The 71,243-nt window shown below is 33.2% G+C and overlaps 8 protein-coding genes across 9 annotated transcripts; 4 read left to right on the forward strand and 4 right to left on the reverse strand.

Annotated features, from left to right (window-relative positions):
- The first annotated feature begins 1,850 nt into the window (after positions 1-1,850).
- On the forward strand, positions 1,851-3,060 carry LOC141718200 (putative 2-oxoglutarate-dependent dioxygenase AOP1). Its single transcript, XM_074520577.1, has 3 exons — positions 1,851-2,236; positions 2,354-2,675; positions 2,815-3,060. The coding sequence occupies exons 1-3, from the start codon at positions 1,851-1,853 to the stop codon at positions 3,058-3,060; spliced, it is 954 nt and encodes a 317-aa protein (XP_074376678.1).
- A 1,967-nt stretch (positions 3,061-5,027) lies between these two features.
- Positions 5,028-6,973, forward strand: LOC141717514 (putative 2-oxoglutarate-dependent dioxygenase AOP1). The gene is made up of 3 exons (XM_074519629.1): positions 5,028-5,524; positions 5,616-5,937; positions 6,500-6,973. The coding sequence occupies exons 1-3, from the start codon at positions 5,154-5,156 to the stop codon at positions 6,755-6,757; spliced, it is 951 nt and encodes a 316-aa protein (XP_074375730.1). The 5' UTR covers positions 5,028-5,153; the 3' UTR covers positions 6,758-6,973.
- Positions 6,974-9,697: 2,724 nt separating this feature from the next.
- LOC141717513 (putative 2-oxoglutarate-dependent dioxygenase AOP1) lies at positions 9,698-11,679 on the forward strand. The gene is made up of 3 exons (XM_074519628.1): positions 9,698-10,218; positions 10,393-10,714; positions 11,287-11,679. Exons 1-3 carry the CDS (start codon positions 9,833-9,835, stop codon positions 11,530-11,532), a joined length of 954 nt encoding a protein of 317 aa, XP_074375729.1. The 5' UTR covers positions 9,698-9,832; the 3' UTR covers positions 11,533-11,679.
- A 14,207-nt stretch (positions 11,680-25,886) lies between these two features.
- On the forward strand, positions 25,887-27,659 carry LOC141717515 (putative 2-oxoglutarate-dependent dioxygenase AOP1). The gene is made up of 3 exons (XM_074519630.1): positions 25,887-26,307; positions 26,790-27,111; positions 27,240-27,659. The coding sequence occupies exons 1-3, from the start codon at positions 25,934-25,936 to the stop codon at positions 27,486-27,488; spliced, it is 945 nt and encodes a 314-aa protein (XP_074375731.1). The 5' UTR covers positions 25,887-25,933; the 3' UTR covers positions 27,489-27,659.
- Positions 27,660-28,195: 536 nt separating this feature from the next.
- Positions 28,196-30,207, reverse strand: LOC141717512 (gibberellin 3-beta-dioxygenase 1-like). Its single transcript, XM_074519627.1, has 2 exons — positions 29,676-30,207; positions 28,196-29,051 (listed from the first exon to the last, which is right to left on the reverse strand). Exons 1-2 carry the CDS (start codon positions 30,164-30,166, stop codon positions 28,460-28,462), a joined length of 1,083 nt encoding a protein of 360 aa, XP_074375728.1. The 5' UTR covers positions 30,167-30,207; the 3' UTR covers positions 28,196-28,459.
- Positions 30,208-35,683: 5,476 nt separating this feature from the next.
- LOC141717516 (uncharacterized) lies at positions 35,684-38,587 on the reverse strand. Of its 2 annotated transcripts, none has more exons than XM_074519631.1 (6): positions 38,398-38,587; positions 38,149-38,295; positions 37,536-37,613; positions 37,311-37,439; positions 36,414-36,527; positions 35,684-35,944 (listed from the first exon to the last, which is right to left on the reverse strand). In XM_074519631.1, exons 1-6 carry the CDS (start codon positions 38,510-38,512, stop codon positions 35,862-35,864), a joined length of 666 nt encoding a protein of 221 aa, XP_074375732.1. In that variant the 5' UTR covers positions 38,513-38,587; the 3' UTR covers positions 35,684-35,861. The 2 variants fall into 2 exon arrangements, with proteins under 2 accessions (XP_074375732.1, XP_074375733.1); XM_074519632.1 differs by having other exon boundaries at positions 35,685-35,944; positions 36,444-36,527; positions 38,398-38,586.
- Positions 38,588-41,115: 2,528 nt separating this feature from the next.
- On the reverse strand, positions 41,116-46,514 carry LOC141717511 (aromatic aminotransferase ISS1). Its single transcript, XM_074519626.1, has 9 exons — positions 46,097-46,514; positions 45,788-45,835; positions 45,048-45,176; positions 44,755-44,814; positions 44,024-44,180; positions 43,032-43,138; positions 42,848-42,906; positions 42,437-42,545; positions 41,116-41,815 (listed from the first exon to the last, which is right to left on the reverse strand). The coding sequence occupies exons 1-9, from the start codon at positions 46,157-46,159 to the stop codon at positions 41,363-41,365; spliced, it is 1,185 nt and encodes a 394-aa protein (XP_074375727.1). The 5' UTR covers positions 46,160-46,514; the 3' UTR covers positions 41,116-41,362.
- A 16,956-nt stretch (positions 46,515-63,470) lies between these two features.
- LOC141717518 (auxin-responsive protein IAA2-like) lies at positions 63,471-64,627 on the reverse strand. The gene is made up of 2 exons (XM_074519634.1): positions 63,995-64,627; positions 63,471-63,804 (listed from the first exon to the last, which is right to left on the reverse strand). Exons 1-2 carry the CDS (start codon positions 64,405-64,407, stop codon positions 63,729-63,731), a joined length of 489 nt encoding a protein of 162 aa, XP_074375735.1. The 5' UTR covers positions 64,408-64,627; the 3' UTR covers positions 63,471-63,728.
- Between the last annotated feature and the right edge of the window lie 6,616 nt (positions 64,628-71,243).

The raw sequence follows: 71,243 nt of genomic DNA on the forward strand, positions 1-71,243 counted from the left end.
TTCAACTGGTCGATCATTACAAGTACGTTGATTTCTATTACACTGACGAAGGCAAGAAATCAAGGTGTCCTATCAAGATACTCCCTCCGTCCCGGTGAGTTGTTTACGTACACTGTTTGCACGTATTTCGAGACTTCAATAAAGTATAATTTCATAATGTTTTTTTGAAAAAAAAAATTCTAAATAAAAGTTTAAATCTGAAACTTTTTTCAGTTTTTTTTTAAAAAATAGAAATATTATGAAAGTATATTTTAAACGAGTATTAAAAAACGTGCCGAAAAATAATGTAAATAATACAGTAGAACCGAGGGAGTAGTAATTAAAAGACTAATGTATCCTCCCCTTTTAGTGTAGTCATTCTCATATACAATACTAGATTAGTCTGGGGTCGATTCCCGTTAATATCTAGTTTATTTGAAAATGAATGTCTTAGTTTAGTTAAAAATTGTTTTAAGTGAATTTTAAAGAAAATAATATATATTAATATTTTTATAATATGAAAAAATAATTTCTTATGTATATGTTGAATAAAGGTCATATAAAGGTTTTTTTACAAATTTTACTTAAAATTTTAAAATATTGTGAATTAGTAAAAAAAAGTGAGTAACTAGAATTAGAAATGGGATGAAAAATGGGGAGAAAAATGAATAAGTGGAGATTAATGAGTGAGAAATGGAGGATAAAAATTAATAAAAAGAGAAAAGTAGAGTATATGAAATAAAAGATTTTAAAACAATATAAAAATGAAATTAATTGAAAAATTGACACATAAACATACATGACATCATCATAGAATAATAGCGTAACACACATGTCCTCTGTTCTAGTACAATGTAGATAGTACAATGTAGATTTTATCTCTACACTAGTGCTAGGTCCTCTTAGCCTTTCTACATGCAGGCTAATCTTCAATTAAGGGAGAAGTTATTCATATAATCCAGTTCAAATAGAATAGATTATAGTTAATGTCGAGATTAAGAAGAACACGACAATGGTCGAAAAGAAGAGGGACGGCAATATCATATTTTTTTAACTTATTCTTTTGAATTTATATATTAAGGTTTTCATAATAAAATCTAAATTGTTATTTATCTAATCAGGATATTTTTTTTATTTGTTGTATCTTTGTATTTTTTTGGGGTCTCTTTTTAAAATTTAAATAAAAAAATTTGATCCCAACTATATTAATTTATAGAGATTTTTTATTCAGGTATCTTATAGCTGAATCGGGGTTAATTTGTGAACTTGGAAGAGAATCGTTATTTTATACAATAAAAGCAAAATTGGGACACTTTTCAGAGATAAAAAGATGAATGAGCCATCTTTTTTAATAAGGAAACTAAAATTAACGATTAATTTGCGAATTTGTAATTTTGGCAATTTTTTTTAGAGATTTTTTTATAAATATCCAAGTTGTAGAAAATATTTGTAAAAATACGAATCAACCTCATATGCAACCACATAAGCAAAAAAAAATTTTTTTAAATTCCGTACAAAATATGTTCACTATAGTTGAATCTCGATAAATAGATATTTGATAAATAAATAATCTTATCAAATAAATAATTTTTCCGGTCCCAATAAAATAAAAGCAATGTATTTTTAAGCTCGATAAATGAATAATCTCATTAAATGAATAAAATTTTCAGGTCCGATTAAATTCATTTATCAAGGTTTAAGTGTAATGTAATTTGTAATTTGCTCTTGCTCTCTATATGCGGAATCTTGGTGTTCTGATTTGAACCCAGACTTCATTAAATGCTGTACAAATTGACCATTTTCTCTGTTATTGCATAGTACATGATCACTTGGTAGACAAAGTATTAAGCAAATCAGAAAACCTAGCAAAAATGGATTCCTCCCCTGCACCAAAACAGCTCAAGCTTCCACATATAGAATTTTCAAAAGAGAACACAAAGCAAGGCACAAGTTCTTGGTTAACAACAAGCAAGAAAGTGGTGTGTGCACTTGAAGATTATGGTTGTTTCACTGCAACATACAATGATAATTTCTCCCTGGATCTCCACAATGCAATTTTCAGATCAGCCAAACAGTTATTTGATCTCCCACTCGAAACCAAACGTTTAAACACATCGAAAACGCCTTCCCATGGCTATTTAGGTCAGCAGCCTGCTATTCCTTTATATGAAGGCTTAGGCATTGAAGATGTCACCAGTCCTCTCGCAGCTCAGACTTTCACCAATCTCATGTGGCCCTCCGGAAATGCAGATTTCTGGTACGATCTTTTTACCTGATTATCGTTATCACTTGAGTTATCTCATCGCGCTATGTTATGTTAATCTCTATCTAATTTACGCTAATCTGATGATTCGTTTGTTGTTGTTGTGGCTAGTGAAACTACATGTTTGTTCACTAAAGTTGTTGCAGACTTGAATCAAGTAGTAATGAGAATGGTTTCTCAAAGTTACGGGATTGAAAACCACTATGAGCGTCTACTTGAATCAACCTCGTATCTTTTTCGTCTCATAAAATATCGAGAACGCCAAGAGAAGGAAACAGCTCTAGGCATTGTGCCTCATACAGACAAGAGCTTCATGTCCTTTCTGCATCAACTTCAAGTTCCAGGTTTGGAGATTAAAACAACAAATGATCAATGGATTCTTGTTGATCCTTCCCCTTCGTCTTTTGTTGTCATGGCAGGTGATGTATGCATGGTACGTATTAAATTTCATAATCATCTATCGTTAAGTCATCAGTTCTTCCAAAACTTTAAACTCTTTGGAGTAACCAAAGACTGAAGTAATCAGTAACCGGTCTGTCTAAAATCTCGAGGACAATTGTAAATAAATACAGGCATGGACAAATGGGAGAATACAAGCTCCTCAACATCGAGTGATAATGAAAGGAACTGAAGAGCGATACTCACTAGGAGTGTTTACATTCATAAAAAATCAGATTATACATATACCGGAAGAGCTAGCTGATGAGGAACATGAGATTCAGTTTCAGCCGTTCGATCATTACAAGTACCTTGATTTCTTTTACACTGATGAAGGAAAGAAATCGAAGTGTCCTATCAAGTTGTACTGCGGGATTTGAGATAATGCATGAACTATCACCTAAATTTATATATGTAATATTGTGTGTCGTATTTTGTACTATCGTGATTTCTTATACACTATGCGATTTGATATCATTTTTTAACCTCAATTTATGTAATATTGTGTGTCATGTTTGTACTATCGGAATTTCTTGCATATTTTTTTGCATCTCATTATCGGTTAATTTGGTATTTGTTCATTACATTCTTATGGTAACCAGCTTGAAATCTCATGATTGAGATATTGTGTGTAATGTTTGTACTATCGGAATTTCTTGCATATTTGGTTTCTTTTGTTGACCAGCTTGAAATCTTATGATCCAAACGGTTTCAAAAAATATAAAGGGCCTAAAATTACTTAAAACGCTTGTAAATCAATAATTAGAGTACTAAAATCCAGCTCTTCAGTGTAACGGGTTTTGCATATTCTACTTTCCTCTTTTTCGGGTCAAAACTTATCAGCTGTGCGCAGCAGCCAGCAGGTAGTGAACATACGGTAATTCATTGATGAAGAGCACCCAGAATGTATAGAGTAGTGTATTGGTGTTTGTACAGAGCTTGAATTGCTGAACATAAGTTCAGTCTAGAGAAGAGGATCACGGTCTCTCATCTTTGAGGCATAACTTTGTCTTTCGTGTGCATAATAAATCGTGAGAATGTTTGGAATAGCGTGGAGTCGAACCTTAGTCCTCCGGCTAGTCTAAGCTCTGATACCATGTTAAGGAACTGATCAATTTAAAATCTTAAGGTGTTAGAGAAAGACCTAACCAAATCTATATTCTAACACAAAAGAATGTTATAAGAAAATATTATCAAACCGTTATAAATTCATGTCTTCGTCGAGAATTTAGTGTTCGTACAAAAAATGTGTGTTTCTACCTATATATGGAAAATGGCTTGAGATGTCTAAAGATGCTGGCTTCTGGTAAAATTGAGTTCTGCAGAGGCCAACCCATCAGTGTTATGTTTATGTTCTGAGAACTCAAATATTGAGCAGACTCAACTTATTCAATTAATAAAACTGAGCAGGATAGATTAAATACAAGCTTAGCACTTCTCTTTTTTCTTTATTTGTTGTTTTGTAGAGGTTTATTCATTGATTTGTTTTTTTATATAGTTCAACACGCTCCCTGCATGCAGGGACGAAGCCAGAAAACGAAGTTTGGGGTGGCGAAATTTTTTTAGAGTAATTAATATATATTTTTAATTTATTATATATTAAATAAATTAATAAATATTATATTTAAGAATTTCAATATACATAATATAGTTGAATTTATGTATCTAAATTCATAATTATTGTAAACATCATTAATATTAATATTAAATTCATAAAATTTATATATTTTTGAGGGGGCGAAAGATGACAATAAAAATTTTTTACTAGCAAATATATAAATATATAATTTATTTTCTTAAATTTTAATACTAATTTTATGATCATATCGGAGTTTGGTGCGGCGGTCACCCCTGCCTCCCCTGCATGGGAAATACCGTTAGACCAAGGGGTCATTCGCAAGCAACGTAAATTTTACTTGAAATATATTGTAACTTGTAAGATTATTTAGAATTGCCACATATTAGATGTTTTAACATTTTAGGTATAGTTAGCTCTTTGCAGACCAACATGGTTGCAATATTAGCTATCATGTAGTTTATCTAATAGGCTTAATGACCTTTTGAACCTCAAGATTTGCAATAATATACTCATCTGCCTTTTTTTATAAAATCGTTCATTTTTGTCCTGAAATATCGAAAACATATTTTTTAAACTTGGACCGCTTGATTTATACTGGATTTGTTCCTGATCCCTCAGTTTTTTTTGGGTCGAAGGTTAAAAGGTAATGTTTTCGTAACACATGGGCAGATAGGTATATTGGTGTAAAGCTTGAGACTCGAAAGGTCATTAAGCCTAATTAATACTAGTATAGTACATGTTACTTTCAAGATTTTAATATGCATACAGGCACACTTAATATTCAGTACAGCCTCAATGCTTAAGTAAACACCATCATGAATTGTTGTATAAAATCCTGTTAAAGAGCAAATGGATTGATATACAATTATTCACTAAGGCAAGACTAGTCAAATTATGGGCTCCCAAACATTAATGTCCAAGCTCTTGATTGTTGATTTCACCAAGCTAAACCCTGCTGCAAGTTCTTGGACCTCTGCGTGCCAAGATATTAGGCAATCTCTTGAGAATCATGGCTGTTTCATCGCATTGTACGATAAGGTTTCATCGGAGCTCGACAAAGCAATCTTTCAAGCAGCAGATGAGCTGTTTGATCTCCCTACTGATACTAAAATTCAGAACATGAATGAGAAGCCTTATCATGGCTATGTCGGACAAATCCCATTTGTTCCTCTTCACGAAGGCTTAGGGATTGATTATGCGACAACTGAAGAAGGTGTGACAAATTTCACAAATCTCATGTGGCCTAAAGGGAATGATTCCTTCCGGTAAATTTTTAATCGTTTCTGCATTATTTTAATTTTCTGCAGTGATACTCTCAGTTTATGCTAATTAGTTCTGTTCAAATCTAAATTTTAGTGAAAGTTCATTGGCGTTTTCAAAGGCAGTGGCGGAACTTGATGAAGTGGTTATAAAAATGCTGTTTGAAAGCTATGGTGTGGAGAAGTATGCAGAGTCTCATGTAGAATCAACAACCTACCTTCTTAGGTACTTGAAATACAGAGCTCCGGAGGTGAATGAGACTACTATGGCTTTTCCCTCTCACACCGACAAGAGTTTCTTGACCATACTTCACCAGAATCAGGTCTCTGGTTTAGAAATTCAAGCAAGAGATGGCAATTGGATTTCTGTTGAGTTCCCTCCCTCTGCATTTGTCGTCATGGCTGGTGATGCTTGCAAGGTACGTAATTGGATTTATTGTTATGGTTATCAATAGATCAAGTCTCCTGTGTTATATCCTGGTTAAGACAACAAGGAAAACTAATGGCATAATCTAAAACCTTAAGGTGGCAGCGGAAGGCCTGAACATGATCTTATACACTTTAACACTCCCCCTCAATCGTATGATACTTTTTGCTACGATTGACAACGACAAATACAACCAATACCAATATCACCATTAAATAAATGGGGGTGGAAGGACTTGGGGTCGAACTGGAGTCCCTCCCTAAACCGAACTCTGATACCATGTTAAGTAACCCGTCCGTCTAAAACCTTAAGGTGGTAGAGGAAGACCCGAACAGGATCTTATACTCTTTAACAAACACAAGTTTGAACTAGTTACTTGTTACAAAATTATATTATCTTGTCAGGGAACCAGTCGCTCTAAAACCTCAAGGTATTAGACGAAGACCCTTACGAGGATCCTATATTAGTATTCTAACACTGATGCAGTTGAATTTGCCTATATTATTAGAATCATTACCCGAGATGATAATTGATCATTCGATGTTGATGTACAGGCCTGGAGTAACAATAAAGTTCTGTCTCCAAATCATAAAGTGACTATGAGCTTGAGCGGAAACGAAACACGGTACAATGTTGCATTGTTTTCATTTCTGAACAACATGAAAATGGTGGAAGTTCCAGAGGAGTTTGTGGATGAAGAACATAAGCTGCAGTTCAAGCCATTTGTGCATGTCGATTTGCTCAAGTTTTACGATACTGATCTTGGCCGTCGATCGCAGAACATTCTTCAAGATTTCTGTGGTGTTTGTTGAAATTTGTTCATGATTAAGATCCACGAAGAATAAAGCTATGTTAACATTGTAATATATGTTGGATTTCTCGTATCAAAGCAACTCATTTTAGTTGGTGACTTTGTATTATAGTTCATCTTTTGTTTTCGTTTGGGGAATTGGTGCTTGTAATCGTACAATTGCCTTTGCCTTCTGCAGGTTTGGTTAATAATAATTGTGGAATGCACAGTTCTTGTATGCTTTAGTTCGTAAGTGACCATGTTTGTAATGGTTCACCCCTAAGTGTTCATTTTTAAGTGTTTATGTTTGAAATGGTTCGTTCCCAATGTTCTAAAAATTACCGATTCAATCGATTAATCCCCCTGAAAGGTATCTGACCGATTCGATTTTTAAAATCCGATTAATCGGATTTTTACAACACTTTTCGTAAGTGTTCATGTTTGCAAAAAGTTTAAAGTCATCTTCACAGAAAAAAAAAACTTTGCCTATTGATAAATTTGTAATAATAGAATAGAAACGAGAAATTTATTTATTTTTGTGATAACAGACCTACATACCGAATACTAATACTGAATTCGACTAATCGGATTCACAAACAATGATTAATAAGGAAAAGGTTTGTAAGACTTCTGATGACAATTTTCCTATTCGAGTAGTGCCAGGTACCCAAATATCTTCCCCAAAAAATTTATCAAATAACGTGACTGACACATGACTGATTTTAATTCGTGGATGCATATAAATGCATGCGAGGTCTTATATTATTATTAGGAAGCCTGCCAAATATTCATATGACACATCAGATTTGGGGAATTTTTTGGTGTAAAAATTTGGGGTCTCTGGTATTTTCCTATTCTTTTCCCCTGATGATAATATAATTTCTGGTAAAATATCACGATATAACTTTTGATTGTATCATATTTGTTATGCACATTTGATCAAAGTACAAACAATTTTATTTTACTCTGAATATATTTATTATAAATTACGAGTCTGGAAATGTAAATAAATTATAAAATAAGATATAAAATTTTGAGTGGATCTTATTCAATTAGGAATTTTTTTAACCGAAATTTGAAATTTGGAATATATTGACTAATTTTTGTGGATAAAGGTAATTTTTCTAAGAGAAAGTATATTGTTGAAAAAGTGATTTACTTCTTGAATATTAAAGTGATGTATGATTGGATGTTCTACCAAAATAATCATAATTTTCTCCAAAAAAATCAAAATACCCTTCGGTATCGAGGGGTGTCCAAAATCTTTACTGAACACGCATGTTAGAGATGCGTATATTGAACACGCATTTTGAACATATATGTTCAATATTTTTTTATATATTCAAAGGCAAGATTATTATGTAATCCCTTAGTTCCTTCTAATTGTTTACATTTCTCGGGAAGTGTCCGACACGCATTTTAAGGTGCATAAAAATTATAGTTATGTAACTTATTTTTATAATTTTCTTTTTCCGAATAAAAGTTGAAATGTTTTAATTTTTATTCAGAAAAACAAAATTGTAAAAAAAATTACTGAACTATATTTTATATGCACCTTAAAATGCGTACCGGACACTCTCTAAAAAATATAAATAATTGAAAGGGACGGAGGGAGATCCCATCAAATTCATAATTTGACCAATTTATTAGTTAGAGTTCAGTATACACACTATAAACATACGTTGTCAATTAAAAAAATCGGGTACGCATGTTATGTATGCGTATTTTTTGTAAAAATTAAAATCATGAATATGTATCCCTTGTATGCATATTCCGTGGGCATTTTGAACGTTTTCTCCGCTTCCGAGTATTTTGGTCAGTTGAAATCTAAAAGTGATGTATTTTGATATATTTTTGTAAGACCATTATATCATAAATTTCAAATTTCAACTAAATAATCACAACCCTTTAATTTACTAAATAAATTATCATGAAACATGATTACTTTTTATTAAGGTCTGGATTCAAACCCTTTTCATGAACTTTTAATAGCAAGAGTGTAATTTACAGAATTACTCCAATATGAAACAAAATTTATAACCAACAAGTAACAAATCTAATTTCAAACATACATGTGTATTGTTTCAATTAGGTGAATAATACACAGAAGTGCATGTACTATATTTTAAGGTGCCTAAAAAATTATTGCAAATGTCAATTTGATATCTAATTAAGAAAATCACTGAAAAAGACTGCATTTTATTAATTTTGCTTTTGTATTTGAGCGTTTGAACTTTGAATGCAGGCTGAATAATTGGCTAATTTGTGTGTGGTCCATAATTAATTAGGGGACCATAAGAAAAAAAAAATTAGACTGATTGATCAAATATGCAATTATGCATGCAATTATATAATTAAAAAATAAAAGGCAAAAATGACATGCAAATTTGGACCACCTTTTGGCAAAGTTTTAAGCTGTTTTTGTTATGTTTAATTATAAACATTTTAATCATCTACACTACTGGTTTGAATTAGACTTGATTAACTTATAAATTCAATTAAAAACAGTACACAAACCATGTCTGAGTCAAATGAGAATTAAATATAATGCTAAAATTAACTCAGAAAATTAAATTACAGTGCAGAGAGTTTAATTACAAAACGGTAACTGTATTTATATCCAAAAAAATAAAATGTTGATTAGTTTCCGAGTTCGAAAATTATTGATTACTAATTTACGTCTAATCTATAAGATCAAATATAGTCATGAATGATCTTGTTCAATTCGTATTTATGAATATTTTAATACAATAAAATTTTTATATTTAATACTAATACGAAATTAAAGATATTAATAATTAAAAGTGTTTATTGACCAACATAAATAGGAAACCTAAACGAGAGAGTAATTAATAACACAAGCACAGGGGTAGAACTCAAAAACTTCTACAAGGGTACAAGAGTTCAACCACTGCAAATATGATATTTTGTTGGCCATTTATACTTACTTCGAATATGCAGAACAGAACATGGTTCTCACCGTTCTGTTCTTATTTGAACCCAGACTTAAATACATTTTGTCAATGTTCTCAATTGTTGCATAATACATGATCAGTTGGGAGACAAAATTTTAGGCAAATCAGAGAACCTTGTAGAAATGGATTCCTCACTTGCAGCAAAACAGCCCAATCTTCCCTGTATAGAATTCTCGAAAGAAAACACAGAGCAAGGCACAGATTCTTGGTTAACAACAAGCAAGAAAGTGGTGTGTGCACTTGAAGATTATGGCTGCTTTCTTGCAACTTACAATGATAATTTCTCCCTAGACCTTCACAATGCAATATTCAAATCAACCAGACAGTTATTCGATCTCCCACTCGAAACCAAACTTCTGAACACATCGAAAACACCTTCCCATGGCTATGTAGGCCAAGAGCCTGTGGTTCCTCTATATGAAGGCTTAGGCATTGAAGATGTCACCTCTCCTCTGGGAGCTCAAACTTTCACCAATCTCATGTGGCCCTCCGGAAATGCAGTTTTCTGGTATGTATTTTGACCGGATGTTATCGTTAATCTCTACTCTTTATTATGAGCATCTGCAATATATCGAACCCTAAACCTTAGACAGCAAAATATAAACTTTTACCACTTGAGTTGCTTCATCGCGCTATGTTAATCTCGCTAATCTGGTGATCTGTTTGTTGTTGTTGTGGCTAGTGAAACTACATGTTTGTTTACTAAAGTTGTTGCAGAGTTGGATCAAGTAGTAATGAGAATGGTTTCTCAGAGTTACGGAATTGAAAACCACTATGAACGTCTGCTTGAATCAACTTCTTATCTTTTTCGACTCATAAAATATCGAGAACGCCACGAGAAGGAAACAGTTCTAGGAATTGTGCCTCATACAGACAAGAGCTTCATGTCTATTCTGCATCAACATCAAGTTCCAGGTTTGGAGATTAAAACAGCAAATGATCAATGGATTCTTGTTGATCCTTCCCCTTCGTCATTCATTGTCATGGCAGGCGATGCATGCATGGTACGTATTAAATTTGTTAAATAGCATAAGATTGTGACACCGTTTTAGGTTAACTAGTTACTACTTAACAAAATCATATATCATTAAAATTATCATTCTTTCAAAATCTTAAACTCTTAGGAGAACCACGGAATTAGAGAGGCTAATCAAAGTTGAAGCCCTGCCTATTGATTACGAATAATCAATAAAAAGAATTATTATTTTAAAGTAAAGCGAGTTTTCTCTGATAAACAGTATAAGATCATGTTCAGACCTTCCTCTACCACTTTAAGGTTTTAGATGGACCGGTTACCTAACATGGTATCAGACTCGATTTAGGGAGGTACTTGGGTTCGAGTCATCCCACCCCATTTGTTTAATTTAAATATTTGTCGTTGGTATTGATATTGGTATTGATTGTATTTTATCGTTGTCAATCGTATCGAAAAATATCGTACGATTGAGGGGGTGTTAAAGAGTATAAGATCATGTTCGGGTCTTCCTCTACCACCGGTTACTTAACATTCTTGATTTCTGGTTCCGTCATAGGTTTCTTCAGATGCTTTTATGATAAAACTGTAAAATAAATATAGGCATGGACAAATGGGAGAATAGAAGCTCCTCAGCATCGAGTGATAATGAAAGGAACTGAAGAGAGATATTCACTTGGAGTGTTTACATTCATAAGAGATCAGATTATACATATTCCAGAAGAGCTAGCAGATGAAGAACATGAGATTCAGTTTCAGCCGTTCGATCATTACAAGTACATTGATTTCTATTACACCGACGAAGGGAAGAAATCAAAGTGTCCTATCAAGTTGTACTGTGGGATTTGAGATCATGTTATCACCCAAATTTATGTAATATTTGTGTGAAATGTTTTGTACTATATATTGTGATTTCTTACATATTTTTAGTTCAGTTCATGTGAATGTAATAATTTTCAAATAAAGTCAAACTTGGTTCGGATAAATCACATTGGAACGGATCAAATACTTACTGTATTAATTATAGTTCAATATATAGGTATAGTATATTTATACTTTGAGTTATATATATTTATTATTTAAATTTCAGAATTTAGGTATAATTTTCTAAGTAAGGATCATGTAGCTTGATTTCGATTCAAAGTTATTTTAATTATAAATTAGTTTAGTTTAAATATATAAAACCGAGGCCGATGTGGTAATAACAAATTACGAGGGGATGTTTTAACTAAATACTCCCTCTGGTTCATTTTATTTGTCTCTTGACTTTTCTGCACACATCGCAAGATGCATTGACTGCATAGTAAAAATTATTATTTTTAAAATTTTCTTTTTGTAAATAAAAGTTTAAGTTATATATTTTTATTCAGGAAAAGAAAATTTTAAAAATTATTATTTAACTACGAGGGTCAAATCACTTAGAAATGAGTGCAAAAAAGTCAAGCGACTATTAAAATGAAACAGACGGAGTACTCATTTTGGGGCTCATTTGCCTAGAATACCTTTTATGCAGGATATTCGGCCTAAAATACAGTGTTCACTTTTTTTAAAAAAATAACAAGTATCATGAAAACAATTATTCACTTTTGTCTTGTAGTGAATATGAATTAAAAGTAAACAATGTGTTAATGCGTGTTCACTTTTGATTTTATAAGGAATATGCATCTTATATATGGGTATTCTTTGTTATTTTTTAAAAAAATGTGCATGTCATATTTGTGTATTTGGCGTGTATTTGAGCATTGTTCTGTGTCTTTAGATATTTTGTACAGTTAAATCCTAAAAATGAAATATTTTAATCATTGTTTCAAAATTAATAGAACAAATTAAATTTATATTAAAAAAAATTATTATAAAATGTTTAGTCAAAAAAATAATCGTTTCATTCACCATTCAATTAATCATACATCTTGTTACGTATGTTCCATTTTACAGTAATAAATTATTAGTTATTTTTCATTTTTTTTGCCATAAAAGGAAGAAATATTATTAATGATGCAAATCCTTTAACAATACATTAAGAAATTCGGAGGGGATATCTACCAACTCCCTGACTACGATCAGCAATAGAACTAGAGTATCTCGCTAGGTAGTGAGCTACCGAGTTCGCGGACCGTTTCACAAATTTTAGAGTTACTTTACGAGCCTCTAAGTCAATAAGAAGTTTCTTGCAATCATCGATCACTTTCCCAAGGTATGAGAAATTAATCGAGGAACACCTAATGGCTTGGATTGCTCCAAGGCAGTTCGATTCAACGACAACTTCCTGCCAGTCTTTGGATTTTCTCCAGCTTAATGCTTCCCTTATACCAATGGATTCAGCTATTTCTGGATGACTTTTTCCTTGTTTACAACTTGACCTGGCCTCCATCATTAGACTTTCATGGTTACGAGCGACCATAGCGTGACTGTAAGAATTTGAATCCTCGAACAGGGCCACATCAGTGTTTATCTTGACTGTACCCATCTGTGGTTGTTGCAAGTGTGAGTCGTCATCCGCTTGAGTTATAAACCCAATAGATTTATCGAATGATCTGTCTTGCGCGCTCTCCCAATCGTTAAAAACATGTATTGCTGATGCAACTATATCTTTGGACTCTCTTCCTTTCTGTTGCCATATTACCTCATTCCTGTTTTTCCAGATGGACCAAGCTACCATGAATACCTTGTTGCTCATATTTTTTATACCTTGTTGAATAACTCCTTTTAGCCATGTATCCAGTTGTAAATCTGTAACCACATCATACTTGTATCCAATCTCACTCCAACATTGAGCTGCTACTGGGCATGTTACTAAGGCATGAAAAGCAGTTTCATCATAGATGTTACAAACAGGACAGATATTGCTCACTTCCACCCTCTTAATAATTAAGTTTTCTCTTGTAGGAAAATAACCCCTTGCTGCTCTCCATATGAAATGATTAACCTTAAGAGGTATTTGTAAGTTCCGGATTTTATTCCGAAAAGATGAGTTGTTATCTGTTATGTTTTCACTTACAGCTTCTCTTGCTACTCCATATGCACTCTTTACTGTGTAATGCCCCAACTTGTCTTTCTTCTAGAACCAAAGGTCTGATCGTCTAACCGGTATTGATAAGATTAGGTTAACATCTCTATCATCAAAAATATCTCGAACCAAATCTACATCTCAGTTGTCATTTGACGTTGACATCAAACAAGAAACCTTTTGATCTATAATAGCATCATGGACTGTATGAATATATGAGTCATTATCACAGGGCAACCATGGTCCTTATTGATATCTACATTAAAACCATTCCCTACTCGAACTGCAATCCCCGTTTTTAACAATTCTTGAGACTCTATTATACTTCGCCATATGTAACTGGGGTTGCTTCCCAGTTTTGCTGATAGAAAATCTCCGTTTGGGTAGTATATGGCTTTATAAATCTTACTAACCATGATGTCTTGCTTCGTAATCATTCTCCACCCCTGCTTCCCAAGGAGAGCCAAGTTGAAATCATGAAGCTTCCTAAACCCCATGCCACCCTCCGATTTCCTTGCACATAAACGATCCCATGACATCCAGTGTATGCTTTTTGGTTTCTTCGCTGATGCTCTCCACCAATATCTGCACATGATACTCTCCATTTCAAGACACAACTGTTTTGGCAGTAAAAAGACGCTCATTGCGTAGGTTGGTTGTGTTTGAGACACTGATTTTATTAAGAGTTCCTTACCGCCTTTAGAGATATGTTTTTTGTCCCACCCTTCAATCCTATTCTGCATTTGATTTTTAATATAGCCGAACATTGCCTTTTTATTTCTCCCAATCACATTCGGAAGCCCCAGATATGTCGTACTCCCATCAGCTTCTTGAAAACTGAGAGTATTGCAAATTGACTCTCCCATATCTTGACTTGTGTTGCAGCTGAAAATCACATAGGATTTTGAATTATTTATCTTCTGGCCTGAGGCAGATTCATATATCTGAAGAATGCTGGATATCAAGTCTGCAGTGTTGCCATTAACTTTGCAAAAAATATACGAATCATCTGCGAAGAACATTTGAGTTAGAGTTGGAGTTGTTCGAGCAACTCTAATACCTGCTAGCATATTCCTTCTAGCATTATCTTGAAGCAGGGCTTTAAGTCCCTCCATGCACACTAAGAACAAGTAGGAAGAGAGCGGGTCACCTTGTCTGATTCCACGACTCGGGACAACTGAACCAATCACTTTACCTGAGTAAGTAATCTTATAACTAACTGATTGAACACGCTCCATAAACAGCTGAATCAAATGGTCCTCAAAGCCCATTTTTGTCAACATTGCTTTCAGAAAACCCCACTCCACCCTATCGTAGGCTTTGCTCATATTAAGTTTTAGAGCCATCCACCCCGTTTTTCCTGCAACTTTCCTTTTTAAGAAATGCATGACTTCATAATAAATCATTATATTGTCCGATATTAATGTGCCAGGAATGAAGGCGCTTTGTGACTCAGAAATGACTCTGTTGAGGATATGCTTCAATCTGTTTGCTAAGACTTTGGAAACTACCTTGTACACCACATTGCACAGGGCAATTGGTCTCAAGTCAACCATGGTTGCTGGGTTCTACTTCTTTGGGATCATCACTATGTTAGTTTCTATGATATGCTCTTCAAATTTGCCTGTAGTGAAGAAGTTTTGTACCAGATTTACTACATCATCGCCCACTACTTGCCAATATTTCTGGAAAAATCCTGGATTCAACCCGTCTGGGCCAGGGGATTTGTCTGGGTGCATTACAAACATTGTTGTCTTCACTTTTTTGTGCTGAACTGGGGCTAGCATACATGAATTCTGAACTGGATTGACTCGACTAGACACCGTATTAATCACCCTCGACACCTCTGTACTTGTGGCTGTAAATAAGTTTGAGAAATAACCAGTCATTGTTTTTTCTAGCCCTGTACCCCAGCCAACATCCAAACCATTGTCATTTTTGAGAGTGTCAATTTTATTCACTTTACGTCGAGCCTTTGTTGCAGCATGAAAAAATTTGTTATTGCAGTCGCCCTCGCGAAGCCATAACTGCTTACACCTCTGCCTCCAAAACACTTCTTGTTCATTATATAATTCCATTAGTTTCTTTGCATTTTCTCCATAAAAATTTACTAAAAACTCGTCTCTCCTTCCTTTTGTACGCTGCATAATCTTTTTACAGTGTTGTACTTTACTTCTGAACCCTCCCGTAATTTCCTTCCCCCATTTATCCAACATACTAGCTGTAAAGGTTATTTTCTCTACCAATGATTTATCACAGGACAACTATCAGGCTTCCTCGAGAATTTTACCACACATCGGATCCCTTAGCCAGCAGTTTTCAAATCTAAAATTGGCATTTTGAACACTATATGAGCGAGTGAAGGGCTTTAGAAGGATAGGACTATGATCAAACGTTGATACTTTTAAATTTATCAGCTTGACGTCCGGAAATAGCTGCATGAAGCTATTGGTCACCAAAGCTCTATCTAGTCTAATTTTTATCCATCATGTCGTACCATACCCCCTTTCCCATGTAAACGGATAGCCTTCCAGATCTAAATCATGCAAACCACATTCAGATATACAGTTGTTGAAACCTTGGATAAGCGACGGTGGATACGATCGTCCCCCTCTCTTATCTTCTTGGCTTGTAACATTATTCAAATCCAGAAATTTCATCTCCAACTGATCTTGCATATAACTTGGCAAATACTTTTTCCGAAACATCTCGGTAAAATTCTCCCAAGATAAGTCTTTGCCTTCCAACAACGCCTTAGAAGACTCCCACAAGAAACTTGCTTCATCTTTTAGATAATAACTTGCGTACTGAGATTTCTTATCATCCTTAACTTCGGCTAATTCAAAAGCTTTTTCCATCTCTCTCAACCACGAATGCGCTTTAATTGGGTCTGGCAAACCTAAGAACTCTGGGGGATGAACAGATTGAAAGTGCTTGAAATTTCTAACTTTTGGGGCCACAGGTTGTTGCAAAACCTGAGCAAGTCTGCTCATCATGGTGGTTTCTGGGTTTATTTCTGGGTCTTGGGTGGGAATTTCTTCTTCTTGGTGATCTGGTGAGTTGGCCATTTCTTACAAACCTGACTGAACAATTATTTAGCAATACGATAGCATGGCATGTATATAACAACAGTTTTTATGAAATCTCTTTTGTGGGTTTTAAGTTTTACCCAATTTGCACATGCAATCCTATTACTACATAATTTTCATATCAGTGTTGTTTTATCATGGCACGGAATAGGGTTTTATGATCTTTAAACATGGTTATATGAAAACATGGTTGTATTTAAAACATGGCATTGAGAACAGTTTATAAGATAATCAAGGTGCACAAAGGAAAGCAAGATAATAGATTTATTTAATCAAAGGTTACATAGGGAATATTCTGGATATTAAGGTTCTGAAACAAGGTACAATAAATAGTAGGATTAAACAGAGGAAAAACTGGAAAATATCCCCCTAACTATCCCTAACTTCCAACTACTACTACTACTACACTGGTCTGAAATACAACAAGATAAATGAAAAAGGGATCCCGGCATCTGACCAAGTATCCCAAAGCCTACCGGCGCTGAAAACAACAACAACAATCTACGGGCTCAACTAACAGTCCCGTCTAATCATCTAGAAACTCTCTCAACACAACCAACATCCAGCGAATGATCTTATGCAGCCTCCGGGCCTCAGCATCAGCATCACTAGTGGATGGTCCCTCATCCAATCTCCTCCTGGCAACCTGCTCCACCAACTGAATCCTAGCTCTCCACCCCTCCATCACCACCGAAGTCCTCTGCGTAGAGTCTCGAATCAACCTATCTACCAAAGCTCCCAACTCAGGAGTGCGGGAGTACACAAAGTCTCGGTCTTGGGCTAAATTGCCACCAACACTGACAGGAACAGTCTTAGGCATCTCCGACTCTGGCTCAGGGGCAGGGGTCTCTGAATCTGGCCTCAGGGGTGAAATCTGCATGGGGATCTCACTTCTCTCAGAAGGGTCCTCCTCTGGGTCGGAACTAACATACACAGGCTCCTCTGGAGAGGGTGGAATAGGGTCCACAGGGGTACCAGTCAAACTAATCTCTGAGTCTGAGTCACTACCACTACTAGGATCCTGAGAGAAAACATAAAATAGCAACCAAGAAACAATGTTAGGGTTAAATAAAGCTTCCAACTAACTCACACCCTAACTCTAGTTTCCACTTTACCAATCAACACTTTCCTTAGACTATACCTAATAGTCTAACTCAACTCTACATGAGTCGAACTCTCTCGCAATATAGATATATTCCCAAAATACCCTTTTTAAAACCTAACTTGTCTCAGGGACTAGATCATGTAGCTCTGATACCAACTTGTGACGCCCTCAATCTCGGGGTTAGGGAATGAGGACTCACACACCTCTAATCTAATAATTAAATATGCATAAACCCCGATTAACTACTAACATGATCAACAGGATAAAGTATGAGACAAGATTACAACTACCAATCATAAAATATAACTTACAAACCCGAAATACTATTAAATAAATAATATCGATTCCGGCTGGGAACCGACAAATAACCCATTGTATCTTTATACACTTCTTTCTAGGCGCGAGCTCACTCATTAAAACCTCTACCAGCTCTGGCAACTGGAAGCCCTCAACACGGTAGGGACCATCAGGTACGCTCTTACGAGCAGTGCGCCTAAGCCTGGCCATCTTCTTTCTTAACTGTCATGGTTAGATTAAGACAAAACAAATGAGTATAAAACTCAGCAAGTAACTATATAGCAGTTCTACAATATCAAATCACAATATACTTTGAACAAACTAGGGCATTCGACTTTAATTAATCTAGGTGGCAGATTTCCCTTTTTTTTTCTTTGGGATAAGGAAAGGTATCTGAAGAATAGTAGGGCTTTCAAAAAACAAGACTCGAAACAGGACGAAAGCCGACATTCATCACAATTCATTATAGGATCAAAATAGATCTTTCGATAGAGGAAAGCAACAGTATTTCAAGATATAAAATCAATCATATGATCAACAATTTCAAGAATCAGGGTTCTCGAGCTTTAAGCTCCACAATGACAAAATCAACTCTTTTCAAAGCAATATAAACCATTTTCATTTCAAAAATCAATTTACTGAATAAAAGTTTCAGTTCCCTTTTAAATACTCACTTAGAACCCTTGATTGGATCACTTTATCTTTCCATATCATTATATACGGGTGATCAGCCCGTATCGACCTCCATTCTGGTCTTTAAGGTACCAATCGGCATAATTTCAGCCTTAAATTGGACTAGTCCCACTAGCCTCTTACCATGACTGGACTAGTCCCACTAGCCTCTTACGTCTCAATCCAATCCATCAGGAATTCATTTGGAAAACCTTGAGTTTGGAAAAACAAATAGGTTTTCTAAAATTCATTTTATCATTACCAAGCATTTGAAATCATTCAGACTCTTTCAAGTCGAAACTCATTCTTAATTCAGATTTTAAAGAAACAAAGTTCAGGGAGTGAATCAAAGATACGCAAGGAACAATTCACAAGAATTCTGTATCAAGGACGACAAGGCACTAAATAAGAAAGATCAACATTGACTTAGGGATCAATAAGGTGATCAAGAGAATCAGGGTATCATTAAACAGAGTTAACCAAGATAATCAATAGGTTCAATATGATTTATGGCATTATAGGTAACTTGAACAGAAAGGTCAGGTTATCAATGAGTGAAATCAATAGGCTTATCAATAACAGGTTATCAAGAACAGGGATTCTTTAAATCAATAACAGGGTTTCATAAAACATGGGTCTCATAAAACAAGGGTTTCATGCTTAAACAGTTCAATACTCTACATGGTATGAACAACATTTTCTTTATAATCATTTACACAAGTAATCAGAGTTACTTGCCTAAATTTGCTTTCCTGAGGGTTGAACTACTGCCACCTAGTAAATCCTTTCCTTTCCTAGCCTGAATGCCCTCACGCTCCGAATCTACAATAAAACCAAAATCTTAATTAGATTCCCAACTCTCATTCCCGGAACGATCACACTATACGATAACTCGATTATATTCTTGACTTGAGCATACGAATATAGCTTATACATATAAGCACATAGCACTTAGCACTTAGCACATAGCATAATCCTTTCTCGTAGCTTTTATATCCTTATATACTTAGAAATCAAAGTGTACTCGCTTGACCTTGGCTATGTCTCAAATCACACTAACACGACTCTCTTTTACGAGTACAAGACTTATTTACAACCAAACATTTACGTGCATAACTATCAACTTAGTTCCCTTTTCTTTTGCTCCTTAATTCGAGCCACATACTATAATCAAGCAACAAATTCCTAAATATTTACTTATACACTTTCAATCATCCTTTTAATCTCAAAAACCAAGTAATTTGACTTTCATTCCTTATGGCCTATTCGGCCTTATCACACAAAATCCATCAAATACCCACTTTAACTCACATACATACACACAACTCATTCATAGCTATTTAAGTATCATTCTTTTTCATTTTAATCATAAAAATTCGAACCAATCATACATACTAGCGCGCATGCAATTCAATTTTAACTTATCATGCTATCAAACACTTAATCTTTATCAAGTAAGCCAACTAAGTTTCTTAACACAATCGATTTTCACCTAAATCACAACATACATCCATTCATTCATCAAATTAGTCCCTTTTAACTTAATTTAATTCGGCAAAACTCAATTTTACTTCTCAAGGACAAATCAATGACATGCACAACTTGATCCTTTTTAAAACTAGCATGCAATCAATTTTAGGCCATTTATACTTAGTGTTTACCAAGTTTATCTCATAAAATCAATTTCCTTTCTTATTAATACCAAAAATTCGAACTTAACTTAGCATGCAACAATAATTTCATTCCTTATTAATCTAATCACAATCTATCATCATTTTAAACAAGTTAACTCAAATCAAACAACTTTAAAGATTAAAACCATTCGGCCTTTTTCAAAAACAAACATGCAACTTGATATTCTTAATCCTTGAATCACAAATCCACCTATATTTCAACATCAAATCAATAACTCATGCATTTCAACACAATCAACTTGATTCCTTTAAAATAGTAAGGGCCATCCGGCCTTTTAATCAAAACATCACATGCAAACATAAATAAGTGATCTTAAAGTTCTAGAGCTCAGTTTTTAACATCATAGCTCACCACCGGTTCACCGGAGTTCATCACCGGTGGCGGTGGCTTCACGGTGGTGCCCTTATTCGAGGGTGTCCAACCACGAAACCCCGATTTCTCAAAAGAAATGCATCAACACCACATGCAAACTGATTTCAGCACAATAATCATAGGATACGAACTAATCAAGCAAGCCCTCTGTTCTTGGCTCAAAACCGAACCCAAAACACACACACACTTCGGCATGCAAGCCTAATCACACACATGCGCATACTTCTATCTATACATAAGTGTTTAGCAAGAAGAATTAGGGATGATTGATGAGTTTGATCAAGGAAAAAGGAGGTATACCGAGAGAGATTGAAGAGAGAGCCGAGAGAGAGTTGTTCGAGTGAGAGAGAGAGAGTGAAAGAAAAAGAGGAGAGAAAAGAGTGAGTGCACGGAAAAGAAAGAAGAAAATGGGGAGGAATGAGTAATTTATACTCCACCAACACAAGGGCAAAATGGTAATCTAATAACTCCCTTTTTAATTTGCACTTTCTTTCTCTTTTTACTCAAACACAACGAAATTCAAAATAAAAATATTTCTCTCTCGAAAAGTCGAGGATTATTGAAAATGACAATTTTAACACGTAGGTCTCGAAATCAGCTTTTTATCCATTACTCATAATAAGAATTTGAGCGAACGGTTGATTTTATATGAATCCCGCAAACTTGCTTTAATTAATACAATTTCCACATAAAATTGATTTAAAAATACAAAGATCAACAATCAAATTCACTTATTATTTTTAAAAAGTCTCTAGGATCATTACGAAGGTAACAAAACAAATCCCATATTTTTATCCTTCTCGGATGCTTTTATAAAAATGCGCGAAGGTTAATTAAACCTTTACTTAAATCACGTAATTCCTTTAAAATTCACAAAATTGACACAGAACACATAGTCATGCACACAGTCAAGCAATCACACACATATAGTCACATAACGACTCAGGTCTGATCATAGAATCTATCCCTCTTTAATCTTTATCCTCTTTTACGCATACCGGGTCACGTTCAGCCTGACGGCCCGACGCTTAGCGTTTCGATTACGCTTCTCATTATCTTTGCCAATCAACACGTCTCTTAAGACGCGAAATACTTTATTCATTCACTTCACATATAACTCTCATTTTATATTATTTAATTTCCACATTAGGACGGGTTCCGTTCTACCTGACGGCCCGACACCAAGCTTAATTTCTAAGCTGACTCTTTAAATTGGAACGTTTTTATTCACGCTCCTAAACTCTAGTATACAGATAAAATAATCATCACTTAGTCACATAATTATAATCTCATCACATAACACATACTTTATTTTCTTAATTACGACGCAAAATTCTCAGTCGTTACAGACCCCTTTCACAAGGCCCGCCTACTTTACGTTTTTTGGATCGTTTAATTTTAATGGGCTTTTATGTAAGTCCTGCTCCATGCTTACTACTTCACTCACATTTGGGCCCAAGTCTAATTCTGTATTTTTGCTCACGTCCATCATGTGATCCACCTCATCACCCGTCCTTTTTTTTTATTATCTATTATTGCCACACCCCTTTGAGAAATAAATGATTGATTATTTCCTGATTTTATCCCATCACCTTTTAAAGCCTCGGATTTTGCGCCTGTTAGTTCCGTAACCACTAGGTTTGCTAACTGTTCTCCTTGATTTTCTCATCCCCTATCTCGCTCCTGATTCTGTGGAGGATTGCTCGCTCTACCATTACTGTTCCATTCTCCACCTGATTCTGAACTTCGGCCACTGTTACCATCACGACTCCACTTTGCTCCTATCAACCTGGCTGGTTTTCTTAGAGGTACCACATCCATGTTCCAAAAGGCCTGGTAATTTCATTTTCTGGAGTATCAAACAATCGACTACAATATTTATCAGCCTGTCCCAACATCCCACATATGAAACAAAAGGTGGGAATGTTTTCATATTTGAATATGATCCAAAACCAATCGTTTCCTGATTTTCTGATCTTCATTCTTCTCTTCAATGGTTTTGTCAAATTCATGGTGACCCTAACTCTCAAATATTCACGCCAGACCCCTGTAAAATTACTTTAACAGGATTCTACAAACTTCCCAATATAATTTCCAACCTCACGCACCACATTTTCAGACATAAATCTTGCACGTAATTCATGGATTTGCACCCAGAGGTCCATTGTGTTAAGACTGACAGCCCGTGGTATATCCCCCACCCTCATTCTTGCAAAGATCAGAGCTTTTCGGTTAAACAACCATGGACTCCCCTCTATGACTCTTTTAATATCAATCTCGTGATAGAACTGGAACACGTATATATTGACATCCACCTCCTTAATATAAACCCCCCTCTCCGGTCTCTAGAGTGCCGCCATAGGTTACTTTTCATTTTTTAAATATACGGGCTAGTTCCATTTTCATTCATCGTAATACAAGAAACATGTTTTGGCCAATTCAGTCATTTTAAATTAAAATCAGTTGGTTTTAAAGAATAAAGACAGGAGTAAGTCCGGTCGAATTATTCATGATATAACCGACTAAAACTAATGTCACGTGTACACGACACTTGTCGGACCGATCTGATGTGTCGCGCTCTTGACATGTCAGTACCACATAGTTACGGGGTCCACTGACATGTATCCTTACACGTCAAAGAAATAGGTAAATTCCGATCGAATATCGGGCATAATAAACTCAGAACGATCGAATTTTCGGTTCACTTTTTTTTAAAATAACAAGTATTATGAAAACGTGTATTCACTTTTTTCTAGTAGTGAATATGAATTAAAAGTAAACACTTCGTTAATGCGTGTTCACTTTTGATTTTAAAAGGAATATGCATCTTATATATGGGTATTCTTTGTTATTTTTTTAAAAAAAAAATGCATGTCATACTAGTATATTTGGCGAGTATTTGAGCATTGTTCCGTGTCTTTAGATATTTTGTAGAGTTAAATCCTAAAATAAAATATTTTGATCATTTTTTCAAAACTAATAGAACAAAATTAAATTTAAATTTAATTTATTTATTTTTATAAAATGTTTAGTCAAAAAAATAATCATTTCATTCACCGTTCAATTAATCATACATCTTGTTGCGTATGTTCCATTTTACAGTAATAAATTATTAGTTACTTGTCATTTTTAAACTATACGGGCTGGTTCCATTTTCATTCATCGTAATACAAGAAACAGGTTTTAATTATCGATTGCCAATTCAGTCATTTTAAATTAAAATTAGTCGGTTTTAGAGAATAAAGACAGGAGTAAGTCATGTCGAACTATTCATAATATAACCGACTAAAACTAATGTCACGTGTAGACGACACGACAGTGTCGGACCGATCTGATGTGTCGAGGGACACCTCTTTACATGTCAGTACCACATAGTTATGAGGTCCGCTGACATGTATTCTTACACGTCAAAAAAATAGGTAAATTCTGATCGAATATTGGGCCTAATAAACTCAGAACGATCGAGTTTTCGATTAGGTCATTTTCGAACTAGTATTTATTTTGGGTTAAAATTAGTAACTACCAACTAATACTTACCATTTTTTAAGAATGTCGTCGTTTTTTTTATGAATCTGGTCGATATTTGTTGCAAATATTATATTATCAGCAGTTTTACCCATTTCATTCTCATTTCATTCTTTCCTATCAACTAGGGTTATCCATTCGATTATAACCATACCAAATTGAATTTATTTTCTGTTAACGAAATCAAAATCAAAATAGTGAAAAAAAAACTCTACCGAAAATCTAACCAAAATGTATTTAATTTTAAGTCGAAACCTTTATAAATAATTCGGTTATTACCGAAAACCGAAATGTAAAACCAAATTATAAGAATCAAATGATAGCACTTGCACAACTGTACCACTAACTACAAAAATTTGCAGCATGAAGGTCATTACCAAAACATATAAATCATAGTTTGTATAATAACTGGTCACAAGATTTTGCATGCATCAGTATGATTTATGAAGATTTGTTTCTTCGTGTATAAGTATATTAATTAGTAAGAAACAGAAAGTCTGTGTGCTACATAGATTATTTATTGGGTTGTCATTCATAATTAGTGCAAACAAAACAAAATTAGGACCACATGATGCTAATTATTACATTTTACAATAGGAAAACTTAATCACTCAATATGATTCACAATTTAGCTAAGATCACTTGGTTTTGGCCATGTAGTTAAGGACAAGTTAATTATTAATCATGCAGCTTACAAAATGAAATTAGGACCACTATATTTGCTAATTAGTCCACTTTGCAAAGGAGACAACTTGATTAGTATACCTAGGACCACTTTGATTATCCTATAAAAATTACAAAGCCAAAAAAAAAACTAATTATCGATTATATCATGAAATGAGGACCATTTAATTAGCTATATATTAAATTGTATAATTAAGGACCAGTTAACCAGCCCATGACAAAATTCAGAATCTGATTAAGCCGTAGCTTATAATGACATGCATAATCTGGCTATATCTATGTACTTTGCATGATTACTCATTTTTTTATTAATATTTTTTATTTAGGTCCTTTTTTTGTTGTATATGAATAATTTAATGAAGCTGGATACTATAAAATTTCAAAATTATGATGCAAGCTGTGAAAGCTACTGAAATATCAAAAAAAAAATATTCTTATTATTTTACATCTAAGAAGCAGGGACACTTTGGTCTCATGCAGAGTCTCTGTGTCGGATACTCGGACATATGTATTCCCGTATCTGACACACGGATTCTTCCACCCTACTGATATGAAATTTAATCTTCAAATATTGTAGTTAAAATCTAGTTTAGTTAACTAGATTCACGAAATTAAATATCCATGTCTATTATTCACGAAATTAAAATCTAGTTTTGGGTCCCCGGCACCCGTGTCCCTATATTATTATATTCGTCGAATTTCTGTATTCCCATACTCGCACTCCTGCATCCTAGATGTACACAGTACACATGTTAGCTTAGGGCAGCTTAAATTTGTAAATTGTAATCATAGACTAGCTAATCAATGGGATCACAAAATCATCTCACCCTGCCTGTAATAAATTTCTCCAGGCCTGAACTGAAACCAGGCACAAGTCTCTGGAATTCAGTTCAGTCTGAAGTCCATCAAGCTCTCCAAGAATATGGATGTTTCGAAGCATCATTCGATAGAGTTCCGTTCGAGCTCCGAAAATCCTTGTTTAGTGCATTACAGGAGCTCTTTGATCTGCCTTTACAAACTAAATTAAAGAACTCCTCTAAAATCCCTTTTCATGGCTATGTTGGACAACACCCTATGGTTCCACTTTATGAGAGCATGGGTATCGAAGATGCCCCCATTCTCCGAGAATCACAAAATTTTACTAATGTTCTATGGCCTCAAGGCAACCCTGCATTCTGGTAGGTCTTCATGTCGTTTATGTTTATGTTGTATCGCATAAGATCTGTCGTGACCATCCTCTAACACCTTAAAATTTTAGAGTGACTGTCACCTAACTTGGTATCAAAACTCGGTTTTAGGGAGAGGTTATCTCACGATTAAGGGGAGTGTTACAGTTATAGTGCCTAAAATTTGTTTATGTTGAATAGCATAAGGACCATCCTCTAACACCTTAAAATTTTAAAGTGACACTTGGTTTTAGGGAGAGGTTATCTCTCGATTAAGGGGAGTGTTACAGTTATAGTGCCTAAAATTTGTTTATGTTGAATAGCATAAGATCCTATCGTGACCATCCTCTAACTCATTAAAATTTTAGAGTGACTGTCACCTAACCTGGTATCAAAACTCGGTTTTAGGGAGAGGTTATCTCAAGGGGAGTCTTACAGTTATAGTGCCTAAATTTATTTATTTTTCTAGTCACTTGTGCATTTTTTTTTTGCAGCGAAACTGTACAATCATTCTCGGAGCAACTATCTGAACTGGATCAGATAGTAAGAAGAATGGTGTTAGAGAGCTTGGGACTGGAAAAATACTTAAATAAACACATTGACTCTACCAAATACCTTCTTCGGGTTATGAAATATAAAGGACCTGAAAGTACTGATACAAAGCTTGGTTTAACTTCTCACACAGACAAAAATATTGTAACTATACTCTATCAAAACCAGGTCAGTGGATTACAGGTACAAACTAAAGACGGCGAATGGATCACCGTAAAGCCTTCACTTGATTCCTTCATAGTCATGATCGGTGATTCTTTCCATGTAAATCATTCTAATAACCTCAACTTTGTTTCAGAACTTTTTAGTCTGGTGCACATTATTTTTACATTTTTCCGTACAAATTATGCATAATAGTCAGTTTTTCGACTAATTTGGAGTGCTTTTTAAAGGCATGGAGCAACGGGAGAGTATATTCCGCTTATCACAGGGTAATGATGAGGGGATCGGAACCAAGATACTCGGTTGGATTGTTCTCAGTACCGAAAGGAGGGTACATTATAAAAGCCCCGGAAGAGTTGGTGGATGAAGAACATCCTTTGCTGTTTAGGCCATTTGATCATGTGAAGTTTCTTGGATTTTACTACACAGAAGCTGGCCAGAAATGTGAATCTGCACTCAAGACTTACTGTGGTGTTTGATTCTCCGCTGGCTTCCAATGCACGTAGGGCCGTTGTCTGAACAACTTGAATGTGTTTTATAAAGTGTTCTTGTACTCGTTTGTGTGTATTTATTCACCTAGCATCGTCCGTTAGTTTGGAGTTTGTAGTACTCTGGTTTGCTTTTGTTTCAATGCTTTTGGGTTGTTTGTACTTGGTGGAACATGTAATAATGTTGACATATGAGCACTACTTCTAAATTATTCTAAAGATTTACATTTCAAATAACTATATCAACTCATTTGATAAATTTTAGGATAATTGATTCTATAACTTAATAATTCTTTGAAGTCGGTCGATTTTTCAAAAATCGCCGATAAATCGGTCAAAAATATTTGTCCAATTTGACCGATTTTCGATAAATCGCCGATAAATTATCCGATTTTTTAAAAATCATTCGATAAATCGCAAATCGGTACGTCAACCGAATAAGTGCGATTTCCGAAAACTGTATACTAATAATATAGTGTGAAACTATTTTGTAAAAGTTCCCAAACCTTTTCTATGTATCTTTACATTCTCCACAAACTAATCATTTTTAGTGATCTGCCGTTTATCTTAAATAAATGAATTCTTAAAAGGTGACTAGCTAAATATATACAATCCATTTGAACTAGGAAAATACTTAGATTATTATTAGTATGGCATTTAAATTTTTGTAAACTAAAAACAAAAGTTATATATAGAAATTTACAGAGATAGTATATGTATATGTGTAGGGCAAGACAAACTACAACATAGACCATATTGTGCTGCCATTTAGTTGATCAATTTTAACTTGATTTGACAATATTGTTCATGATTGAGTAGGATAGATTTTGATTTTATAAACATACAACATGCCTAGAACAAAAAATCTAGAGCATGTGAAACTAAACAAGATAGCACTGTCATTTATGTTCCTGCAAATGTATGTCCATTGCATACAGTTTAAAGAACATAATCTGGAATCTCTAGCAACTTGCAGGAGCTGAAAGGCGAAGAGCTGAAAGTGCCTCATAGAAAAGCTTAGCTTTCATTCCAAGATATTCGGTCCAAGTCACGGGCCTGTAAAGAGGAGGATGATAGCGATCCACTAATTTTAATAAAGGCGAAATCTCAACATTGTTTGGAGGGCCATAAAGGTAAGCCATGGATAAACGGTGTTGATCACGATTTACTACAACACGATGGAGCACAGACGGGTATAGCCCGTTAGAGAGTATGTGGAGCAAATCACCAATGTTAACCACTAATGCCCCTTCAATGGGAGGCACACTAACCCACCCTATTTCTTCTCGAAATACCTGTAATCCACTTTGATTGCTTTGGTGGAGAATAGTAAGAAGTGAAGAGTCTGTATGATCTGCTATACCAATAGCCCGGCCTGGATCCGGACAAACTGGGTATGAGTTCAACTGCAAGACACCTCCAGAATCATCAAATTCTCCATCTGGGCCGGCCCATGCAATATCTTCTTTGGTTATACCTAGTGACTCTAGCATGATCCACATAAGCTTTCCAGCTAGTTTTTTCATTTCTTTCTGGTATTCTTTTGTAACATCACTGCAAATAGAGAAAAAGTTAATTGGTAGAACACTACTGTTGTTTTCTGATATAAGAACAATTGTCCTTGGCACATATTTGAAAAACTGATTTGTTTTTTTGTAAATGCAATATCTCCATATCTTCTGATCCTGGTCCACATTCATGTTAATAATTCATTTCTTGCTTTATTTGGACAAGGCAACTAGTAAATATATGAAATCTTCTCATCTTCATATATAATTAAAAATCTAGTGCATACCTATCTATAACTAGCACTAGGTACCCTACCAATAAAATATATGTGTGGCCTTGTTTTGTTCTGAATATGAACAACACAGTACACACAGTGTCACGCAGACACCCCCCTCCAAATGACCTCAGTATTGAGGTTCTGAGTTCTGACATTCTAAACAGAAGTTACAAAATTGATTAAATATATAGTGACATGCTATGAATTTGAAAGAATGTAGACTATTTTGCTTAAAAAGAGAACGGACATTTCTGACAAACTCATTTCTGACAATCATGATACTACACGAAAAGTGGACATTTCTGACCAACTTATTTCTGAGGGAATATGATATATGCATGCATTATAACTTCTAAGCTGTAAAAAGGCAAAATAAAACTGTGTGCAAATACCAGAAAGAAGTGTAATCATCTGGCCAGAGTTTGCGAGCATGTTGAACAGGAGAGCCAACAATGGTGAAGCCTTCAGACCACATGCGTTTCGGAAAAAAAGAAGAGATCCGAATAGGGCCATAACCAACAGCTCCATTATCGCACCGCTCAGCTTTAAGTTTGTGTTCATAAGGAAGAGAGAAGAGTTTCTTTGCAGCAGCCTCCATATTGTCAATAACTTGTTTAGGCACTCCATGGTTTATTATTTGAAAAGCACCCCATGTTTTGCATGCATGTACCACATGTTTTGGGCCGTTAATTGGATCATTTAAGTCAATAACTGGTAAGTTGAACTGACCATTAATACCTGGGTTTAAAGAGCAGTTAGTTAGCTCAGAAGCCCATGCATGAGAATCGGGTAAATGTTGAAGTGAGTTCAAGTCCAAGTTTTGGTTGTGGTGGTGTTGAAAAACTGGATGAGTTTCAAAGACATCAGAAAGTCTTGAAGGCATGAATGAAGCTAGAAATATTAGACACTGTGTGTTGTAAAAGAGGTGGAGGTATGAAAGAAGCCTTTGTACTTGGATTCAGAAGAAGATACTAGTGACCTGGCAATTCGCAAAACCAGTTCGGTTTCGGATCGGATCTACTTTCGGATTATAATATATTTGAAGGTCATTCGGATCGGATCGGATGTGATTCGGTTCCGGTCTAATTCGGATTAAAATCGGATAAAATTTGGATTAAGATCGGACATAATTCGGTTCGGATTAAATTCGGTTCGGATATTTTCGGATCATAACTTATTTTTTTTCCAATTTTTGAGATTTAAAAAATATCTTTTTTATTTAATTTAGTATTTTTAATGTAATATAATATACTTTTACAAAAAAATATGATTAAATAAGTATGTTATCATAAAATAAAATTGTTTAAAGTATAATTTTTGCTTATTTCGGGTCATTCGGTTCGGGTATATATTATTCGGTTTGAATCGGTTCCAAATTATAATCGGATCTTGTATTACGAATCATTTTCGGTTAAATTTTTGGTTCGGGTATTTTTCGGATCGGTTTAAATCGGTTTTCGGATAATTATCGGATTATATGATTCGGATCTCAGATCGGATCTCGTTTCATGAATTTCAATTCGGTTTTTCGGATCTAGACTCATTTTTCCAGGTTAGTGTATTTTCCATATTATATATAGAGTAAGATATAGAGGAGACAAAGTGAATGTATATCTTTGTTCATGTCTTAAAACATAAAATTTTGATTTTTTTTCTTTTAAACTTTATCTCTGTACAAATTTTTACATTCAATATAAACAATAGAGGTTGAAACTTCTTTTTTTGTCAAAATAAAACCGTTTGATTTATAAAACAGGAATTTCGTTATAATGGAGTCTAGTTGATAACTCGTGCAAAGCACGGGCTGAGATCAAAATATTAAAATTAAATAATGATTATAGAAATTTATTCTAAATTATAATTAAAATATATAATAAATAAAATTATACGACTATTGTCATTTTTCTTTTGAAACTATATGTAGTTTTCATTAACTCAAATCTTAGAACAATAAACTCAACGTTATTATGTATATGTTGTTCAAAAAGACATAACTAATATTTTACATCAAAACTTTAGCGAAGTAATGAGCAACACACAAGGATAATTTAGCAAAATATTAAATTAACATTTATAAGTAATTGCATATTAGATTTCTTATTGTTAGCTGGATTTGTGTTTTTATATATTTTGTGATCGCATATTTTTTTCTAATAAAATATTCTTTATGAATGTATAAATTTGCATTTGGTGTTCAAATAGAATTCAATAGGTATGAATTTAGAAATTATAATGTATATACGATTCCGTTTATATAAAAATAATATAAATATGTTGTATATAAGAATCAAAAAATGGGTAAAATATTGCATATAGAATTTTAAGTCATATTGATATAGGAGTCAAAAAAAGAAAAAAATTGTATATTTAGATGTATAGTAAGATATAAAAAAAGGTGAAACCAAAAATTTGTGAAATCGAAAAGGGGTGAAACCAAAGTACCCCATAAAAAAGATGATTACCCTTATTAATAATAATGTATAAATGATTCAATTTTATTATTTTAATTAAAAATAAAAAAATCTTGTGAAAATAGAAATATCGTAATTATTATATGATTCCAACAATTTATATTTTGTTAAAAAATAATATAAAACTCTACATGAAAGATAGAAATGTAGGGGTAAAATCAAAATACGACGTAACCGTATTAAGATGAAACCAAGTACCCTATGAAGAAATAATTTAGAATTCTATGAAAATAGAATTGTAATCATATTACAGTTTTAACAATTTTATTATTTTTTATGGTTGAAACCAAAATACAGTTTTTATAATATCCATATCATTTTATTAAAATGGAATTCCACCAACAAATTAAAAAAATCCAAATTAAAATATTCCAATTTAAACACATGACCTATTTACTTGGTCGTGATTTATATTTTTCGAAACCTATTTAGTTTGGCCAATTTATGAACCTATATATTTTAAAACATAATTAAAAATAAGATTCAAATCTATAAAAATAATAAATAAGCATGGCTTATAAAATTCAAAAAATGGGTAAAAATAATACATATAGAATTATAAGTCATATAGAAATCAAAAAGTATAACAATAATACACTTAGAGTTATAACATGAATCATAAAGGTGAAATCAAAAGGCGGTGGAATCAAAAATTAAGTGAAACCAAAGTAACACTTAAAAGAGGTTTCGCTTATTAATAAAAGTTAAGTTATTGATTTATAATTGGTCAGGTGACAACTAAAATAACTAAAGCAAAAAAAATTTAAGTGTGATTAGTCAGCACAATTTTATGTTGTTTGTTTTAATATATCCGGATTTTGGCTTCTGATACGGTTGAATTTCTGAAGAGAATACAAAAGGTAATGAATAAAAATGTAATGACAGCGGATTCGACGGGATATGTATTTTAACGACAAGATTTTGTAATTTAACGAGGTCTCGTGACACAACCTGTTGCATGTTCACCTCATAAGTTTGTAACTTGAATGTATTATCGTATTAATATATTTAATTAAAAAATAAGAAAAACAAAATAAAGGAAGTAGGTGTGTACATGCTCATCGTTGTAAAATTTCAAAAATTACATATTTCAAAGTAGTACAAGATTTTGAGGGTTACTTCCATCCACAAAAAATTATAATCCTCGACTTTCACTCCTTTTTTGTGCGGGGACAGAATCAGAATTTTAAAAGAGTCGGAGTTAAAAAATTCATTATAATTTTTTGAAAAACAGGGGGAGTTTATAAGTGATATTTAACAACTATTTTTAAAAATTGGTTAGAGAGAAAATGAAAACTATTTTTCTTAATATGACGTCATTTTTCTTCAATACTTATAAAATGATATTGAGATCGTTTGGATTTTAGAATTTTAACTTATTATACGAGAATGAGAATAAATTTTTAATATAAAAATATATCTTATTCTTAATTTTATTCTTGTTAACCGGCTTGAAATATCACCGCTAAGCCGTGATATTAAACTATGCAAGTAAATCTCTAAAATAACCCATGTGTGATTTGACAAATTTTACCACATAATTTAACGTGCGGAAGTGTCGGAAAGTGTGTTGATAAGGAGACCAGAAATGAAATGAAAAGAAGTTTGAGGTTAATGTTCTCATTAGACAAGACTCAAGAGAATAAAAAACCAAACAATATCCCTAAACATACATTATGGTCTTGTCTTAATTCTATTAGACAAAAACAAATTCTCTAATTTCACATTTCAAGGTCTAGAATTTTTATGGCCCTATGTAGGGCAATTATATTATTTTAATCACATGCTAATCCATTATTATCCGTCGGTTATGAAACTACTCCTTCCATCTTATGTCAAGGCCCGTTCGGTATTGATGTAACTGTATGCAACAACAATATCTAATTAAAAAAGCTTTTTGCTGAAAAACTATTAGAAAGATGTTTGGTAAATTCTAAAAGTTGTTGTCTGAAAAGTATTTTTGGTCTAGAAGTAACTGTTAGCAAAAACATGTCCCACGTGCTTTTAAAAAAAATGTTTTTTTTAGCTTTTGCACAAAATAGTTATCAGATTCACCATCGAACATTCTCAAAAACCTTATTTTTATATATTATATCTTAAAATATGCATAAATTAAAAAAAATACCAAACAGTTATCTAATTTTCTTAATAGTTCTTGTTCTCACAACACAACAATGTTCAACAGCACTCTCAAACGGAACTATGTGTTCTGTTTTGACTAGTTAACACTCAAATTATTTAAATTTTGACCGCAAATTATGCATAATATATAACTAAATAAATTTTAAAACTAGTATAATTATAAAATGACTAATTTGCACTTTGCATCCCAAAACTTTGGCTGAATCTCACTTCAGGTTTAATATTTTAAACTAAAACAGTTTGCACCCCAAAGTTTAGAAACGCCGTCAATAAGCATCCCTTTAACGTTTCTGACGTTAAGTCAGACGTTAACGTTATTGTCAGAGGGGTATTTCTGGTAATATATATTTTCAAAAAATTTATGCAAATGTAAATTACAGTCTGCATCCCATATTTTATCTTGAATCTCATTTTAGGTCTATAACTTTAAACTATAATAGTTTGCATCCCACAATTATTTTAAACAAATAAATAAATTTATCTAAAATAATTCAATTTTCTTTTTCCAAGTTTATATAATTTAAAATAAAATATAATAAGTCGAAGTATAATATTCTCTCTATCCCACCCAATTTTTTATATTGGAAAATGAGAGTTCGACACGCATTTTAAAATTCTTATGAAATATAATTGCCTCATTTTTTTTAAAAATCTTTTCTTCCAAATAAAAATTTAATGTTAAATTTTTTACACAAAAAAGAAAATTTTAAAAATCAATTATGGTCCTATAATTTGTAGTAGCCTCAATTATGAGACGTATGGAGTATTAAATTAAGAAAAATTAGTAAATAATCATTAGCTAAATAAAATAAGCGTAACGAGAATAATTAAATATAGTATGATTCTAATACTTGAAAATTAATTTAAACGGACAAGATTATATAATATTATATGATATCTACTTGTACAATACCTAAAATATATTCTTAAATTTATAAATAACTTATGCTTTTATAATTTGTAAATTTTATAAATAAAGTAATATCGTATTATAAAATTCTTAATCATCTTTCTCTCTATCTTCTTTCTAATTTCAGTTATATTATAATTGTGAAAACAACACTGAATTAATTATTAATTTATGAGTTTTGTGTAAGTCATAAAATTTTATAAATTAACTTTTTAGAACTTAATATACAACAAATATAGTAAAGATTCCGCCTTAAAAAATTATATAAACTAGACCAAATTAACCAATGGTCCAGTTTTAAAATCCTAATGTGAACATAAAAAATAATATAACTCGATTTATTTTTTGATAATTTGAAATTACCATTATTTTTTGATATCTGAATTACAAAATTCTAGGATGCAAAGTAAGATTTGAGTAAAATTTTAGGATGCAAACTGAAATATAAAAATATTACCAAAAATGCTCTTCTGACAATTAACGTTAACGTCTGACTTAACAGCAAAACTACCAAAGGGATGCAAAAAGTCACCGTTTTTTAAGTTTAGGATGCAAACTGTTAAGGTTAAAAGTAATAGAGATTCAGCTAAAGTTTTGGGATGTAAAGTGCTAATTAGTCTTATAAAATATATCTAATTTTCTTTCAAATGTATTTTTAATTTTTTTAAAAGAAAATAATACATAATTTTTTATAATTATCGGTCAAACATTGGTCAATTTGATTACATATTAGTCAAAACAATACACATAATATGAGATGGGGTACTAAAGTCGCTTGCACATTCGGTCTGGTGGGCCTAAATCACAAGATTACAATCATATTAACGGAAATGGAAATGAGATTCTTATAATTTTTATAATTTTTTTTGATTATATATTATACGAAAATTTTGGTTAAAATTGGGTCAATTTGACCGTAAAAAGTCAAACATAACAGATAAATTGGGACGGAGGGAGTATATATGTTAACACAAAATTTAAACAATTACTAAACAGATGTTCGAGAGTACACAAGTCAGTGAAGCATAAAATTTGTGCTGCCTCTTTTCACCACTCTACCTAAATTCATGTTGAAAAACTAAAGCAATAATCAGCGCTACAACAATATTCTTCATGTTGTTGGATGCTCCATTTGATCCTGCAGCCCAAAAATACAGATAAAAAGTGTTTGTTAGCCCAGTTAAAACCCAATAAATCTACTTATCTAGTTATCCACTTCCACCAAAACTGGGCTTGATATGAGCCCAATCATATGTTGTGGATATCGAAAATCACATTAGTATAGTACATTTACCGTGACACTAACTCTTAGTATTTGCTCACACGCGAAGTGGAAAAATTCTACTCTCTCCGTTCCTCTCAATTATTATCGTTTCTAAAAATTGTTATAAAAAAAATTAAAAAAATTCTTTTTCTGAATAAAAATTTAAACATTCTATTTTTATTTAGAAAAAAAATTTAAAAAAAAACTAATTCAGAACTATACTTTATATTCATTTTAAAATGCGTGTCAGACACTCTCTCAGAAACGATAACGATAACAATTGGTCGGGACTGAGGGAGTAGTTTTTAAACTTTTTAAACTTATTATCAGATTATAATTGGACCTTTTGCATCAGCTTGATATTCCTTCGTACCGTTTATTGGCGAGCCTGAACTAGTCTCCGGTGGCGCCGGCGGCGTCCCTAATCCCAGGTTCTTGCAATCTGCACCCAAGTAGCCTGAAAACAAAGTAGATACATATATAGCTTTCGGTAACAAGTTTACGAGAAGTCAAGAGTCAAATTTTAGTAGAGCATATGCACGCGATGTATTTTTAATGGGAGACTTATGGACAAGCGATTGTTAGCAGCATATTGTATCGCATAAGTTTATGTGTTACCGCAACAATCGTATGTCCCTGATTAGCCCCATTTTTAATTTATGTATATAAGTAGGGAAATGCTATTTACGGATCATATTTTTAGTTTCCAGAGTTTTTAAAGCATGAAATGACAAATCTACCCCGACATATACAATAAAAAAATAATGTTGAGGTATTTTCGTCTTTTAATACCTTTTGAGCTCTGGAAATAAAAATTTTGATCTGGAATTAACATTTCCCTATAAGTATCTCACGTACCAAGTCCACAAATATTTAAGGTTTGAGTTTCAGCAGAGTCATCCAAACGTTTAATCACAAGGCCCATAAGTTTGATGTGAATATGGATTGCAGATGCACAAAAGACCCATGAGGCCAGGTTTTGACCATGCATTAAAAAACCCGGGCTTTGATCGGACCGGACTTTCCGGGCTTTGACCTTGACTGGTCGGACCGGCCTTTCCGAAAATGTTAGAGCCCGTTTGGGCCCTCGAGGCGGGCCTAATCGGACTTTTTTTCGGGCCGAATCGAATCAGATCGGGTTTTTTCTAATTTAAATCGGATCGAGTTTAATTAGAGATTCCGAAGACTACAAACGTTAACAACTAACACACATAAAGATGCAATGAAGAAGGCAACTTACATTGTTCAATACAACCAAAGGAAGGGTTATTTAACAAATTTGCAAACCCCTGATTACATTGGCAGGAATGGGTATTACTAGTTTCATCAACCACGCAGTCTCCATTGCCACACCAGACGAGATTACAAGCTGAAAAAATAATTTATCGTCATTTTCAGTTCGTGTATTGTAAATATAGTTTCTATGCCAGTTAATTTTAAGCGAAAGATAAATTTAAATTATTACGGCTTGAAGCATTGAAGGGTTTGAGTGCTGGAAGCGGTGGCGGTGGAGCTCCACTTCCACACTGAAAATCGATTGTGCCTGCAGTTTCATAAATCATCGATTATCTATTAGTATCGTTTTTAAGAAAAATACTAGAGGTACCAAATTGGATTTATAATGCCACATCACCAATAACACGGGGGGAGGGAGAGAGAGAGAGAGGGGGGGAGAGAGAGGGAGAGAGGGGGAGAGAGAGAGAGAGAGAGAGAGAGAGAGAGATGCAAAATAAATAATGGAGACATCTAATTTCATAAAGAATGGGCTTAAAATGAGTTGTAAAACAGATGTGGAACCAAGAACGTGGAACCAAGAACAAGAACAAGGAGCAATGAAAATATGAACCTCATTGCTAGAGTGCTCTGACAAAACAAGTGGCATAAAACAGAGAACTAAAGCAATCCATATGATTACACAACTTTCATCTGTGTGCATAAATCTATTTTTGACTATATACCTTGAAAATCACATCGTTGGAAGGTAAAAGTATATACTATTGAGAGAGAGAGAGAGAGAGGGAGGGAGGGAGGGAGAGAGAGAGAGAGAGAGAGAGGGAGAGAGAGAGAGAGAGACGTACAATTAGGGAGAGCACAAGAAGGAAAGGCAAAAGCAACAACAGGAATCTGCTTCCAACCAGGTTTACAATCACATTCAACCCCAAGTAATGTTGCATTTGAAACTCTGCATGTCCCCTCTCCACAGTTCACTATTGCACATGCTAGACCTGTAAAAAACTTCACACCATTACTCTTACCAAAAATGTATACAGGCTTCGGCTCAAATGAGAACTAAAAAATCGCGAAAATCATTCCCGAACATCGTATACCTTGGAGAGGTGGGAAAATTTGGGAAGTAGTAGTAATAAAATGAATGCAAGAGAAACAGAGGAAGAGGAGTTTGAAAGAAGGAGAAAGAGAGAATTTGAAAATGCAGCTTCCCATGATTTGAGGCGAATGGACTGCCACTCTTTGAAAGTTGAATTTGTAGCTTAAAGACTTGCTAGTGTAATTCTCATAGCTGTTACATTTATACAAAACTATATGTTTGAAGGGAAATAAATCTTCCATTTTTTTAATATTCTCGAAAACAAATAAATTATAATTACATGATGATCACGGTCCGGTTTGGTTCGGTTTATATATTAAACTGTAACCAAACCGCATAACTGCGTTTTGAAAAAAAAAAAAACCAGCCCGAACCTCGTAACCCGATAAAACCAAACCACTCGGGTCGGTTTTATTCAGTTTGATTTAGCAGATTTTGGCTGTTTACGACATTTCTTATTAATGAACTCGGTAAATAAAATAATTTCTTCTTTTTTTCTTATTTTTTCAACAACATTTATTCTATTTAAACTTTCCTTCTTACAATTTACATAATTAATAATATAATTATGTATTTATTCACACTAAAGTGTATCACTAGTATCAATTGCAAATGACTAATATCTAATAACATGTTCATCAATTAGTTGAATAAATAAATTTTCAATGTAAAATAAAAAAAAGTCTTCAACATTATTTTTAAAGGAAAACAATACACAAAATGTATAATAAGTACTTGATTATTTGACGAGATTTAACACAAATTTAGTTATTGATTATATAATATAATTGTTTTACGTTATATAATCATAATTGTAACCAACCCATAACGCGCGAATTTTTCAAGTAGTTGAACCGTATCCGCAAATCACATTTCAGTTTCGGTTTAGGTCGGTTTAATATCGATTCGGTTTACGCGGATTATGCGGTTTAACCCAAACCGTGATCACCCCTATTCCTAAGATTGTAATACTAAGATTATAATAATAATGAGCACAATATGCTGAATTCGATTTTCGTTCATCCCGAATTTAAAAAAATTAGTATAATACTAGTAATTCATATTTTCGATATTTGGCGGCAATTACAACACAATGTACAAAAAACTTAGCTTTGACCGTTGGTTAGACCACCAACAAATGATAATGCCCATGCTTTTTGTAAATTTATGAATTTATAAGAATCTTGATCACTTTCATGCAAGCAATATTTTCCGGGTTGGAAACGGTTTAGTTTAGTTTTAGAAGAGTAAAATCGGGAAAATATCGTCTTTCGAAACCAAATTCTATCGTAGAAGGGGAAGGAAAAGGAAAAAACGCAACAAAATTGTTTAGAAGTGGAATCAGATTTTCAATCTCCACTGCCAAAAACTGAAAAACCTAATGCCACTGATCGGTATGAATAGCGCCGTGTACCCCAAATATCTTTCCCAAAAATTTTATCAAATAATGTGACTGACATGTAGGGGTGGCATGTCACAGCGGCACGGGCATGCCAACAATGGCATATCATAACGTCAATTAGTCAGGCATGCATTTTCATGATTCGGCATGCCTTTTTACTAATTTTTTTATATTTTAATAATTATTTTAATATTAGAAATATTCAGAAATAACAAATATAATTTTAAAATATTTACATATATTTTAATATCTAAAAAGTTACTAATGTAAATGAGTATTATGATGGTATTTGGTTGTTACTGTCAACTAACTTTAATTTTATATTAAAGTTCACTGTATATTAGTATAATAATAATTTATTAAATTTTATTATATTTAATTAATAAATGACATGTGTTTTGGCAAAAAGGAGTCTCGTGACATTTAATTTTTTATTAAAGTTCACTGTATATTACTATAATAATTATTTATTATATTTAATTAATAAATGGCATGTCATTTGGCAAAAAGCATGCCTTCGGGGAGTCTCGTGACAGGTACCCTAGTGACACGTGACTTATTTTGATTCGTGGGCGCATATTAATGCATTTCGGGACTCATTTTATTATTAGGAATGTTGTCAACTATTCATATGACACATCAGATTTTGGAAAAAAAATTGGGGTTTTTAGCATTTTCCAAACAGTATAAAACTGCCAGTATTCTAAAGATAGAACTTTCTTTGTGGTGATGAACAAGTCCACTGAGATGAGATTTTTCATAGTATTGTCGTCTCGTATTTTCGACAAATACGAAACGGGACGGAAATAGCAAAGTATTATGCTAAATAAAGAAAGAAAGAGACTTATAAGATGTTTAACGACCATCAGTGAATACAAAACTAATCTGAAAACGGTAGTATGAACAAGGCCGTTAAAGACAATATACCGGCCAAGTTGTTTGTTGTGAAATCAGGCCTCGCTTGATAATCTGCTCGAATGAGAGCGATAGCCTAGTAGCCTCAGGTAGTCATTTCTATATGAGTAACGTTACGTATCCCAAACTCGAATCCCACAAAGTTACGTATCCCAAACTCGAATCCATCAATAATGAGCACAAGAAGAATTCGGTAAACACTCATGTTATGTGTTACCGTCTCCATCAATAATGAGCAGAAGAAGAATTCGGTAACACTCGTGTTACCGCCTCCATCAATAATGAGCAGAAGAAAAATTCTAAATATTAGTCGCGGACTAGCTGCTTAAACTGAACAGACCCTGTTCCACTTCAATGGTGAAAATGAAAAATCGCACAAGAAAATATGAATTGGAGGGTATAAATCACAAAAAGTTTGCAACAATTCCAATGTTCACAAGTTTACACTAATTCCACATTTAATGTATAGAGATCACTCACATTCTTAATGGAGCGCATTTTTTCCCTATACAAACACGACAGGAAGTATTTCTGTTTCATATGAATTCCTGCAGTAACAGAATATTATTGAATAGCAATACCCAAGATTGTAGTACCCCAATCCGGTGAATGTATATTCCAATATCTATGTTAATTGTTGGACGAACAATCACTCCACCATTCCGCTGGTTACCAGCTCTTCTAATCCTTTCTTGAGCCTTTTCGAAGCAAGCAGGCAGTCATTCTCCAACAGTCCTCCAAATGAGATCCTGACATGTCCAGGACACCCACACGCGCTTCCTGGAATCAAAACAACCCCATGTTTTCGAGCTAGCCAACGAACAACTTCAAAATCGTCAATGCATTTCTCAGGAAGCTTCGCCCATAAGTATATTGCACCCTCACCTCCTTTAACAGCACCCTCTCCCAAAGGAGACAATGCTTCTTGAACAATTGTTCTATTTTTGACAAGTTCTTTCACTTGATCAGTGACCCATTCTGGTCCCACTTCTAGCGAATAAAGTGCTAGCCGCTGCGAGATTATAGAAGCACATATGGGTATGTTGTCTTGGACTTTGAGAAGTTGAGCAGCAAATCCTTCCACTTCCGAAGGATATGCTATCTGCATAATGAACACAATATATTTATACTTTGTCTCAACCACAATACAAGATGATCATATATACTGACACAAAGAAAGTGATAACATTTCTTCAATAAAGAGTGTGATGCAGGCAGATGTGAGTGATAAACAGAAGGGGGTTGGGATACTGGGGTTGGTTCGCTGCCAATGGATACAGATATACAGGTTAAAAATTAATATGGCTAGTAGGTTAAACCCGATAATCTATGCAACCCAAGTCCCAACAACGTATTATAAGTAATTTAATCAAGTACACAAATTTAAAAACAAATTACACATATGATTAGTACACTGGAAATCAATTGCAACTGGCTATTTTATTAAGAGCAAAGAGCATAAAACAACAGGTATCATATATGATAGGGTGAATAATAGGGTTCAGTTTATTTATCTTGTATTTTCAAGAAAAGCTTACATTAGATAAAAAGAAAATATTTAATATACAAATGTAATGCTGTCAATTTTTAAGATAATAATTAAAAAAATTATATGGATATGTTAGCAAATGTCCCTGATTTTTGAAGCTCTGCCATACCAACCAGATAAAAGGTAGTGCATCTGATAAAACCATATTCCTTTCAAAGCTATAACATGACTTACATATCCAACTCGCCATCCCATCATGCCATAAGCCTTGGAGAAGGAAAATATGTTTACAACATGATTTCCCTCCACACATGTGTGCTTTCGACCATCAAACATAAAGTACCTGAATGAAATGTTGTTAAACCTTCTTTGAGGGAGAACATGTCAACACAAAATGAATATAATAAATTATATTATGCCAAAACTTTCATACGCCAAAACTTTCATACTCATAACAATATGAAATGCTTCAAGTTTATGCCAAAAATGGACTTTTAATAGAATTATATGAATGCAAAGGGACCATCGAATCGTATCAATTGCGACATGGATTAAGATTGACTTTTGGCTTCTCAAAGTATATTATAATAGTTTCACCAAGAGAATGTACTTTTGAATAGAGATCTAGCTAAGAAGAATTCTTACTCATATGTGTTATCTACCAGCAGCCAGCAGCCAGCATCTCTACAGATATCTGATATCCTCTACTTAAGTAAGAAAAAAATAAACATGAGTAGGAGAAATTAGAAGGAAAAAGAAATTAAGATCTTGAGAGGAGCTAATTAATATAGAATCTACAGAATTACACATTCATAAGAGAAAATCAGACCTTCAGCAGGGCCTCTGGAATGTAGGTTCCAGATGGGTTTCCAGGATTTACAACAGTAACAAGCTTAGGTGTTGGTTTAGTTTCCTGTAAGATCCTTTCCAACCAGTCTGAAAACCAAAATACAAAAATGAACACAATATTATGAAGTGGAGGTCTGTTAATTTCGCGAGAAAATTATACTAGAGAAAGATCTTACATAACCATAAGCATCTTGGCTAATAATATATTATCTATATAAATCTCATACAAAAGTATGGAACTTGACAAAATGCAGGAAGTAAACAAAAAACACACACACATGTCATTTAAATTTATTAACAGCCAAATTCCACTTTCTCTATGTACCATATAAACTGTAACTTGAAATTAAGTGCAAGGAATCACATATATTATTTCAACTACTTGAGATATGCAGAAAATGCACTGAACAATGGATGTAGAATACAGGGAGCATCTCATTTGCCTGGAAAATTAAGGTACATAAACAAAGATTTTCTTGGTCGACTGCCACTCATCTATCACAAACCTCAACTCAACCGTTAATTACGCCTACCTTGGTGTAGGTTACACAACAAAGATACATCCATGCAAATAAAATAAAGATTCACAACATATTTAGCTTAACAATGCTAACATATGATGAAACCCTGCTAAATTTTAAACATATGAGACACTTTTTTTCTTTCCATTGCGGAAAGCTGAACCCGGTATCAAGGGACTAACCAAGGAAGGAAAAGTTTAACAAAGAAACTTGAGCATTAGGGAAACTCTATAGTTGGAACGATATAACTTAAAACAAAAAAACAAAAATATCTTCCCTAAACAGATGTTACAAGAACCTTATCATCTGATCTCAAGGTAAATGACAGGCCATGAAGATAATTTAACATTCAACCATTACACAAAAATTAAGTAAAAATTAAAAAGCCAGTCCATCTTCAGAAACTGTATTTTAAAGAACAACATCTTGAACATGCTATTAACCTTCTCACCTGCATCTGGGTGTAGAGTCTCTGGAATACCGGGACCAACAAGAATATTAGTGACACCTGTCATCTGGAATGACATGTATGCATTGAAATAATATGGTGCAAACATAACTACAGAATCCCCAGCATCACACAATGTCAGAACGATGTTTACAAATGCCTGCATGATCGATTTTGACATGATTAGTCAGGAGCAGGCCAAATTACATTTAATTCATGCACACTAATAGACAGTAGAAGCAGAACAGATAGAGCTGACCATATAAACCAGGGAGTATTAACCATAAGGTCAGCAGAAACAATTCACTTCAAGTTAGGGAATATTACTATACTTTCATTGAGACATTGACATATTTGAACTAGGTGTCACTGAATATAACAGAGAAAGGAAGAATATGCAAGGAAGCATTTAGGAAAGTATCACTCCTATTAATGAAAATTGTGCTTATAATAACGTTTGGTGTCAAAATGATCTTTCTAAGTCATTTGAAGGTTCTGCCAACTGAAGAAACACAAAAAATGAAGCCTATTCATATCAAAAATGGATGCAAATACCTTATCACCCAGAAGTGCACTGAGTCATTTTCGTTCCTTATATATAGATCAAAATTAAACCTTCACTGGTCAGATTTGAAAAAATGCTTCACCTTTTTCTCTTCTCTTTTCTTTTGATATTTTCTTTATTAAAATTTGTACTAAATTCAATCTAAACATCCAAATCCACCAGCTCTTACCTGATTTGCACCAGCAGTAACCATCACAGAAGATTTGCAAAGCTTATTTTCTTGATGTAACTGCATAAAAAAAAATTAAATAAAAAATTAAGACATTTTTCCAGACATTTCGACGGACCGGAACAATCGACTAAGGTAGCCTTAATTAAAAGTATGTGTACATCTTTTAATGAAACATAAATCTCGACAGTTGTACAACTAAAGACCTTGTCTTGGATAATAGGAGGCCACTGAGAGGTTAATTTTTACACAGAACAGACATAGCTAAACAATAACAACATCTAATAGCTAACCTTTTTAACTAATGCTTCCCTAAGTTCAGGAAGACCTTCATCCGCACCATAACGACTTACTGAAGGTTCCCAAACAGCCTCTTTAACTTTTTCCAAAGCGGGCTTAGGCGGTTGCCAATACACGACTCCCTACAAAAAATAAAATATTCAGGATTAGTAAACCAGATGAATCTTTACATGCATTTCTGTCTAAGACGTCGATTCCACATACAATAAAAATATACTATAAATTCTTACTGAACAACAATAACAGGGAACGACGCAACTGTGTCTTGCAACTTGTCTACTCATTGATTATATATCTCAATGCTGGCTGACCGGAAATCAAATACAGAACACCGTCTTCACATAACTACAATTTAAGCATACATATCATCTACATACTAAAGAAAAATTAGCCAGTTTTAAGTGGTTCAGTGACCTTTCTAGTGGTTAATTTTTCTTATCGAATGCTTCAGCGGCTTAAGCTAGTAAACATTTTAATTGATAAAAGACCTTCTACCACTAAAGCCACTACAGAGCGAATTATTCATTGGCTCTAAAAACTGCAAACAATTGAAAGATTTTAACTTTCAAAATTTAACCATTGTAACGCACAGATATGACTGGCATGAGAGGCATTGACAATAACAAACTCAGCTAAGATTCAACAAACTAATCACATATAAAAATTCACATATTAAATCAAAAAGGCCCAACTGCATATACAAAGTTTGTAGCTTTAGACACAATAAACAAACCTGAGCCAAAGACATTGCATCTTTTGCACCCCGGATCAATTCTTGTATCTGCAAACACAAAAAAACACATATAAAACCAAATTGTTATTTTCCAATGTCTCTCTCTCTCTCTCTCTCTCTCTCTCTCTCTCTCTCTCTCAAACACACATAAGATTATACATTTCTTTCCCTCTCTCTCTCTCTCCCTCCATCTCTATCTCTCTCTCTCTCTCAAACACACATAAGATTAAACATTTCTTTCCCTCTCTCTCTCTCCCTCCATCTCTCTCTCTCTCTCAAACACATAAAAACACAAAACACAAAGATTACCTGAACCATAACAGGAGTCTCAGTCTGAACAACCCTCCTAGCAAGCATCCCATAAGACCCCATCTCCAATTCTTGAATCACAATCTCAAATACCACCAACCCACCTTATAAAACCTCCCAAAAACAAAAGGGGCGGTTTCTTTTTCTCCACCTACCCTTTTAAAAATGAGGTGGGTGTTACAAACACAAAACTCCCCTCCAATAAAAACAAAAAATCAAGACTTTAACTTCAAAATTTTATTAATAAATTAAAAAAAAAAACTTAAATTTGAGAAAGGTGAAGATGAATTAGTACAAGACAGAGAAGAAAGAAGCGTGAAAAGATGAAATGCTTTTGTATAAAAAAGTTGAGTTATTACATTTGTGTGTGTATAAATGTAGGATTGTATGTAATGTCTATCTAAGTTTGAGGGTCTGCGTAGATTATGTTTTGTTTATTGCTTTCTGTGCTTTTGTCTTTATATTCACCCGCCTTTTGTACTCTAGTGGATCTAGTTTCATCCTCTTTACTTTATTTATTTATGTTTCTAAAAAAAGAAAATTAATATAAATAAAAAATCATCGGTTTTTATACTGTGTGTCCAAGTGCACAGGATAGAAATCCGTATTTGATGAGTCGTTAAAATTTTATTGATGGAGATTTTTGTGAATATACGGTGTCATCATTATTAATAAAATCTTCACTAATAAAATTTTGACAACTAATTAAACACGAATTCTTAACAGATATCGTTGGGCATATATTAAAAAATTGGATAAAAAAATATAGTAAATTTCTATATCATTTCGAGTATTGATTATTGAAGCGCATATCATTGGTATAAATCGGATGAGCCGGTCAATTTGAAATGAGCCGAAGTGATTTATGATTTAAAATTTTGTTCTTTATTATTATCAAATGTTTGATTTTAAATAATTCTAAGTGATTTTACTTGACTTAATTTGTTTGACTAATTTATAGATGCGAATATGAGTCGAAACTGTCTTGAATTTGAGATAGGAGAGATGTTTCAATATTTAACCGTTTTAATAAAACATATGCAAATGTAACGTATTTATCAGTTTTATTTGACTAGTTTATAAATGCGAATATAGGTCAGAACTGTCTTCAATTTGACATAAGAGAAATAATTTAATGTTTAATCGCTGTAAGGATAATTCAAGCGTTCAGGACCGGGTTCAACCCTCCCTCATCCTGAGAAATTTTTAAAAATATATATTCCCTCCGTCCCACTCATTTCTTTACGTTTCTTTTCAACTACTCGGCACGTATTTTAAGGCTTAGATATATTATAGTTTCATAACTTATCTTCAAAATTTTATTTTTATGAATTAAATTTTAAATATTTAATTTTTATTCAGAAAAAGAAAATCTTAAAAATAAGTTATGAAACTATAGTATATATAGAAGCTTTAAAATGCGTGTGAATATTGAAAAAAAATGTAAAGAAAGAGGGGACGGAGGGTGTACTTATTTATAAGGTTATGAGCCATATTTATCAACAACAAAAAAACAAATGCAAACGTAACGGAATTCTTTTAAGGATGAAATTTTAGAAATGAAATGTTTAAGTTACATTTGAAAATAATCAAAATATATTTTGGTCTTCGAATAAAAATATAAATTAATTATGAATATATTATTATCTATTTTATATTTAAAAAAAATATTTGTATAATATCAATACTTTGACATTAACAAGTTTTACGAAACAGTGTTTTCGTTATGTGTAGTACGGACAATTTGGTACAACAATATTTTGGGGGTTAGTGGATGGAATAAAAATCCAGGGAGTGGTGTTTGGTGGCGGAGAAAGATTGTTTGTGGTGGTGGTTGAACTTGTATGATGACTGGTCAATAAATGAATAGAGATTTTGTGTTTTCCTTACTTCTCGTCGAGTGTCAATTCACATATTCATAAAGGGCGTCTACGTACTATATTTATAGGGATCAAGCCTAACGTATTTCTTGGAGAACAAGTTACACGCTTAGGGTTAGGGTTTTTATGCCCATGCAGTCATCCAATTAATCGCGTAGATCTCGATCGGCCTCACATGTTTCCCTATAATTTTGTGCCATCTCCGCATTCTTTCCCATGATTAGAAGAATGTCTTGTGTCGGCCCTGAGATTCAGGAATAACCGAATCATCCATAGGTTATTGTCATAGCATAGTCAAAATTGGGTGATGCGAGTCATCCTGTTCACCTCGGCTCGCACCAACCATCCTGGTGAGGCCATTCCGACCTCTCAAAGAAATTCATGAAATGAGTCGCCCTGGCCTCGCCTCGTGTCTTGAATCATCCTAATAAAAGTGTTAGTCCCAAAGTATCATACAAGAGGGGTTGAATACAATACCTACAATCTTTTTCGATTCGTTTCAAGTTCTTCGTTCAATTTACGGAATCAAAATAACATAAAATAATTTGAGGAATATAGTTTTATTAATATAAACCTTGAGGTTGCTACACTCTAATCAATCAAATGATTAGCTACAATAAATTCAACATCATAACAGTATGTTTACAAGCTAGTATATGGTCTTCAATGGAGTTTCGTAAAATACAGTTAGGAGCTGAAGAAGATAACTGAATGAATAAATTCATTTTGCTTCAATTTGTGTAGACTTTTCAAATGTTTGGACATGTGGCTTAATTTCAGCCAAGCAATCAAAACACTTCTTTTTACACCAATGAATTCACCAACATTTAACTGGCGACAAGAGGGGGAATTAGTTGCTTTGATTACTTCTTACTTGCGCATACAGGGAACACAAACTCCTTGTTTTTCATTTCCTTAGTGGCGAGTACAAGGAGAGACTTAGTAAGCCTTATTAGGGTTAATGGGGTCTAATTAGGCTAATATATAAAGAACATACACTACTAGAAAAAGTAGAATAGACATCGGCTAAAAACCGATGTCTATGAACAAAAAAATCCGATGTCTTCGTGGGTGATGTTAAAAACCCCCCATTTAACATCAGTTTTAAACTGATGTTAAAGAACACATATAACATCAGTTTTTAAATATGTTAAATTTCTAATGCATATCTAATTTGGGTTATATTATCATGATATGATATTTTTATCAATTTAAACATATGTGAGATAAACAAAATATTTCCATTTAGCTATTAAACTGATGTTACTAATACCAGTAACAACAGTTTTCAAGATAAACCGATATAAAAATAACTTTTAACATCAGTTCTTTATTTCAAACCGATATCTATTGGTAACAAACCGCTGTCTATAAAGCTCAATAACATCGGTTTTCTGTTTTAAGATTTTTTTTGTTGTAGTATTTAATATCGGTTTTATTCGATATTACTGATGTCAATGTTCCATTAAAACTGATGTATTAAGTTTTGATAGACATCAGTTTTTTATTTTATAACAGTTGTTAAAGTGTTAAATTAACATCATTTTCCATTGTAATGATGTCTGATTACCTGTTTCATTAATGTACATTTTATAAATATAGATGCCAAAAATTTGCCAAACCAATAAACTATCAAAATCAACAACTGCTTTACATCAGTTGTCTATATATCTAAAAACCACTATCCAAACATCAAGTACAATATTTTCATCTAATCCTAACATCAAATACTACACATATTCATCCATTTATTCTAATTATGCACTAGCTACAACATCCAACACATGCAAACCTTCCGGTTCCAAGCCTCAAAACTGTTTCAACGAGTGTTTTTACTTCTGAACCTGAAAAATTAAGGTCCCCTAATTCTGCACATGCATGCCCTTCACTGGACCAACCTGCAAGTTATAACTGCAACTAATAAAATGAGTCCAATATAAAGAGATCAGAGCAAGTATGCAGGTAAAATTTGATTTATTTATATTATCACAAAAACCCAACTACAACTTGGTATCAGTATCATAGACAAGTCTTAATATTTTCCTTAATTTGCAACTTGACTGCAAAATTTGGTTCTTAGCCCTAGTATCATTAGAATATCATTATAAGCACCAAGTCCAAAAAGACTGCAGATGTGTGTGTATCCAAATTTTAATGAAGAAAGCTTATCGAAAAGATTTGTAACTTCAATATATTGTTCCATTGTTACACTAACTACAACTCGATAAGACTTGCATGCCAAAAACACAGGGGAGATGCTCTTTGATATCGTCTACATGTTATTTAACTTGGCAGTGACAACATACCTCATAGGAAACATGACAAACCTTGTCGTCGACTGGACCAGCCGCACCAGAGACTTTGTATGTCCTCCTTCCACATTCTTTTACTGGTTTTTAGCAGTCTCCTGATCTGTCCAAGTAAAACAAATGAGATTATTCATTTCAATCAATGAATTTGAGATGGATTAGGAAAAAATAGTTAAAAAACAGAATATGTATTGGTAAAGTTCTGAAAAAAATAATATTATATGTAAACATACATTTACACACTTATAAAGAGATTTCTCTGCATGTATTTCTCTAACTATAAATTTCAGGTATACACTTGTCATCAGAATTACTTGATCGACTATAGAAATCATATCAGAAGTGATTACAACACCTGAACACATGGGAGAAAACATAAAGATGGCAGCCATTTGACATTTTTCCCTCGGTGTCTGCTGGATAGTTACAGGTCATGGATAGATCATGTATTTCTTTTCGAAGGGCTGCAATGCTGTGTATCAATAGCATTTCGAAGGGCTGCAATGCTGCAATGCTGTGTATCAATGTCGTATATTCTAAGAATAACAGATAAAAAAACATGCATATAGTCAATAACATTTGGATCAGAAATATATATAGCATTTGGATCAGAAATATACTGGCATTTATAGCCCAAAGACAATAGAGAAGCATCTAAGAAATATCCATAGCACATAACAAATTGACCAACCTCCAGGAAGTTGTTTACTTTTACATGTTGCACTTTTTTGAGCATTCAGATTTCAGACACATTATAAAGATTTTGTAATGAAGTGGAGGAGGGCAAAGAAGTGAGCTGAACATACAAGATCAATGAGTGCAGCAGCTTTCTTATAAGGAGAACCATATGCAATGGCATCGGACCTCCGATTAAATGCATGGGGTACATAATACTTAATATATTGTTTGGAAACCTAAATTTTGCGCAGAAGTAAACTCCAAGATCTGCAACACTTTGCTTCCCTCAATATAATTGCTTTAATAAAGGTATTACTGTATATATAGACAAAAGTTTGTCCTAGGACAAACTACTCACTGTTTGACCTGAACTGATCTTTTTTCTTCAGGATGTATTACTCTTGTCTTTTAAAACTTATTCTAAAGATATCAACTTAAAATCTCACATAAAAAAAATGTACCACATGGAGCATTGTAAGTTTAGAGTTTAACAGTATCTTTATTCAGCAGTTTTAATGTTTCTAGATTGAATAAATTCGAGGTTCATCTAAAGTTTAGAACTGTGAGTTAAGAAATTGATCAGAAGCAACAGCTAGTTTCATAACTTGCAATGTTAGTGAAGTAGTTGAAACATACATCCACATTGCATTAGGGTTATATAGTTGATACAATCCTGTTTTTTAAATGAAATACAGAATAAATCACTTGAAGAGATGATAAATTTCCTACCTGAGTACTTCACATCACAATGCAGATATTTTTTCTATACCTTGACTGATAAATTTAGTTAAATACCTCACATAGTTGCTATCAAATTCACACAGCTTAGGCTTAGCACACAACTAAAGTCCAGATCAAAGCCTACAAAAAACTTAGTAAAGCATCGACTTCCGTGTCTAAATTTAAAGAATTTAAAGCTATTCTCGTAAATAAACCACCTTCCTATTCACAGAACAGCTACATTGGTTGCCTGGTGCGGGGATTAACAGTAAAACCACCAAAAACACCATCTCATCTCATCGTGATTACAACAACTAATAACCCGTAAAATAATCTAGCAAAACCAAAGTCCGGCATAACGCAAATATCACAAGCACATAAAATACACATATAAGAATTGTTAAATTAAAAAGGAAAAAAAGAAAGAAAGAAACCTTTAAAATTGTAGTATTGATTCTCAATGTCAACATCTTGCTCTTCTTGTTCTTCGTCAGAGTACTCAAACCCATAATCCTCCATATCAGCATCTACAAAACAACACAATAATATAGCTTTCTAACAAGGAGAACCATATGCAATGGTAGATAATATATGTATGAATGACGTAGTGAAGAAGACGTCATTCAGTAGGTGTCAAAGGAAGCATAGGGTAAGAACAGGGCTTAACATTGAACATGGCTTAACATTCAACTAACTTAAACTACCAACTCTACTACCTTCAGAACTTCTCAGAAATAATATACCTATACAAGATTCAACAGATATAAAGATCAAATTCAGCATAAAATCTATTTTTTATCCATTCAGAGGATAAACAATGAAAAAAAGAATAAGATTAACTAATAAATGTAGGATTTGGCGGTTTGTAGTTTATATGCTTCAAATTGTATTTGAACACAAATATAGACATTACGTGCATTGCTATTCTAATTTAGTACATGATATGAAGCATGATTTAAGCATTGGAGTTGGAGCACTCTGCCTGCTGCTCCAACTCGGAGCTCAACATGCGATGAAGGAGCTCATCAACTCTGTGACTGCGTGTTTTTGTGCCAGCATAACGCCGTCTTGGCTCCCTTGCTTCACTTTCGAGTTTAAATTAAAATTAAACTCGATGAGTGCACTGTGGATGTATAACTTTGTCTCCTTTTTTCTCCCCCTTGTATCTAATTTAATTTCTATCACTATAATGCAAGAAGTAGAAGGCATACTTCTAAATTGTGATATCATTACACGATTCATAGCATCACATCTTTATAGTTGTATAAATATTTGATGTATGTCTTTTGAATCACGAGCTATATTTCGACAAACCAGCAATCCGGATAGAAATTTACAAATCTACAATTAAAGAGCATACAACTTAGCTTAATTAGAACCAATTAAAAACTAAAAAATTAGGGTTTCAATTTGAAACCCCCAATTCTAAAATTAGGGTTCAAAACTTAGCAAATTCAAGTTTTAACTTCAACTTAGCTAATATCGAAAACAATACAAGAATCGCCAGCAAATACAGATCTAGAGGCTCTTTTCCTCTATATTACTTTCTTATTCGCCATCAACGTCACGAAAACCTTGCAAAATCAACAATATCGAAATCAAATACACGCACGCACAAACATATAAACATAATAATATAACATCAAGGGGGAGACAGAGATTGTAATTACAAAAGAGTAGAGATGGACAATATCGTTGCGATGTCTAATTGGGATACGTCGGCAAGAAAATCCAAATGAACATTGTAATGAAATTCCGGTGAGAGAAATTACGATGCAGATTAGGGGAGTGAAACTCGGTAAAGATTGACGAAATTATTGTGGATGTTCTTCAGGGAGAGGAGAGAGTGAAGAGAGAGAGCGAGACTCGAGAGAAAAGAGGTGATGTGGGTGTTCTTCAGAGAGAAGATAGAATGAAGAGAGATGTTTTTGAGTTTTTTGTTTTATGTTTTTAATATTTTTTGTTTTATTTTTAATTGAAAAGAGGGGGAAATGTGTGTGAAAAAGAGGGGGGAGAATTTGACTAAGGCAAAAAACAGAGGGGGGAAACATGGAGGGAATGAAATATTTGCTAAGGGGGGGAAACGGGGAAGGCGCGCTGATTAATTTTTTTAAAACAGATATATAACATCAGTTCAGCTAAAACACTGATGTTTATAAAACCAAAAGACATCGGTTGCTCAAAACTGATGTCTAAAACACCTTTTACATCGGCGCCAAAAACAACCGATGTCTTTGAGGCGATGTCTATTCTACTTTTTCTAGTAGTGATAATAGGGTTTCGGTCTCCAATGTTATTCACAATCTCTACTCCTCCATTCTCATCGGTTTGAGTGAGATACGGCTAGAGGCGAATCAAGTTTGTGGAAGATCAAGTCCCACAATCCATAATCAAGAAGAAGGATATACGAGTTCCACGATCAAGTCTCTCAAGTGTATTTAAATTCAAGAGCTATGGAATCAGGTACGCTTCCGCACTATAATTTTACATATTAATCTTGATAATATTACATAAGATGATCTGTGGTTATGTATTGATTTATATCTAACAAGTGGTATCCGAGCCTCTCTTATGTGATTTATTAGGGTTGATCATATTTTACAATATGATTGTTATAAATGCTTATCTGAGACGATGCATGAATTATTAATTTTTTAATTCGTATTAATCATGTACTTATGCGGTTTTATGGAATCAGTAGGTTAATATTTTTTCGGATCATATATATTTTCTCTGACCGATTAATACATGATTAAGAATATTATGCGTTTGACTTGTGGTTTTTGCCATATACATTATATATAATCCGTTTTTCCCTGGTTTTCCATGTGCACCATTTTGCTGCATATTATATGGACTCAGCATAATTGATGTACATGTTTCCTTTTGGCATTTTTTTTTGTATTAAAATCGAGTACATATTAGTAATGTCATGTGGGGTGTTGAATAAATTCAGTTTTTTTAATTTTGTTTGCCACTGCCATGAAATCAAAAGGCTAAGTTCATCATGTTATATGTATATTAATAAACGGTGATGTTGACCTGGCCATGAACCTTGTTGGTAAGTTTGTTTGTTTTATTATTAGCTTTGTATAGCTCTTGACTGCTGCATGTTATTGGTTTAATGGCTTAAACTGTGAATTTCTATTTTTTAATGTTAAATAGGATTCATATTTTAGTTGGTATGAAAATTGTTTTAGGCAAAAATATTATTTTTAGAAATATTTTAATTTTTTTTATTAAGTTACGGATTTGGGCACAATTTTTTAACTTTTGTTAATGTCCTTTTATTTTGTAAATAAGTTAGTTGAAGCAAAATATTGACAAAGTGATAATTATGTGTAAATTTATTTATTTTGAAATAATAGGATGTGTGTATTTATTATTTATGCGTTAAAATAATCGGCCCAAAGGAGGGTTTTTTCATGGCCAAATAATGAATATGCATGCGAGAATAAATATGTAATAATTATTAATTTTTCATGTGAGTAATAACCGGTCCAAAGGAAGCTTATTACTTGACCAAATTTATTATTAATATTTGATTTCTGCATGGAGAGTACCACTTACAAATTAATGTTTTTGTCCAAAGACTAAATATTAATGTTGTGTTAGGTATCTTGTCACACTGGGCCCACATTGTTATCTTATTTGAAATTTATGTCCTATGTGTCTCGTTTAAAAATTAATTTTTTTGTATGACATGGATTTCAATTTTGTGCGAGCTTATGTTTTTCTTGTTCCTACTTGCTAGTTAATGCATCTGCTGCTAATATAACTGCCAACATGAACTCCATTCATGTGCTTAACGGTACAAACTTTAAGAGCTGGAAAGAGAACGTTCTGCTAGTTCTCGGCTGCATGGATTTAGACTATGCTATAAGGAAAGAACAACCTGCTTCTCTTATAGATGAAAGTTCTGCTACAGAAAAATTGAACTTTGAGAAGTGGTAGCGTTCTAATCACTTAAGTTTACTGATGATAAAGCGCAGAATTCCTGAGGCATTCAGGGGCGGTATGTCTAATGACTCCGGTGAGGTATATGTGAAAGATTTCCTTGATGAGCTTGAAAAGCGTTTTGCGAAAAACGAAAAGGCTGAAACAAGTAAGCGTTTAGATGATCTTGTCCAGATGAGGTATAAAGCTAAAGGAAATATTCGAGAGTACATTATGGATATGTCTAACATCGCTTCAAAACTTAAAGCACTGAAGCTTGATCTATCTGATGATTTGCTTGTGCATTTGGTACTTATCTCTCTTCCTGCACAATACAAACAATTTATAGTGAGTTATAATATTCAAAAGGATAAATGGACTCTTAATGAACTCATTTCACACTCTGTGCAAGAGGAAGATAGATTGAAGTGTGAAAAGACTGAAAGTGCTCACGTTGCAACTATCTCAAAGGTTAACTACCGAAATAGGGCTAAAGATAAAGGGACTGCAGTGGGAAAATCACAGCCCAAGATACAAAAGACTCAGGATCAAGCTGTTACATGCTTCTTTTGTAAGAAATCTGGGCACGTGAAAAAGGAATGTCCCGAGTATGTCGCATGACGCAAAAAGAAAGGCAGACTTTTCACCTTTGTCTGTTCTGAAGTTAATTTAACTTCTGTACCTAGTAATACTCGGTGGGTAGATTCTGGTGTTACTACTCACACAAGTGTTTCTATGCAGGGTTGCATTTGGAGCCGGAAACCAAGTGATGCTGAAAGATTCATCTATGTGGGTGATGGCAATGTAGTTGTGGTTGAAGCCATTGGCACTTTTAGATTATCTTTGGAAACTGGTCATTTTGTTGAATTAAGAGAGACTTACGTAGTACCGTCTTTTAGGCGGAATTTGGTTTCTATTTCTGTTTTGGACAAATATGGTTACTCTGGTTCATTTGGAGATAATAAATTCGGTCTTTTTCTTAATTCTTCTCTTGTTGCGACTGTTTCCTTGATTGATAATTTATATATGCTGAATATTATTGCTTCATCTAATGAAACCTTGCAAATAACATCAAGAGGTACGAAAAGAAAATTATCTAATGAGAATTCCGCTATGTTGTGGCATAAGCGTTTAGGTCATATCTCCAAAGCGAGACTACAGAGGCTTGTGTCATATGGAATGCTTGAATCTTTTGATTATTCAAATCTTAATGTATGTGTTGAGTGTATTAAGGGAAAACAGACAAACAAAAGGAAGTTTAGAGCCAACAGGAGTACTGGTGTCTTACAGCTGATACATACTGATATATGTGGTCCATTCCCTACGGCTTCTAGGAATGGCCAACAGTATTTTATCACTTTCACAGATAACTATTCTCGATATGGGTACTTATACTTAATTCATGAAAAGTCACAATCTCTGGACATTTTTAGGGTCTTCAAAGCTGAAGTTGAAAAACAGATTGGTAAGACAATTAAAGCTGTCAAATCTGATCGTGGTGGTGAATACTATGGTCGGTACGACGAATCCGGTGACAACGTCTTGGGCCTTTTCCAAAATTCCTAGAGGAATGCGGAATCGTCCCACAATACACAATGCCTGGGCAACCACGCATGAATGGTATTGCTGAGAGACGAAACAGAACGCTTGAGGACATGGTAAGAAGTATGATTAGTCATTCTTCTTTACCAGAATCGCTCTAGGGAGATGCACTTAAGACTGCAGCCTACATACTAAATAGAGTACCTGGAAAAGCAGTATATAAAAACCCTTATGAACTATGGACTGAGCAGAAATCAATATTAAGCATTTACATATTTGGGGTTGTCTAGCTGAGGCAAGGCCTTATAGGCCACATGAAAATAAGCTGGACTCGAGAACTGTTAGTTGTTACTTTGTTGGGTATCCTGAAAGGACAAAGGGTTTTAAGTTTTATGATCCTTTATCAAAGTCCTTTTTCGAAACAGGAAATGCTAGATTTCTTGAGAATGTTGTGTTTGAGGGGAGGGATAAAGTTAGGGATATTATCTTTGAGGAAGAATCTATTTCTTTGCCTCACATAGTTCAAGACAACAATGTGGATATACCTATACCACATCATACTGATAATCAAAATGATGCTCAAGAAGAGCAAACTCAACGACCTCAAGAAGAAGTGTCACTTAGGCGATCCACTAGAGAAAGAATGAGTGCAATTCCAGACGATTATATTGTATTTCTTCAAGAGCATGAGTTTGACATAGGGGTGATGGAAAATGACCCTATCAATTTCCAACAAGTCAAACGGAGTGCAATTGTGAAAAGTGGATTGATGTCATGAATGATGAGATGGAATCCATGAAGGTCAATGACGTTTGAGATCTTGTCGAGTTACCTGAAGGTGTGAAACCAATTGGTTGTAAATGGATATTTAAAACCAAAAGGGATTCTAAAGGCAACATCGAGAGTTATAAAGCACGTCTAGTGGCAAAGGGTTATTCTCAAAGGGAAGGCATTGACTATAAAGAAACTTTCTCTCCAGCATCGTCGAAAGATTCTTTTAGAATAATAATGGCACTTGTGGCTTATTTTGATTTAGAGGTACACCAGATGGATGTTAAAATAGCTTTTCTCAATGGTGACATTGATAAAACCATATACATGACACAACCAGAAAACTTTGAAATAGGTGATTCAAATTTTATGTTTTGTAAACTTAAAAAGTCATCTATGGTGTAAAGCAAGCTTCCCGTCTATGGAATCGCAAATTTCATTAGACTACTGTCTCATACATTTTGTGTCAAATATTGTTGAAAAATGCATATATCAAAAATTCAGTGAGAGTAAATTTATATTTTTAGTGCTTTATGTCGATGACATATTATTGGCATGTAATGATATAGGCTTATTGCACGAAACTAAGATATTTCTATCAAATCGTTTTGAGATGAAAGATCTTGGTGACGCCTCTTTTGTATTAGGAATTTAGATACATCGAGATCGCTTTCGAGGTATCCTTGGCTTATCACAAAAGAGCTATATCGAAAAGGTACTTTCCAGGTTTGGCATGAAAGATTGTGCACATATAAGTACTCATGTTGCTAAGGGTGAAAAATTTAGTCAGAAACAGTGCCCTAAGAATGATCTCGAAAGAAAAGAGATGCAGAACATTCCATATGCTTCGGCTATTGAGAGTCTTATGTACGCTCAAGTTTGTACCCGGCCATATTTGGCGTTCATTGTGGGTATGTGAATCAGATACTTGAGTAAACCCGGAATGGATCATTGAATTGCATTCAAAAGGGTTATGAGGTACTTGCAAGGAACAAAAGATTATATGCTTGTTTATCGGAGATCGGAAAATTTGGAGGTCATGAGTATTCCGACTCTGATCTTGGTGGTTGCATCATACGAGAAAATCTACTTCTTGTTATATTTTCATGTTAGCTGGGGGAGCTATATCTTGGAAAAGTGCTAAGCAGTCACTCATAGCTCAATCTACCACGGAAGCAGAATTTATAGCTTGTTATGAGGCAACCAATCATGCTATATGGTTGCAGAATTTTGTCACAAGATTGCGGGTTGTAGATGGAATTGAAAGGTCATTGAAAGTATACTGTGATAATCGTTCTGCAACTTAGTTTTCGAACAATAATGGAAGCTCTGAAGCTTCAAAACATATAGATATTAAGTATCTAGTTCTTATAGAGAGAGTGCAAAATCAAATAGTATCCATTGAACACATTGGAACAAACTTTATGCTAGTAGACCCACTAACTAAATCTTTGACACCTAAGGTCTTTCATGGGCATTTTGCTCATATAGGTGTTGTCTCGTTGGAGGATGTTCATTTTTAGTGGGAGTTTGTTTTTTTTTGTTTCTTGATACTTGTTTTTATTGACATTACTATGATACATTATGTATTTTCAGTTCTCTACAGAATGGAGTTATTTTTATTATTTTATTTATTCTCTCTGCTGCTCTAAATGAGTTATCTTTCAGTTGTGGTTTGACATAAATATTGAAAGAATTAAGTTTGATCTCATTAAGGTATTTAAGGATCAATTGGAAACAGGCATGATTGAGATCACATTGCATGTAATTTCCAGTTACACATTCATACTTGATCTATGTCATTGAATATATTTGTGTGGTGATCATTGAGGATCAAGTTACGCTAATGTGACAAAGGTCGCTTTGGTTATATATTTATATATGAGATGAACCGGATTGTTTTATGAAGATGTTCTAAAGGATAAACAATTTTGTGCGCACATATGGTTATTGAATGTAATTGTTATTTGGAATAATTTGTGCCCAAGTGGGAGATTGTTAGATTATTTTTATAATCTATATATTATGGGCTTACAAATTAAAATAATTATATTTAATTATTTATTCAATATTCAGACTAATTAAGTGGTCTAAAATAAAGAGTCCAAATACATCTTATTGGGTATGGCTAAGTAATGTGTAATACCCATAGTAAGCCTTATTAGGGTTAATGGGGTCTAATTAGGCTACTATATAAAGAACATAATAGGGTTTTGGTCCCCAAGGCTATTCACAACCTCTACTCCTCCATTCCCATCAGTTTAAGTGAGATACGGTTAGAGACGAATCAAGTATGTGGAAGATCAAGTCCAAAATCCGTAATCAAGAAGGAGGATATACGAGTTCCACGATCAAGTCTCTCAAGCGTATTTAAATTCAAGAGTTATGGAATCAGGTACGCTTCCGCACTATATTTTTACATAGTAATCTTGATAATATTACATAAGATGATCCGTGGTTATGTATTGATTTATATCCAACAAGGAGAGCCTGAATCTCAGCTAGAGATGAGCCTAAATTTTGGTTAGAGATGAGAGAGGAGAGCCTGAATCTCTTAAAGAGATGAGAGCTCGAATCAATGAGAAAAAGATGAGCCTGAATCTCTTATAGCGAGAATAGTATGAATCTCAGTTAGAGATACGAGTCTAAATCTCTTCTAGAGAAATGAGAAGAACCTGAATCTCTAACAGATTTGGGAGCTCAAATCAACGAGAGAGAGGTGAACTTGAATCTCTTCTAACAAAGTGAGCCCGATTACCGGTTAGAGAGGAAAGCCTGAATCCCTAAAAAAGGGGAGAGTTTGAATTAATGTGAGAGGAGAGTCCGAACTCATGAGTGAGAGGTGCACCCAAATATCTGCTAGAGAGGTGGGCTGTAACGCCTTGGAGAGACGAGCTCAGAACCATTTAGAGAGGTGGGTCGAAATTTCTTCAAGCGTAATGAGCCGGAGCTCCTACCCCCATGCCTTGAGTTCATGTATATTTTTGGTTTTTTTTTCGTCTTTAGTGTTTTCATTAGACTCGATCTTAGCATTATATTTCAAATGTTGAACCGGAGCCTTGACTCTCTTCAATTCGACTAATTTGACCCAATTTTAAGAAAATTAAAGTGGGTATATTTAAAATTAATGTCCAAATTTGAGTATAACACTATGTAGATATTATTAATAAAGAGTACATATACTATATTATCTATTATACGCATGAGTCACATTTGAGAATTAACCAATTCAAAATTATGATTATTTTAGAATCAATGGGAAGATAGTATAAATTTTTTAATTAATCTTTTTTACAACATTAAATTTGTTAATTAATCACTTGTGCAATTTGTCATTCATTACGAGTATGTCATGATCAAAATATATCTTTTTACTAATAAAAAAATACAGAAAATTTGAGAAATAACACATACGAATCCAAGAAATATCTTACTTTTGAGAAATATTTCAAACAATTTGTGTTTACTTTTACAAATAAATGGTAAATTTGCCATAAAGTGTTGATACGATGTCGAGTAATTATCATCCTTGCAGGAGGTAAAGAGTTCAAAGTCTCATGTTGCAGATGCTTAATTAATTATTAGAAAAGGAAAGCCTTTAAAAAATCCGAGCCACTACTATTTTAGCATCAAAGTACTTGGTAATGATGTATGGCAAAATCAGATACTACCCGAAACCCGACACAAACCCAACCCATAAAAGTACGAATTAGGGTTGATGATTTTGACTTTCGGGTCGGGTTCGGGTTGGGTAAAAATTTACCCGAAAAAATCGGGTCATTTTCGGGTTGACCCGAAATACCCGAACTCGACCTGTTTATTTAAGTAATTAATATATATATTATATATGTATATAAATGATATGTTATATTTTATAAATTATTTGTAATATTGTGTTTTATTATATTTCTATTTTTTATATTAATTTGGCATAACATTTTAGTTTTGTAATGATGAAAATTAATTTTATTAATTTTAAATTTATTAATTTATTCTAAATTTTGGATTATTTCGGGTCAAACATGTCAGTTTCGGGTTACTCGGGTACCTATCAGGTCAGATTCGTGTCATAATGTTTGAACCCGTTTCGGGTCGGGTCGGGTTCGGGTCAGTCTAAAACAAATCATGTACATCCAATCCGACGCGAACCCGACCCAAAACCCGAAATTGCCACCCATAATGTGCTAGTAGGTTTTTCAAAAAAATGATTAAATGTCCAATGGGTAATGGACCTGCACGTTATGGGCCAGGCCCATGGTTATTAGGCCGGATTAGACATATACAAGCCTACAAGTGCTAACAAATAATATGCTTCTGGTTCTGGGATCACCATATCAATTAGGCAAGGTATACTATATTGAATGAACCTCCATGGATTTATGATTGGAAAATACTAAAAGTCCCAAAAATTGTTACAATTTTTTTTTCAAATACTAAATAGATGGTAATAGACCTCGTGTACATTCATATAAACTCACAAATTACATTTTGACACGTGTCATTTCACGTCACGTCACGTCATTTTCAACAATTTTGCTACAAATTTTGGATTACTTGACAGTAGTTAGAATAAAGTTTTTCGTCCAATAGCTCGACTTTAAAAATCACCGAATTTAGTGATTAATTACTCAATTTATCGTGATAAGTTGCTATATCAATTTTAGCTATCGATTAATCGGTGCATATCTTTTTTAACTAATATATTAAGCTTAATAAATTCACTATTATTATTTTTTTGGATACATCTGATTACTATTTTGATTAATTATCAATTATACCAATAATCGCTATAAGGTGTCTTGACCACTAATTTTGATTCCAGTTTTTTAGAACATTGTTCGGTATGTTTAAAAATATACGATTTTATTTATTATTAATACAAGTATTTATAACTGGTCGATTGTGAAATTTAATATTTTGTCTATTATATTAAAGATATATAGATAAATGTTAGAAGAATATTGAAATTTGAGAAATGTTAGAATTTTCAAATTTATTTCCGAAACGGTGTCCAAATGATGACGTGTCAATTAAATATTGGTCATTCACTTGTCATTACTCATGTTGATTTATCAAGATTCTCTAGCACCCCCATTTTGAATCAGAAAAGATATATAGGTGCGCCTACAACCCGAAAATTACTCGCAACAAGCTTTATTGATCTTCTTTTCAACAAATTAAAACAGAAAAAGCTTGATTTATATATTCAGAATTACTCGCAACAAGCTTTCAATATTCAGGATATTGAAAGTTAATCATTTGGTAACAAATTATGTCTAATAAAATTTATTGATCTGGTATGAATAATTCAATTATGTTAGAGGGCGTTTAGAAACTTACATTTCATTTCAAATGATGGATTTTAAATGACAGAATTTGAGTTGTCATTTCAAATTTTCATATTTATACTAATATTTGAATGTCCTGAATTTGAAATAAAATTCAAATTCAAATTTTCAAACAGCGTATTTGATCAAATCTAGAATTTCAAATTAAATCTAATTTCCCAAACGCATTTAATCAGTGAATAATTTGATCTGCAGGATGGAAAATTGAGTATCATTCAGTACTACTACATGAAAATGCAGGTAATCAGTTTACAATATACATATTAACCTATATTATCACCATCTGCTAATTTTTAAGTCATACTATATAGTATATACTATCTGATCTATACATGTTTAGCCTAGCTCTGCTAGCTTTCAGATTATGCAAAATGTCTCTCAACTTCTTGCTGTAAAGCCCAGATCTTGGTATTTCCACCAGAGATATACCGAGTATGTTTGGTTTGGTTCAGCAACTCGAACTCGAACCAATAACATGGACTGTTGTCATCAACCTTAGCCGCTTGCATGACTGAGCAAACATTCTGAAATAGGCCAAAACAAAAACTGGTCAGCTCAATTTCTAACACAAGCAAAAAAACATACATAAAAACAGTTATACATGTAAAAATGTTTCATGTCATATTTGAGGGCTCTGTACAGTGGAACCACTCGCACCGGCTCTGCATAAGAATTATAAAAATGATGTGAAAATGTAGAGATTTGATGACTTACTTCCAAGGAACATCTCCAAGTAACATCCAATCTCCATCTCTATCTTCATAAGTTGGTACATACTTCTTCTCATTCAAAACCTCACTCACAACAAAACAACCAAACAAATCTTGCAATGCACTCAACAATTCATCATAGCTTTCATATCTCTGCAAATCAACTTTCCTCAAGTAAGGTGTTCCGTCAACACCGACTTTCACATACTTACAACTCCTCATCACAATCTTCCTGTGCTCTTTCACCGGTGGCCATCCCACCACCACTGTTGAATCTTTCTTGCATTTCTTGCTTACACTTTCGCCACTCATTGTTGCTTCATACGCACGTTTTGAGCCCCGCGACTCCCCCGGTAACCCTAGGGTTAGCTCCGTTTCTTCATAGTTCATCACGGAAGAGATCGATTCTCGTGACATGACATATAATATATGATCCTGGTAAACCCGAAACTCTAACAACCTAGCTTGATGTATAATATATGATCCTGGTAAGGGCGATAACTTCACGAGAAACAATGTGAGATGTCTAGATGCAATGAGATTTTAACAAATTGTGTGTGGTATATTTATATGTACAAGATTGAAGGGCTGGCTGGGAGATAAGATGACAAATCTAGACACGTATAATGTGAAGGGGCGGCTAAGATGACTCCATGTCACCTGCTAAATTTCATGATGAAAATTAAACTAAGCGTGTGTAATTAATATCTGTGGATCCGGGCGGTCGGTTCGGTTGGGCCCACCCTAATAATTTTTTTCGATTTTTGGATCGATTTTTGGATGGATGATTTGCTTTTGTTTCCCTATTTTCGGTATTTGTGGGTTGGCTTTCTAAATAATTCTTACTACTTTGCACTAATTTTAAAAAAAATTGTGTCAGATTTGCATTTTAATTAGTTGTTTCTTGGTAAAACATCTGGGCGTTTGATTGTGATTGGTGTTCAAAAAATCGATAATTAGGTCGAGTACTCGTTCCGAATACTGGATTTTAACTCTTAGTAATCTAGTGTAAGAATTATTTTGTCAAAAATCAATCAAAATTCGAGTTTGCTCGGAGTCAGATTCGGGTTTGATTTTCTCAATTTTATTAGTTTGTTACTCTCTTCGTCCCAATACTTTTTGTGATCAAATTAACCCAATTTTGACCAAATACTTCATATAGTATGTAATTTAAAAAAATTATAAAAATTATATTATTAAAAGACGTACATGTAATCTACTTTGATATATTCTTCAGTTTCTCAAAATAATAAAAGATTGATATTTACTTTACGGTCAAAATTTAATCAATTTGAACACAAAAAATCAAACTAAACAGATAATTTGCACCAATAGAGTATTTAATTACGTGCAAAATTTTATATGATGTCATAATTCCTAAAACTTATTTTTAATTATTTTGTCAAAAATTATCAAACAAATCATTTGTACTTAAACCCTATTTTTTCTATTATTGCTAATGTGTTATTATTATTATTATTATTATTATTATTATTATTATTATTATTATTAAATATATAGAAAATCATATATAATTCGTCATCTGAGTACTCTTCAACTTCTTAGTAATCATTTTAAATAGAGTTTAAACCGATTTTCAATTTTTACAATGTTGATTGTGACAAAATGCTAGTACTGGATATAAAAATAAATATAAAAAAAATCCTAAATATTAAATTTGCGTCTTAATTTGTGGATTGTACATGCACACACGAGAGGTTCTTATTTTAAATTAAGCCTTCAATTACCTTCAATTCCCCAATTGCCAAGTGTCTACTAAGCATTTGAAAATGGTATTTGAAACGTTTTTGGAAATCTAATATTTCTAAAAATCATGAAATACAGTGTATTATTGGAACAATTTTTAGAATTATTTTTTAATACCTAGCATGACTCTTTTTGAAATATATGTGTCATGTTACTTTTTGACAATTTTCTATATTTTTTTCTTTTACATAGCAAGTTTTTAATACGTACGTGACAATTTTACAGCTAGATAAGCGATATTTTGGTAAGTACTCCCTCCGTCCATAAAAACGTTTCTTATTTGTGTAGAACACATTTGTCAATCCACACTTTTCATTGTTAATATATTTAATTCGGTATTAGTATTAAATATAAAAACTTCATTCTATTAAAGTACTCATAAATACGAATTCAACAAAATCACTCATGAATATATTTGATCTTATAAATTTGACATAAATTAATAGTCAATCGCTTACGATAAATAATACTAAAAGTCAATATAGGAAACTTATTATGAGACGGAGGGAGTAATTACTCGTAAAATTTTATTTTTACTCATTTGTAATATTGTATCACTTTAAAATTCCCAAAAATAAATCTGCGGGTAAACCAGGCAAAACCAAATAATGTAATATGAACTCAAAGTTTAAGTTATTCTTACGTCCAAAACATATCCTCATTTTTCAAGAAACATACAAGATCAAATATAGGGAACAAACCCCCGAACTCAAGTCATTATTCATTTGTTTCCTTTTCCGATCTAAACTCATACTCTCTCCCTCCCTAAAAACGTTTCTTATTTGTCTTGGACACGTTTGTTAATGCACACTTTTAATTGTTAATATCTTTAAATTCGTATTAGTATTAAATATAAAAATTTCACTGTATTAAAGTTGTATTAAAGTACCGATAAATACGAATCTAACGAGATCACTCATGACTATGTTTGATATTATATATTAGACGTAAATTAGTAGTCAATCGCTTACCGTAAACACTACCGAAAGTCAAATGAGAAAACGTTTAAGTACGGAATAGCTAATGTCACTGCGGAATAAGTAGAGTATCCGATGCTTCCAACCCCACCTAAATTTATCGGATTAGGAGCTAGACCTGAAATTATAATTAAATTTTAAATTTAAGTAAGAATCTTTTTTTATAGTTCTTAGTTAAAACTCAGAAAACATTATTTTTAATCTCAGCTAATCACCAAAAAATAAATTAATTATATAATTCTAACTGTTTTGTGATGCTGATAGGGATGGCAACAAGCCAACAACCATATCGGATCGGTTTCTTGAGATCCAAATCATATTTGATATTTTGCCTGAATTCGGTTCGGTTCAATGTATTAAAAATAAAGATTCAAATTCGAACCATCGGATTTTTACAGGTTTCGGGTTTAATCCAAATACTTTAAAAGTAATTATTTAAAAATAAATAAATTTATAATATTATACAAATATGTTGCGTAATACATATTTTTTGAATGTTAAAAATACAAGAGCGGTATTTTATATATTGTCAATAAAGGTTGATGCAATGATCGATATCTTATTTTCCTAAATGCAGGTTAAAGGTTCGATCACTTGTGTTTGTGCGTTTGTTTAACTAAAAACATTAGTACTATATATATTTACGTGATTCAATATTAGCGTCAAATATAATAAATTTAATTATCAATAATTATCCAACATATCAGTTATAAACATTAAACTTAATTATTTGTTGTACATAAAAAATGTATTATTGTTATAAATAATGTAAGATATGAATATGTTATCGGAATTTTTTCAAGTATCGGATCCAGATTGGTTTTGAAACTGATTTCGGATTCTGGGATTTCAAACGGATTTCGAATTTTGGGTTAGGTATCGTTTCGATGTACCAAAGATCCAAATACAAGTCGAAACTCTTTCGTCTCTAAAAAAGATCAAGATCCAGGTATTAATTTTATTCAGAAAAATCAAAATGGGTCATTATTCGTCGAGTCGGGTATCCGTCGAGCGGTAAACATTATCATCCTAGCTTCCGCCTTAACACTTTCATCACCCATAAAATATGCGTGTCAATATTGATGTGATCATTCGAATTTGAGATATTCATCTAACGAAATTTAAAATCACAAAATTCTCAAATGAACAAAAACAAGGGACAAAACAAATCAAACGGGACCAAACTCGAGCATGAAGATGAGTAGGTGAGGGAGCACCACATGAATGATCAAAATTCATGTGCCGTCCGTGTGTCGAATAGGCTTGTGAAGGTGGGCCATACATGTCGGGTTTTATGAGGTTTGTGGGACCCACGTGGATCTTAAAGTCTTACATGTGATGATGCTGGCTTGTTTGTCGGCCCCTTCTAGTACATGTTTCTTGACTATAAGCCCTTTCCTACCGACACGTGGGCTTTACCTGTACCGCTTTCCTACCTGTACCGGTTTCCCAATCTATACTTTCTTTTCTTTTGGTATCTAGAAGAGTGTTGTCAAATACTCGAATGTGAATATTTCTTTTCTCTCATATCGTACTCGAAGGAAGAAAATTAAACAAACCAAATAGTGTAAATTAGGGATACAAGTGATTCTAATTAGCTATGTTAGCATGTCCAAAGAAATATGATTTTGAAGATACGGTGATATTAGGGGTGAGTAAAATCGAACCGAACCGAAACCGAAAAATCAAACCGAACCGTAAAATTTCGGTTCGGTTTGATTTGAATTTTTTTAAAAAATTCGGTTATTTCGATTTTTCGGTTTGAACCGAAATAAAATCGGTTTGATTGGGTTTCTCGTAATATTGATTCGGTTTTTACCGAATTATACACATATATATATATTTTTTTCAATTATATTTTATATAATATTACATGAACACACTGGTAACAATTGGAGATTAAAATGGAGAGAACATAATTTTTGTGTTGCATGTGTGTAAAACGAAGAAAAGATTCATTGAATGTTATATTTATTTATAAACTTAATTATTTTAATTTGTAGTTTTGTGTCGAGGTTTATAATATTGATTGCTGAACTTTAATTATAATTTCCACCTTTTTTACTTCTAACTTCTCAAATTATTTTTTTCTTCTTTTATTAAATTGTCTAAATGTTTTTTAATTTATTTTGCATTTTTTTAAATTTTTTCTATAAGACGTAACTTTATTTGTGTTTTTAGAACTAATATTTTTAAATATTTCGGTTTTTTTATAAACCGAACCGAATAAACCGAAATAATTCGGTTCGGTTTTCGGTTCGGTTTATAAGTAAGTTCGGTTCGGTTACAAAAAAATCAGCTATTCGGTTTTCGGTTAATTCGGTTCGGTTCGGTTTCTGACCGAACCGGCTGAATGCTCAGCCCTAGGTGATATATGTATTACACGTTATTGGAAAGGTGGATCCTAACTTTGATGAGCCATTTACTTACAAAAAAACAGTTACATGTATTAAATATGCTGAGGAGAATAAGTACATGTTTCGAGTCCCCTATACTAGTGTAGTAGGAAGCTTGATGTATGTAATGATCTACTATAGATCCGATCTTGCACAATTTGTCAGTGTTGTTAGTAAATTTATAGGTGATCTAGGCAAGGAGCGTTGGTAAGCTGTGAAGATGGTTTTTCGGTAATTAAAAGGTACGTCTGATGTTTGTGTCATTTATGGAAGTGATATAGAGTGTTTGGTGACAGGGTTTTAGACTCTGATTATGCTGGAGATGTTGACGGTATAAGATTTATGACTGGTTATGCTTTCACTCTAGGTGGTTCAATTGTCAGTTGAAAAGCTATTATGCAATCTACGATGACTTTGTCTACTACAGAAGTAGAGTACATGGCATTAACAGAAGTCACAAAAGAAGGAATCTGGTTGAAAGGTCTGGTAAGTGATTTGGGTCTACATCATGATTAGACTACACTGTATTGTGACAGTCTCAATGCAATCTGTTTAGTCAAGAATCAGTTCAATGATGAGCGGATTAAGCACATAGATGTGAAATATCATTTTATAAGAAGTGTAAAAAGATTTAAGGTGAGCAAAGTGGGTACTGCTGATAACCCAGCTGATATGCTCATCCAGCCGGTTCCACGTAACAAGATTCAACATTGTTTGAACTAACTAAATGTTCAGGGTTGTTAATTACCCTTTTAGGGCAATATATGAGGTAAAAGAGTTTTTTTCTAGTATATCTGACATTATTATGTTGCATCTGGCGTTTTTAGTGAGAGGATTCAAGTCAAGATGGAGATTTATTAGAATATGACTTTAATGATTTCAGAGGGTTATCTGTTTCGCACCTGTTTTTTCTGAACTTTTTTGTAACCGTCTAGAGAATACTATATAAATTATTTAGGATATAATCTAAACATGTATTTTATAATCTGTATCGACATTACCTAAATATATCCTGTAATTTGTATTCTCAAGATCAATTAAACTTTTTCTTTTCAGCCTATTTATATTCTTTTTTTCTATATTTATTATTATTTTTCTTACATCCGTTATAACATATATACCAATAATTAGGCCTCACCAATTTACGCGCATTTAGATATATGGAGAAGGACTAACGATGACGCTTAATTTATTCTGATTGTTCACTTAAAGTGGAATATAAGATTTTGGATTATAAACTCTTAAAGTCCCAATCATAAATAAAATAATAATAATTTAACTTGTTTTTTTATCCTTTTCATAAAAGATTGCCCAACTTTTTCTAATGCATTTGATTCTTTGGTCCCTTTAAAAAAGGAAAAAAAAGTAGATAACACAATTAATTAGCTCACACATAATCTTGACTTTCTACACTTTAACGGTTTAACCAAACAGGCGTAGACCCGAAGTATCGTATCAACATGAACTATAAAACTGCATAATTTAATCGACTACTTTGCATAAAATCATCTTAACATAAACAACGACTAATAACCCGCATCTTGTCGGATTAAAACAGGAAGTTTAGTTAGTTGTAATTTGTAAATTGTACAAAACAACTAGTTAGGCCCATGGTAAACTTAAATGCATGCATAATTTGAAATGGGAATCTTAACCTATTGAAAACTAAGTTCAATGTGCTAGATGATGAAGTGTACTGAATCAGTTATATTCGGTAGTTAGATACATCCATATTCATGTACACTGTAATGATTTTTCCGGATCCAAGAATATTAGATCCGGAATCGGGGAAGATCGCTTGAGTTTCGGATTTGAGATTAACTAAAAATTAAGGATTAATTGGAGTAAAAATTGGATGTATTATGATATTAAATTATATTTAATATATTATTATGGTTATATTAGTTATTTATTAACAAATATATATTTATTATATCATAATTTATATAATTATTCATATGATTAATGTAGTATTTTTATTTTAATAAATAATTATATATACTCCAATAAAACAAAATTCGTAAGAATTAATTGGATTTCAAAAATTCGGTCAGTACTTTACATGGGATTAATCAGTTTAATCGTAAATTTTTAACTGCTCATACTAAGTCCT

This window comes from Apium graveolens, chromosome 4 (genome assembly GCF_009905375.1).
Source record: "Apium graveolens cultivar Ventura chromosome 4, ASM990537v1, whole genome shotgun sequence".
Classification (NCBI taxonomy): Eukaryota; Viridiplantae; Streptophyta; class Magnoliopsida; order Apiales; family Apiaceae; genus Apium; species Apium graveolens.

What these genes read in the sequence shown, in the direction of transcription:
- LOC141717512 (XM_074519627.1), bottom strand. Translation starts at nt 30,166, where the DNA reads ATGCCTTCAAGACTTTCTGATGTCTTTGAAACTCATCCAGTTTTTCAA. An exon ending in GATGATTACACTTCTTTCTG is followed by an intron (nt 29,052 to 29,675) that starts GTATTTGCACAC and finishes CTCTATTTGCAG; the next exon opens with TGATGTTACAAAAGAATACC.
- LOC141718200 (XM_074520577.1), top strand. Translation starts at nt 1,851, where the DNA reads ATGGATTCCTCCCCTGCACCAAAACAGCTCAAGCTTCCACATATAGAA. An exon ending in TCCGGAAATGCAGATTTCTG is followed by an intron (nt 2,237 to 2,353) that starts GTACGATCTTTT and finishes TGTTGTGGCTAG; the next exon opens with TGAAACTACATGTTTGTTCA. An exon ending in TGGCAGGTGATGTATGCATG is followed by an intron (nt 2,676 to 2,814) that starts GTACGTATTAAA and finishes AAATAAATACAG; the next exon opens with GCATGGACAAATGGGAGAAT.
- LOC141717515 (XM_074519630.1), top strand. Translation starts at nt 25,934, where the DNA reads ATGGGATCACAAAATCATCTCACCCTGCCTGTAATAAATTTCTCCAGG. An exon ending in CAAGGCAACCCTGCATTCTG is followed by an intron (nt 26,308 to 26,789) that starts GTAGGTCTTCAT and finishes TTTTTTTTGCAG; the next exon opens with CGAAACTGTACAATCATTCT. An exon ending in TGATCGGTGATTCTTTCCAT is followed by an intron (nt 27,112 to 27,239) that starts GTAAATCATTCT and finishes TGCTTTTTAAAG; the next exon opens with GCATGGAGCAACGGGAGAGT.
- LOC141717516 (XM_074519631.1), bottom strand. Translation starts at nt 38,512, where the DNA reads ATGGGAAGCTGCATTTTCAAATTCTCTCTTTCTCCTTCTTTCAAACTC. An exon ending in TTCTTGTGCTCTCCCTAATT is followed by an intron (nt 37,614 to 38,148) that starts GTACGTCTCTCT and finishes ATGAAACTGCAG; the next exon opens with GCACAATCGATTTTCAGTGT. An exon ending in CTTTGGTTGTATTGAACAAT is followed by an intron (nt 36,528 to 37,310) that starts GTAAGTTGCCTT and finishes CTTTGTTTTCAG; the next exon opens with GCTACTTGGGTGCAGATTGC.
- LOC141717513 (XM_074519628.1), top strand. Translation starts at nt 9,833, where the DNA reads ATGGATTCCTCACTTGCAGCAAAACAGCCCAATCTTCCCTGTATAGAA. An exon ending in TCCGGAAATGCAGTTTTCTG is followed by an intron (nt 10,219 to 10,392) that starts GTATGTATTTTG and finishes TGTTGTGGCTAG; the next exon opens with TGAAACTACATGTTTGTTTA. An exon ending in TGGCAGGCGATGCATGCATG is followed by an intron (nt 10,715 to 11,286) that starts GTACGTATTAAA and finishes AAATAAATATAG; the next exon opens with GCATGGACAAATGGGAGAAT.
- LOC141717511 (XM_074519626.1), bottom strand. Translation starts at nt 46,159, where the DNA reads ATGGGGTCTTATGGGATGCTTGCTAGGAGGGTTGTTCAGACTGAGACT. An exon ending in GACTCTACACCCAGATGCAG is followed by an intron (nt 43,139 to 44,023) that starts GTGAGAAGGTTA and finishes TTTGGTTTTCAG; the next exon opens with ACTGGTTGGAAAGGATCTTA. An exon ending in CTGGTAGATAACACATATGA is followed by an intron (nt 42,546 to 42,847) that starts GTAAGAATTCTT and finishes CATTTCATTCAG; the next exon opens with GTACTTTATGTTTGATGGTC.
- LOC141717514 (XM_074519629.1), top strand. Translation starts at nt 5,154, where the DNA reads ATGGGCTCCCAAACATTAATGTCCAAGCTCTTGATTGTTGATTTCACC. An exon ending in AAAGGGAATGATTCCTTCCG is followed by an intron (nt 5,525 to 5,615) that starts GTAAATTTTTAA and finishes TCTAAATTTTAG; the next exon opens with TGAAAGTTCATTGGCGTTTT. An exon ending in TGGCTGGTGATGCTTGCAAG is followed by an intron (nt 5,938 to 6,499) that starts GTACGTAATTGG and finishes GTTGATGTACAG; the next exon opens with GCCTGGAGTAACAATAAAGT.
- LOC141717518 (XM_074519634.1), bottom strand. Translation starts at nt 64,407, where the DNA reads ATGTCACGAGAATCGATCTCTTCCGTGATGAACTATGAAGAAACGGAG. An exon ending in CTTGGAGATGTTCCTTGGAA is followed by an intron (nt 63,805 to 63,994) that starts GTAAGTCATCAA and finishes GGCCTATTTCAG; the next exon opens with AATGTTTGCTCAGTCATGCA.